We start from the raw sequence: 72089 nt of genomic DNA on the forward strand, positions 1-72089 counted from the left end.
ATTCAGCCAGCGATTAAACTTCCACAGCTGACCCCTCACCAGGGGAACACAAATAAAATTACACCACAGAATATCCAATCCTGCCTAGGTAAAGTTCCAGCTAAACGGGAACAGATACCATTCTGGTTGGCACAGAAAATTACCCAAATAGAGGCGGTGTTTCCTGACACCACCCCGCTGGAAAAACACAGGATTCTGACTATATGTCTCCCAATGGGAATCGCACCACACATTGAGGACTGTGACACTTGGGGTACAGTCTTTGCTTCCATCTATACAAAAACACACGGTGTTCCATCCATTTCGGTGATACCAGATGTGCTTAAACAAATTCAAGATGAATACGGTCCAGAACCTGCTTTAACTCTTGGTATGAAATTACTGAAAGACTTCAAGCAGGTCTCGGCTATATTACTAGCCAACATAAAAGGTGAAGCAGCAAACGTGGCGATCCGCCAGAGGTTAAAAGAGACAGATATAGCAGACCAACCAGCTGAAATTGCCAGAATCATAGAAAAATCCTATGAAGAACTAGGCAGAGATAGTCTAGGTGGAATACCAGTAAAACCGCAACTGACTACAAGTCCAGAAAAAATGTTTTTTAATAATAATAATAATTCACCAAAAAAGAACTGGGATGGGAACAAACAATCCAATCCCAAAGAAAAGAAATTCCAGTCCAGAGGAAGGTCTCCTAGGCGAAGAGAGAAATCTCCAAACCCGAGACAAAGGTCACCTCAGAGTGACCCCTCTGGGAATAGATATAACCTTAGAAATAGGGATAATATTAAAAAACCTGATAGATATCAAGACATTGATACACGTCCCTCTCAATCTTTTCAGAATTCCTCGCAGAAATCGGAAAGAAGAGGACGATCAGAAGAGCACGCCAAGTCCAAAGACAAGGAACCTGCTCAACTGAAAAAGAAATCACAATTTCCAAAAAAGAAGGTAGCCAGTATCAAGGTAGTTAACAATGCCGAGAATACTGAGGACACAACTGAAAAACGGAGAATGGGCTCAGACAATGCTAGACAGCGCAGCAGAGGTGAGCATAGCTCGCAAAGTCCTTATGGATCATCTGGAGACAGTGGACACGAATGAATACCTTCAAGTGGAAACTGCAGATACCAGAGTTAGCAAGCCCCACAAAATATACGAGATAACATTACGTATAGAGGGAGATAAGACTAGGAAAATAAGGGGACTATTTTGGGATAACCTATCCAAAGGCTATGACATACTTCTAGCTGAAAAAGACTGGCCACCAGAGTTTGTCAGGGAGTGCCCTCATGGCGAAGAAGTAATTATGCCTGCCTTCTCGAATCAAATACCGATTCATAAAAAATATACACTTGCTAGAAAGTGGGCAGTGGCCTTAGCACCTGCTTTATATAAAAATCATGTAGGATGGGATGAGGAGTCTCCTCCTCACAAAATCCAGTTAAAATCACAACCAACTGCACAAAGGCAGTACCCAATTAAGCAAGAAGCTAAAAAACAAGTAAATGAAATACTAGATCAGCTAGAATACCAGGGGGTGATTGAAACTTGCACCTCACAAATGAACAATCCTTTGTTTCCGGTCTCCAAACCAGACAATTCGTACCGTCTAGTTTTGGATTACCGACACCTTAACACATGTTGCAAAACTTTTGCAGTGCAAAACTCACACAGTGCTGCACTAAGGAATAACATAGTGCGCAAAAAATACAAAACAACCTTGGACATCTCCAACGGATTCTTTTGTCAAAACATAGCACCAGAGAGCAGATATTTAACTGCATTCTCAGTAAATGGCACTCAAAAACAATTCTGTCGGTTAGCCCAGGGGTACAAGAACAGCCCTGGGGTATTCTCAGCGAGAGTAACAGAATTACTACAACTATATGATGATGAAGCATTATCTTATGTCGATGACATTTACTTAACAGATGATGACTTGGAGACTCACTTGAAAAGAGTGAACACCATAATACTTGGTTTCGCTGCAGAGGGTTACAAATTCAACTTCAAAAAGTCCAGAATTGCCCATCTGACGGTCCTATTCTTAGGATATGAGTTATCAAGTGAAGGCAAAAGCCTGGCAGACAATTTCCTAGAGAAATGTGCCGTAATCCAAGCTCCTAAAACACTAAAAAACCTACAGTCAATTCTAGGCTTCCTAAATTTCGGAAGAACATATATTGCAAATTACGCAGAAAGGGTCAAACCCCTTTATGATCTAATTAAACCAGACTTTAAAAGATCCAGTTGGACTCAAGCACACACAGAAATTTTGAGATCCTTACAAACAGACATGCTAATTAAAACAAAATTAGAAACCCGTGATAATACACGCAACCTTGTGATCCGAGTCATCCCAGGGAGATGCGGATTCACATACCTGACTTCTAATGAAGGAGATAAGGTACCAATTGCATTCAAATCACATTTGTACACAAAAGCTGAACAGAGATTCAACAACAAAGGAAAAATTGTTCAAGCAGTTCAAACCGCAATAGCTAGAGAAAAAGACATAGCTGACGGTAGACATATCACAGTCAGAACAGCAGAATCAGCCTTTGAGGCATTAACAACACCGTGTAATTTACCAACAACAACATTGGATCCAGAATGGTTACAATGGGTAAATTCAATCACAACGGACAAAGTATATTACTTCTTTGATCCAGAACTAGAAGAATTAAAAAATCTAAAATATGAAAAAACGTATCCTCTGCCAATCGACATTCTGCCTCTACGACACTACGCCTGTGTAATCTATACAGACGGACATGCTCAACCGTCCGTTTGGGGAGAACAAGCATACAATCCCACATGTGAGATTACAAAAGAAGTGTGGCACGGAGGTAAACTAAGACCTCTATTAATAAAATCACACTCAGTAGAAACTAATTCAGAACTACAAACTGAAATATTAGCTTTGAAAATGGCGCTAGATAATGCGGATCGCGAATTCCCGACACTTATAGTGTCAGATTCATATTTCTGCGTCAAAGCATATAACAAGGATTTGCAGACCTGGATTCAGAACGATTACAAAGATGACACGGATGCACCAATAAAGCAGAGACTGCTCTGGGAACAGGTAGCTCTTTTGAAAAAAGAACTACCAAAGACTCACGTGACACACTCACTGAGTCACCAGCGTGATGGCGTTCACGTTGTAGGGAATTCATTGGCTGAAACAGCCGCAGCGGCAGCCAGTAAACCGGCTCCCGTAGATCGGAAAAAGCGTACATTAAAATACATTGACGGCGAAACATTGCTGGCAGTAAAAACGTCATCAAAAGGCGACTGCTCGGCGTTACCGATCAACTATCCACTCAATTACACATACATCATAGATGCAAACTCCATTCCTTTTGCTCGAATCCCTGGAGTGGGGGATAGAGTGATTCCAAACATGGACAGGAGAAACTTGTTAATCGCAGACGCACACATGGGCGAGGGTCTCAGACACCTTAAATTAAAAGATTCTCTGGAAGAATTACAATCACGGTACTGGTGGCCAGGCATGAGCCTGCACTACACCATGTTTGTAAAAAACTGCCCAAACTGCAACAGAGATCGCAGTGGGGAGAGAAGCAGTTTAATACCTCGTCGTATCAAGGCAGATAATATTACCAGTAAAAAGAATGGCTTGCGATTAACATATACAGGCTAGTTCCCACTTATAGTGTAGATCCACAGCACTCGGCTGACGTCCGGACTGTTATACAAGATTTGCGAGTCTAAATGGCATATACGCTAAGAGCATGCTACGTTCGACCATTTTTTTTTCTTTTTCTCAGGCAATCCAGCCTGGGGGAGGGAAAGAATGGCCAAATGAGCACAGCCCAGCGGGAATCTTCTCACTTCCTTCCTGAGGGTATGGGATGGTGTAAAGAAAAAACCAAGGCAGAAAGCAATCTATAATAGAAAGGATATTAGGTTCGGGAGCTGGGTGGGTCAAACATCTAATAAGTGTCCAACGTAGTCTAAATAACTTGCCAAGAAATTCTCTGAAGGGATTCAGTCCGTACGAATTATTATTCGGAACTAGGATGTTGATCTCTGACCTTGATAGTCAGACTTCAGTGGTAATAGAAAAAACCTTTGATGTCAAAGACCGTTTGGCTATTTTGCAGGACTTAAACAAAACAAGAAAAGACCTGAACAACATACAGTTGAAACAACAGCCAACAACCACTGAAGAATCACCACCTGTCCCAGCAAGACCTGTCTGGATTCCAAAAGTCGGGGATCTAGTCAGGGAGAAGATCGCGGTAAAGAAGGAATTTGGGCCTTCTTACAGAAAAGCAGTTCCTGTCTTGTCTGTCAACGGGACAAGATCAGTTGTACTACCGCCACTTGCTGGAAAAAAGGAGAACCGAGTTGTATCCATCGACCTGGTAAAACCACAACATGTGGCCGATAACAAACAGTAGGCCAAGTGGACTCCCAATAAGTAGCAGAACACCAAGGTTTGCTACCAGTACAGAGGTTCTATCAAAGAGGCTCATCACATTCGAAACGCCTACAGAAGAACAACAAGGACTATGCAACAATGCAATAGAACTAAGACCTCTGAAAACCCAAATAAAGACATTTAGCAGAGACACACCAATCTATACAGAAGTACCAAGTGAAAATGCAAGAAACAAAAATCCTGAACCAATTGGAACAATTGACAGAACTGCATCTGGTTACTTCATCAACTTCGATGATTCCTCCGACGGTTTCAGCGAACAAAAGACACAGCCATCATCAAAATCCTTTAAAGACAAAGCGAAGGAACTTTTGAAACAACTAAAAGAAACATATCTGATTTCTCCATGGATTGAATTTTGGGTGGGTTTTGGTGCATTTATCCTCATACTTTGGCTCATCATGGTATTTACTTTGGGACGCTTCATTGAGGGAAAATATGCTAAAATGGACACAGCAATTCAGAACATCAACTTGGTCCTCAAACCACACACATCTTCACACGTCGAGAAAAGAGAACTTTCTTCAGAACTTTCTTCAGCCAACTTCACAGCAATTCCAATACCTGGTGGGGTAGCCTGGGACAACACTGACTATGAAATTTATGGTCCGGTCGAGATCCTGAAATATCCACACCAAATTAAGATCTCTTTGAGTGACTTTGCAAAACCAAACTCATTTGCTGATGATTGGGACTTTGAAAGTATTAACAATATGATGTCTGACTTAGTAATGTCTGCTAAATTTACAAAACATGATTATTTACAGGGTTCTACAAATTATGACAGCATGTACTGCTATAACCATTATGGTAACCATTTCTTGCATAAATCTGCACAACCTAGAAATGTTTTAAATTATAATCAATGGGAACATTGTGCTACACCTCCAAAAGGGAGCTCTAGAACCGTTTATGGCAAATATTCATATTTTTCAGGTTTTAACACAAGTAATGCTGAAACATTTTATTACAAATTGTCAAACAAGACAGGGACCAAAACCATGATAACCAACACAAAATTGATTTATTCTGATTCATTCTTTGAAAAAATGAATACTTTCGGATTCGATTATTGGGACAAAAATGTTGATTTGAAAAGTGTTTGGGGTACAAAAGAATGGCAAGTACAGGGTTTAGAAGCTTTGTTTAGAGCCTGCATGATCCCAGAACAAATGATATTTTTAAATGACACCGTTCAACAAACCACCTGTCTTGGCCTAGCAAAAATCAAAGATTTAAATAACCTGTCTATTCCAAAGCCAACAATGTTTAGCAATAACTCTGATACAGACGAAGAAATAGACATAAACCATATACTTAACCAAAACAGAACACATCCTGATTGGAAACAATGGTTGATCTGGCCCACAGATACAAATAACTGTCAAGATAGATTCCTGAATAAAACACAGGGTTTCAAAATGAACAGGCCAGACCCTAGATATCCTCAAAGACATCACCCAGGGATAATAACAACCTACAGTGTGGGCAAATTATGCCTTCAATGGCTACAGACTTCCACACTGCCTGAAATTAAGCAACACCTAACTTTACTTACTGATGGTGCTGACTTGCGTGATTTCATACTGGGACCACGCAAACAGCGTCAGAAGCGTTTCATAGCAGCCTCTGTATATGCAGCATACAATGAGGCCTGGAAGGTTACTCAAATTGAGACAGCAGAACGAATACGGGAAATTGACCGTATTAATTTGGAAAAATCACTTTCTGTAGTGGACAATGGGTTAATGACTCTGTCCTCCAGAATTTTTTCATTGGACAGCATTGTGTCTTCAGCAATCGATATACTATCGCAAGACTTACTGTTATTACAACATGGTCAGTCACAATTGCGTTCTATTGTACAGCTTGGCTGGACGTTACAAAATCTGCGTTCAGGCTATGTGCCTTGGCGTTTAATCAACACAACGTCACTATTCCAAATCTTTAACCTTACTGATAGACAAATCGGTATGGCGCAGAAGGGTGCTGATTATACAATCTTGAGCATTGAAAAACTTGAAAGATTACCAATGACAATGTCAGAACGACCTGTCAGTGAATGGATAATCCACGGAATAATAAATATTCCAATCTCAACCTTCAGGTTTCAATACTGCCAAAAATATATACAGGCTGGCATGTACGAGAAATTGGGAAAGGGGTACCTTAAAACAACTTGTAACCTGCCCTATTCACATGCATGTGTCAGTAATAAAGGACAGAAAGTGTTTCTTAGTGGCAACAATTGTGCTATGTCACTAAGCGGCACGCTTCTGTGTAACGGTATTAGTTTGCACGGAGCCTGTGAAGGGAATTCATACAACCTTTCATGTCACCAGCAAGGCGCACCTGCAACTGAAATAGAACCATTCTTTCAAAGACTCTATAATGGGAGTTACATTCTTATTGTAGACCGCAGATGTTGCAGTCTCATGCCCGGGACTCCTTATCTAGTAACTACTACAGCGAAGGTCAAGTGCTGTGGACGTTCTTTGTTCCCCAGCTCCTTTCCAGACAAGGAGGCGAGGGCATGGCCCGGTTTGAAAATTACTTCTATTCGAATAGACACTTTAAGCAGAATGAAAACAGTGCTTCTTCAGACGCCTGCAAGGCTCACGTCATCAAAAGAAACGTATGATCTACAAGTCGCAAGGACGACTGCAGAGATACATACATTATTATCAACCAATTCCCCCGTACATTTCGCGGAAATCCTGAGCGAAATCTTAAATATTTCTGATACCACTGGGGTCTCAAAGGTATTTAAGACAGTATTTTCTATGGCATTAACACCATTCAAAGCCATACTGGGTATTTTTCCAGACTTCGTCCATTCGATTTTTGGCGGACTTCCCCTGATCCTGGGACTAATTGCAGGAATCCTATTCCTAGTCCTTATATTTCGTTATGGCAACCCATGTCACAGATCAAACTCTGACGACAATGGAAGAAACGATCCTAGCCATTGGATACCGGGACCGGATATCAAAAATCCTGGGACTCTCCCGGCTTAGAGACCTGAACATGACTTGGTTTCTATCTTTTCGACCAATGTGGCAAAGGTGTGTTTTACCTGTACTAAGGTGTCTGCTATGCGGAGAAGAATGCGTGTTAGACACCTGTCTGACGCTACAATCGGATGCACCGGTGGATGCAGATACATTGCTGGTCCCTACCAAGGTTCACGCACTGTGCTGCCCTCAAAGGCTGCCAATCCTGATGACGGCATTCCTGGAATCTTCACCACTGCGATTGAAGGGTAGTGAAGTTCAAGATGAAAGCAGCATCGAACAGGTACGACCTTCTGTCAGCAATGCAAATCAGAATGTCAATGCAGACAATCATGCGCACGAATGCATGGTTACCCCTATTTCCGACTTAGAGGAACTTTCCCATGAAGCTGTTGACAGTTTTTTCGAAAGCCTGAATGATATGATGTTCTCTCCGGAACAGAAATAGAGACTTTTGAGTAAACTCGCACACGGCGTTCCCTGAATTCGGCCTTCAACTTTAAAAATAAAGTCACATGAACAATTACAATCCAGTTCACGGACAGCAACCTTTTTCAGCAAGCCCCTAAAATATTTTTCTATATATTTTTTCCCGGGACACTGATCTTCTGCTTAAAGTAAGAAACTATTCCTAGAGAACTAAGATTTCTATTTTTTTAGATACTTTATAGACTTTATATAGACTTTAGCTGCCCACTGGTATGTTCACAATATATTTTATGTGATGAAATGGTTTCGACCTTTTTTCTGTATAGCCATATTAAGAGCCATTTCATGTGTATTTCTCATATACCAAAAAGCAATAATGCATAACATTGCGTGTTTACTTTTGCATTTAATTCATAGCTTAAGTGCATACAATATATATGACTGCAATTTTCCAGTATATTTGAAAATTTCAAAATGCATTTATGTATTTTGGGGTGGTAAGGTATACACTATACTCTATAGTATGTTGTACTATGTTATACTATGCATAGATTAGTAGATATGACCATAGTTAGCGTGGAGTGGGTGTCGTGTATTTCTATAGGTTCTGAATCGATCCCCCTATTCCTGGCCCTATTCTGGTTAAACTAACTAGCTAGTTAACTAACAGTCAGCCCATGAGGCAAGAAATCCCCCATGATGCAGATACCGTTATCTGACGCAGTCACACTACGGCACAGGAACGTGTTATCTGATTAGGTCATAACGCTTGAGATCTAATTAGACAAGCGATATTCCTCCAGCCCCTGATAAGGCATACGACGTTCTCATAACAAATCAAACCTATGACAACCTGGATAATCCGTGCGGCCATTGTTTTGATTTCACAGAGAACTTTAGTAAAGAATGTGCTAACGAGCAAGTCGTATGACATCTTTATTGACGTACCTATGTCCATCCTTACGTCAATCCCGGCACCTTTAAGGTATAAATATTGCCGACCTTGCCCTATGCAAACACACGCGTGGTGACAAGACGGAGCAGCCTTACTTGCCGAAGCCGAGAGCAGAAGCAGACCCCGCAGGCAGCAGCCCCGCCTTCCTGACGCGCTGAGAGACGCGCTGCTATCTCAAGCCGAGAGACCCAGCACCGGCGCTTCCGGGTAGCCCTCGCAGGCAGCCTGGAATATCGAGAGCAGAGAAAGAGATACCATTCCTCATTCATCCTAAATTCCAGGTACAGAACTGAATAACCCCTCCTAGAGAATTCTTTAGTTATTCACTTGGCAAAAACAAACTTAACTTAAACTGTAACTTTCTATTCCCGCCCACGTATTAGACTTAGGTCAGGTACACGGGGTAGGCGTATTTAGAAACACCAGTTGAGTGCGTTTAGTCAAATGTATATGTATATGTAAATATATTTTAATCATTTTAAACATCATATGGCTCAGAAACCATATCAATGTTTTTACAGTATTATTTTATACTATTGCTTCTAATGTATGCACTTTACTTAACTATAAGTATTGCAATAATATCGATCCATTTCTCTTGTACGAGAAAAGAGACTGATCAATAAATAACATCTTTTATTGAACACGCCCGTCTCTTCCTTTTCTCTACATTCTGATGAGACTAAGAATGCACGTACTGACTGAGTAAAATAATTGCCTTGTGCTCACACGACTCTGGAGATTGACTCTTGATTAGGGGAGAGCAAAGTTGTCATGTTCTATGGTTGTCAGAAACTAAATCCCTTCTTGTCTAATCAGGGGAGTTAATCCTTCCTTGAACATTCGAGAAAGTTTCTAGCGAACTCTGAGCTTAGCTGGCAAACCCAAAAATTAAGTCTAGCATCGACAGTAGTAGACCTAGTTAACGTCTGGCCTAGGCCTTTACTGCTGTAGGTACTATTCCAATGCGCAGAGCCTATTGGGAAAATAGGAGCTACACTACACATCTTTTGCATCACTGCTGCATCGGTTTCATGTGGTACGTTTTTTTTACACCATGACATATCTGCCTAAATGCATCAATTTGTAATTTTGTCGCCTCATAGCAAATCTTTTGCACCGCCGCTGCATCATAAAAGTGACGCACAGTGGCGCAAAAGAGGCATACACCTATCATAAATCTGTCCCTAGCATTTTAAATGATTAATCCAGGATGACGATAAGGTGTGGCCTATCCAGAGGTTTTTTTAAGGTGAGCCCTACTCAGGATTGCAGATTAAAGTTACGCTTGATGAAGAATACAGAGGAGATAATACATGTAAAGGCCTACCACTGACGTAAGTAATGTGCACTTTATTTCGCCAGTCATCATAAATGTATCCCTAAGCTTCTTATCTTGTTACAGATGAACCACCATATGTACCATCAAACTATTTAGCATTTCCTAAATAGCGAATTTTAAGGAATAAATAGCAATTCTTTACCATTCCTAATTTGCAATGAGCAAATTGCTAATTGCAAATTACCCATTCATTTCCATGGGCTAGGAGGCTCATAGGAATGAAGGTGCAATTTGCGATTAGCAATTAGCTCATCGCAAATTAGGAATTTTTTCAAGGGTGCAGGGGTATCTCAAGAACACACTGCTGCACCCCTGAAAAAGAAATTTGGGGGCATATGGCGCACATACATGCCCTAAGGACATGTATTGGCGTCATATGGCACTTTTTGTTTTTTGGAAAGAAATGCTTTTTGAAAAGAATTCGCAAATTACCACAAACTAGAAGTTGGTGGTAGTTTCCAAATCCTTAATGTCATTTTTTACATATTTTTTGTTTGATACATTGCATTTAAGAAATCGCAAAATTTGCAAATCCTTCAGTGCAATCGCAAAATAAGGAATAGCAAATTTTGAATTAAGGACATTTTAAGTCATTTCCACATGTGCAGTGTTTTCAAATTATGATTTGAAAATCGTTTTTGGGGAAAAGGAATGGTTTGCAAATTTATGACAAGGACATAATGGTGTATGCTTCTCTATAAGGCATTTCACTGTCTCTGATGTCATTTTTCCCATATTACATTATAAGACCTTTCCCCATGGAGCACATTCCTTGTAAATATGCTCCCACCTGTGCATGGTGAATTTAGATTTTGACTGTTTGAGTCACATAGCCATGTTAAAAGTGACCCAAAAAAATTGCAAACGCTTTAAAAAAACACATTCATGTGTCTTAAGCACATTTTAAGTCATTTCCCCGTGGACAGTGTTTTGTAAGAGGCGCAAAAGAGGCATACACCTATCATAAATCTGTCCCTAGCATTTTAAATGATTAATTCATGATGACGATAAGGTGTGGCCTATCCAGAGGTTTGTTTAATACATGTAAAGCTCTACCAATGAAGTAAGTAATGTCCACTTCATTGCGCCAGTCATCATAAATGTATCCCTAAGCTTCTTATCTTGTTAGACATCAACCGGCATATGTATCATATAACTATTTTGCATTTCCAAAATAGCAAATTTTAAGGAATAAATAGCGATTCTTTACCATTCCAAATTTGCGATGAGCAAATTGCTAATTGCAAATTACCCATTCATTTCCATGGCCAGGATGCCCATATGAATGAAGGTGCAATTTGCGATTAGCAATTAGCTCATCGCAAATTAGGAATTTTTCCAAAGGTGCAGGGGTGTCTCAAGAACACCCTGCTGCACCCCATAAAAAGAAATTTGGGGGCATATGGCAGACATAAATTTTAACAACATTCCATTACCTCAAAAACGATTTTCAATTCTTAATTTGAAAACACTGCCCACAGGGAAATTACTTAAAATGTCCTTAAGACACATGAAAGTGTTTTTTGAAAGCTTTTGCAATTTTTTTGGGTCACTTTTAATATGGTTATGTAACTCAAACAGTAAAAACCAAAATTAACATGCACAAGTGTGACCATATTTACAATGAATGTGCCCCACGGAGAAAGGTCTTTTAATATAATATGGGAAAAATGACATCAGAGACACAGAAATGCCTTATAAAGAAGCATACACCATTATATCCTTGTCATAAATTTACAAACCATTCCTTTTCCCCAAAAACGATTTTCAAATCATAATTTGAAAACACTGCACATGAGGAAATGACTTAAAATGTCCTTAAGACACATGAAAGTGTTTTTTGATTGCCTTTCCAGCATGGTTGGGTCACTTTTAACATGGCTATTTAACACAAACATTCAAAATCCAAATTTGCCATGCACAGGTGGGAGCATATTTACAAGCAATTTGCGCCACAGAGAAAGGTCTTACATTAAAATGGGAAAAATAACATCAGAGACAGTCAATTACCTTATAAAAAAGCATACACCATTATGTCCTTGTCATAAATTTAAAAACAATTGCTTTTCCCCAAAAACGATTTTCAAATCATAATTTCAAAACACTGCACATGGGAAAATTACTTAAAATGTCCTTAAGACACATAAAAGCGTTTTTTGATTGCCTTTGCAGCATGTTTGTATCACTTTTAACATGGCTATGTAACACAAACATTCAAAATCTAAATTTACCATGCACAGGTGGGAGCATATTTACAAGCAATTTGCGCCACAGAGAAAGGTCTTACATTAAAATGGGAAAAATAACATCAGAGACATTCAATTGCATTATAAAGAAGCATACACCATTATGTCCTTGTCAGAAATATTATAACCATTCATTTTCCTCAAAAACGATTCTCAAGTCATAATTTGAAAAGACTCCACAGCTCCTATGCAGCAAAACACCCTGTCAGTACTAATACTTCACATTTTCTCCAATTACATTTTCTCAAAGAAACAAAATCTATTTGTAAAACACTTGAGACAAAGGAACATTTGAAAAACACAACTTTCTTCATAATTTTCTCCTTAAAGCACACTATTCTCTATCTAAATTAAAGAACCTTAGCAAATACTTTGAGTTTAAAAACAGTCTCAGAAACACACCAATTTGTCTTCAGCAGAGCAAAAGGTATGCACTCCAGAGTCTGCAGCTATCAAAAGCACAGACATGCTGTAATTCTTCACACATATCTCTCATGTCACCCAATCAAAACTCTTCCCTCACTTTTTTTCAAATGAAAACCCTTCCCCCCTCTGCCATTTCATGCCTTTTCTGCATAGCAACCACCTCTTGCAAGACCTCTGGTGTTTGCAAGTTCACACAACAATGTTGCAATTGAACTCTGAACTCTCAGTGCACCTGCGTATCCACTGCAATCTTTCATTTAATGATTATTTATTGACCATTCAAAATACATCTTTCAAAGAACTCATCCATGCACCCTAACTTTCTGTTTTCAGCAATCAAAATCCACCAATCACTGTTACTGCTTCATTAACACAGAAACTCCACAGTTTTTTTCATTTTAAACTCTCATTTTTTCAACTGCCATTTCATTGCCACACTTCATCTGACTGCAGCAGAACCTTCTCTCACCATGTTTTCTGTCTGAATTGTTGGACATAGTTATATCCACTGGGCTCACAGGTATGCTGAGAACAGAAAATTACCTAACCTCAATTTACAAGATGTGGAAATTAAGTGGTTTGGCCACAGAGGATTAAAATGTCACCAATTGATACCATTGGTGAAAACCTTTATGCATTTGCCCAAACCAGACCTGTTAATTGTGCACTGTGGAGGTAATGATTTGGGCACTTTGACTGGGGTAGGTCTGGAAATGCTTTTAAAGGACACCTTTGAGCAATTGATGGCACTTTTTCCTCAGACTTGGCTTTTGTAGTCTGGTCTGCCCTGTTCCCATGATGCACTGGGCCAGGGACAGACTAATTTGCATACAGCCAGGTTCTGAAACTGGGATGGTGCAATGAGCTAAAAAACGGTGTTGGATCTAGCCCTGATCTCTTGACTGGGTGAGAGTACTCTGCTTAATTCAGAGACTCTGTCCATCACCACCACTTGTTGTAAATAATTTTGTCCACCCTAAGCGTGGAAGGGTATACTCAGATGTGAGTCCCTTGCTCATTGCACCATCAGGATTCAAGCAAGCCGGGCCGAAGACGGCTGTAATGCCAGAAACCGGTCCCCGGAAGCTTGTTTCCTTCCCAGTGTAAGAATTGGCTTTTGTAGTCTGGTCTGCCCTGTTCCCATGATGCACTGGGCCAGGGACAGACTAATTTGCATACAGCCAGGTTCTGAAACTGGGATGGTGCAATGAGCTAAAAAACGGTGTTGGATCTAGCCCTGATCTCTTGACTGGGTGAGAGTACTCTGCTTAATTCAGAGACTCTGTCCATCACCACCACTTGTTGTAAATAATTTTGTCCACCCTAAGCGTGGAAGGGTATACTCAGATGTGAGTCCCTTGCTCATTGCACCATCAGGATTCAAGCAAGCCGGGCCGAAGACGGCTGTAATGCCAGAAACCGGTCCCCGGAAGCTTGTTTCCTTCCCAGTGTAAGAATTGGCTTTTGTAGTCTGGTCTGCCCTGTTCCCATGATGCACTGGGCCAGGGACAGACTAATTTGCATACAGCCAGGTTCTGAAACTGGGATGGTGCAATGAGCTAAAAAACGGTGTTGGATCTAGCCCGGATCTCTTGACTGGGTGAGAGTACTCTGCTTAATTCAGAGACTCTGTCCATCACCACCACTTGTTGTAAATAATTTTGTCCACCCTAAGCGTGGAAGGGTATACTCAGATGTGAGTCCCTTGCTCATTGCACCATCAGGATTCAAGCAAGCCGGGCCGAAGACGGCTGTAATGCCAGAAACCGGTCCCCGGAAGCTTGTTTCCTTCCCAGTGTAAGAATTGGCTTTTGTAGTCTGGTCTGCCCTGTTCCCATGATGCACTGGGCCAGGGACAGACTAATTTGCATACAGCCAGGTTCTGAAACTGGGATGGTTCAATGAGCTAAAAAACGGTGTTGGATCTAGCCCTGATCTCTTGACTGGGTGAGAGTACTCTGCTTAATTCAGAGACTCTGTCCATCACCACCACTTGTTGTAAATAATTTTGTCCACCCTAAGCGTGGAAGGGTATACTCAGATGTGAGTCCCTTGCTCATTGCACCATCAGGATTCAAGCAAGCCGGGCCGAAGACGGCTGTAATGCCAGAAACCGGTCCCCGGAAGCTTGTTTCCTTCCCAGTGTAAGAATTGGCTTTTGTAGTCTGGTCTGCCCTGTTCCCATGATGCACTGGGCCAGGGACAGACTAATTTGCATACAGCCAGGTTCTGAAACTGGGATGGTGCAATGAGCTAAAAAACGGTGTTGGATCTAGCTCTGATCTCTTGACTGGGTGAGAGTACTGTGCTTAATTCAGAGACTCTGTCCATCACCACCACTTGTTGTAAATAATGCTTACTACAGTAGCATACTAGTAGATGCCTCATGATATCCCTGCCCTTGTCTCACCTCTCCCTTCGACCACATCACTGACTGAGTATCCATTAGGAAAAGGATGCTCTAATAATTTCTCATCATTGTCTTTAAGTCATTTCTTAACTCTACAGCCCCCTACTCCCTTCCAGGTCCTCACCCTCTGTGAATGAGTTCAAGCTCTGTGATCAGCAAACCTAAAGCCCCTTTTATTTCATGGTGCTGTGCGTATTAATTAGATATTTCAAGCTGCAAGCATCTCTCCAATATTGCCTTCTCATCAAGGCACTCTGACATGAGCCTATCATTCTCTGTGGTCAGGCTCAAGGCACAGCTCCTTGAAATGCTCTTTTAATTAAGAGATCCCTAGATGTGTTATACCCTTATTAGTATGTGTACTTGCTAAAAGAGTGCCTTTCCTAAGTGTATTTAGAAACCTGCAATCATGCAGTAGTCCATTTGGGTATTACTAGAGGTTGGCAAGTCAACAACTTAACAGAGAGAGCCATGCCAAGGGTCTTTAGAGTGAGCCATCTCTGGCAAACCGTCACTTTGTGTTTGCCACCTACAGATATTTTTTACTGCAGTCTTCTCTATTTGAATAAGCATCCACGAGAATTGCACAACTATACATTTTGCAGTGAAGATGAGCAAATAAGTCTGTCTTGGGATCTCAGCCACTCTGCCCTAGAGCCGGCACATCAGAGGTGTGGGGAGCAACAAACAGTGCACTTAATGGATGTGATGTGTAGTTTTTGCATCTGCATGCTGCATTGAGATGCCCATAGGACGTGCTGGACTTTAAGTGTGCTGCATGAAAAAATATTTTGTTGAACACTGATACAACCGAGCGACCAATCTGGTTGGCGTGAGAGGGGGGTGATGATGCATGCAGCAAAAGGGACCTTTATCTAAATGATCTTCCATCCAGTAAATTTGTGAATGCAATATTCATGGAGGATCTGCTGAAAATAATCTGTATAACACTGGGACATTGCACTGCAACTGGAAGTGAATACAGGAGCAGCAGCTTGTTGAAGTAAAAAATAAACGAAATAGTTGGAGTTCCTACAGGATTAAAATTTACAGAGTTAATGCATTTTGTTGAATTACAAAAAGTAAAAACAAAGGAGAACTCTAGGAAATAGTAGTATGGAGATTATGTGAGAATAGGCAGGGATATATTTTGATGCATTTCGGAGGAAGTAAGCTCACTTGATACACCATAAATAGGTCATATTGTTTCATAGGAAGAGTGTATTTGTTTCATTATTCACTTTGGCACCATTTGACAAATCTGCACAAATCTTTCGAGAAAATAAATTCATCCACCTATTCTCCTTCTTGGAAAATTTTGTGTATTTGCATCAAGTGAGACCTGCCAAATAGGGGTCCCAAAAGTGTGCTTTCCAATGCTAAATCCCATAGGAAACATTTCTCTGAGATACAGAGAAAAATTGGATGAACAGGATTATACCGAATATATATTGGCCTTTTAAAGAGGGGCTAGGATTGAGCATAAAGGGGTTAAAGAGTTAGGTAGGTCTGGACTTTTGGTGTCCAAATGTGCTTTGACTGTCCCATTTAAAGGGGCTAGTCAATGTTGATTGGTTGGCCAAAGCATGTCCAATATAGTGTGGCATCCGTTATAGGACACAATTAATTAAAATATGTAATATATGAGCACACCCTGATCCCAAGTGTCATGTATGGGGTGTAGCCTTGATTCGCTAGCCACAACATGACAACATGACAACATGTTCAACATGTCATGGCAGCCACTTCAGAATTGATGTACATGATCTGATTTGAAATGTAATGAAATGAAAGAACAGCCTTTGAGGATCACAAAAAGAACCACATATAAAGGGGGATAACAGATCTTAGGCACCATAGCAATTTTTGATTGGCAGAATTAAACTTATTATAAAAATCCTGGTGTGTTGTCAGGTGATTTTACCCTGTGAAAAATATTAACTCTTTACTGGGATTTGATTAACCATATTTGAGAGAAAACCTCTCATTGTGTTTATGGAAGTTACTCCAGAAGGTAAAATGTGAGCACAGCTCTAGTAAATTCATATTATCCTCCTCTGCCACATGAGAATATAGTCAGATATACTGAGTTAACATGTACTTTCAACAGAAGCAGAAGCCTGTCATTTGATTCCCCAGTGTTTTACTGAAGATTCACCACAGTTCTAATGAACAGGTAGACTGATAACATTTTGCATTTATAACACAAGTGTGGCATGCCTGAATGCAATCTTGATGGAAACAAAACAGTAAAATGTAAAGCATTTCCAGTGCAAAGGAACAAAATGAGGGGGTTTATTTTGTCATACAAGGTTTTCTTTGCACAAAATATCGGAGATAAAAATCATGAGGACAAAATATTGTGTCAAGAATATTGAGGACAACCATATTTTTAAGGTAAGTTTCTATTGACAAGCACTCTTTAACTATACTTAACTCCAAATCTACATATTTTCTTCAAGGTATGTAGATGTGGAGTTAAGGATAGTAAATCTATACTTAACTCATTGCACTCAACTTTTCGATATTTGGAGCTTCAATATTTTTGACACAATATTCTGTCCACACAATATTTGTTTCCTCAATATTCTGTCAGACGCATAGAAAGAGGAAAAAAACTAGGGGAAGTAAACATATTTCTCCTTGTTATGCTTCATCTGGAGAGGCGTAGGTTTTTGGTGCATGCCCTGGTCTGCCACTTGTAGTAAATGTGGGAATGCATCAAAATCCAAGGATGTTGCATGGGAACATTTTCTCAACGGTCATGGAAATGCCTCCTTGGTGCAGAGTAATGCAAAACAGCGATTTGCACTGTGTTGCATTACTCAATATTTATGAAGTCACTGAGGGTCATGCAAGGTGGCCTTGTGTGGTTTCATAAATCTAATTTTTAGTATGCGTCGCTTTTGCACCAGAATGAATGGTGCAAAAGTGATGCAAAGGGACTCATAAGTATGCATCTATGTGTCTGTAAACATCATAGAAGGGAAGGTATTTTAGCCTTAGCTACTCAAGGCAACACAGTACGACATGTAAGAAGAGAACACGAGAAAGGGTGAAAGGCGTGTGAGTGAGAATTGGAAAAGGAGATGAAAGCTGCATAGGAATGTTGCTTCATTCTTGCAGAATTGAAGGTGGCTTTCTTGGTGTCTTAGTTCAATGGCTAGAGAGACCCAAAAAAGATCTGTGGTGATGATTTGTGGAATAAGGGTATTGGTTCTAGACATGGTGATATTTTACTTCTGAGAACCTTCGTCCATTAAGGAGGAGAATTTGAACTTGATTCCTGCATCAAGAAGTTTTCCCTAAGAATGGCTTAATATGAGCATGTGTCTTGGAGCATGAAAGTAGGTTTGTGGATTTAAAAACTACACATTTCAGAGGGGTCAAAGAATGTTGGGATGGTCTGAATAGTAAGGATTTATATAGTCAATTCATGAAACCACAACCCCTTTGTTTGATGATGAGATGATGCAAGGTGCTAATATAGGTTTACCGGCAAAGATTAGAGTTTTGCAGAATTATGGAAGTGATGTAAATTGGTGGTTTCCCTGCCCATCAAATATGTGGTGCCCCTGCCCATTTAGATGTATGTCGTCTGCCAGTTTTTTTAAGTTCAGCTATTGGAAGCCTTTGACCAGTGGTTCATCCTCCACATGACTATCAACAATACGTTTCAAATTGAGTTGGCCTCTCTTGTGAAACCCATTGGCTTTGGCATTGCTTAATTTTACTTAGATTGGACTTTAACATCTTCAACAAATTGTATTAAACCGTTAGAACATTAATTTGCAAGATGCTCACCACATATGCATGTAAATAGGCCTCTTTCTGGTTACTTTCAGTGAATAGAGAATCGGGAAAGCAAGGGGGTAGCGTCGCTGCCATTATCCACAAGGATCATAAGTTTGTAACACTACCCTCATTAGCCCTACCGGATACAGAAAACCTTATAATTAAAACTGACACAGATAAGGGAACTATGGTGCTGGCACTGATCTATTGTCCCCCTAAGGTCATGTCCACCTTCCCGGTTTCCCTGAGCGAGCAAATGGCTGGCTTAGTGGTCTACTATGATAAGGTAATGCTGATCAGTGATTTAAACTACTGGTTCGATGATCCAGCGGCAGGGCCCCAGGCCATCGAACTCTCTGAGCTCCTTTCCCATCTGGATTTCTCTCAATTAGTCCTGACCCCCACCCATGAAAAAGGACACATCCTGGACCAAATTTGGTCCCATAATGTTCCTGTGTCTATCCCGGCGGCAACCCCCTGCATCTGGTCTGATCACCATTTACTCCAGTTTTCCTGTACTTTACATGGCCATTCGACAGCCTCTATCCCAGCGGGAGGGGTAGCAAGGAAATGGAGATCGCTAAACAGCCAAGATTTCTTGAATTCCCTGTCAAACTCAATCCCAGCGTTTACTCATGATATTAATCTCATGGAAAACAATCTCTCTAACTGGCTCTTGGTAGCCTGTAATGAGCATGTACCGCTCTCCAAATTCTCCCTTGCCCTTCGTATGGATGCTCATAGATGGTTCACGGGAGATCTAAAGAAACAAAAATTGGAACTGCGTCAATATGAGAGGAAATGGAGACATGGGTACTCTGATGGGGACCGAGTGTTATATACGACTGCCCGTAGGAACTATAAGAACTCCATTTTAACGGCTAAAGCAGCATTTTTCTCAGAGAAAATCCTGAATGCGCATAACAAATCAAGAGAAATTTTTAGGGTGGTGAACGACCTCTGTAATGATGTAAGAACCTCCCCCCACCAAGTCCCAACGCAAGAGCTTTGTAATCTGTTCAATAATTTCTTTATGGATAAGATAGCTACCATAAAAGAAAGCATACCGAAAAGCCCTAGTACTGTTGCTACTGAGGACACCTATAGCAACCCATCTGAACTCGAGGTTATTCCCCTGATTGATCAGTCTAGGCTAGTGGAACTGATGAGTCGTGTGAAGTCTGGATTACCTAATGATTGCTGCCCCCCTTACATCCTAAAGGATGTCTTCTCAGCACTTCCGCTAGGCATACTCTCCCTCTTGAATGAGTCCCTAGTACAGGGAAGGGTCCCCACTACTTTTAAAAATGCTTTGTTGGTCCCATTAATTTAAAAACCGGGGGGCGATCTGGCTAATCTTTCAAATTACCGGCCCATATCCCTTCTTCCATTTGGTGCTAAGATCTTGGAAGCCCATGTGGCAAGCTGCATCTCCAATCTCATTGAAACATCGGAGTATTTGGAGCCCAACCAAGCTGCTTTCCGCCAGGCTCACTCAACTGAAGCCGTGATTCTCACAGTTCTGGACACTATGAAGGCCAATGCCGACAGGGGTATACATCAGGCCTTGGTGCTCCTGGACCTGTCGGCAGCGTTCGACACGGTGGATCACACCATCTTACTACACCGTGTCGAACAGGCTGGTCTGCGAGGCTCGGCTCTCAGTTGGGTGAAATCATTCCTGAGCAATCGGACCCAGGCAGTCAAACTTGGGGACTTTACCGCGCCCAAATTGCTTATCACCTGTGGCGTCCCGCAAGGTTCGTCACTGTCTCCCCTCCTGTTCAATTTATATCTCAAACCCCTTTTACATTCTTTGAAGAACAGGAGGGTAACGATTTACAACTACGCTGACGACCTGCAGTTAATCTTCCCACTGAACTCTACTGACTCTGTCATGAAATTCCAGGCGACCATGCTGCACATTCAACGGTGGATGAAGTGGAACCATCTAAAACTCAACCCAGGGAAGACGGAGTTAGTAATCCCGGGCAAAAGCTCGATTAGCTGGGGCCTCCACTACTGGCCGTCAACAATGGGATCTTCCCCCTCCCCTTTTCTCTCGGTGAAAAGTCTCTGGATCACCATCAACTCTGATCTCTCTCTTAAAGTCCAGGTGGGAGCTGTAATCTCTTCCAGCTTCCATCAACTGCACAAAATTAGAAAAATTACTCATTTGCTCACCCACGCTGCACTCATTCAAGTGGTACTTGCCCTGGTCTTGTCTCGATTAGATTTTTCTAATTCCATCTATTTAGGTCTCCCCTTGTTCTTGTCTAAATGTCTACAAATTGTGCAAAACCAAGCAGCTAGGTTGATCTTCAAACACCGAGGTGGGAGATCGGCGAAACCATTGCTGGCTATTCTCTACTGGTTACCCGTAGCCCAACGGGTCATATTTAAAGTGGGATGTTTGGTTTTCAAGGCTCTTCACGGGAAAAGCCCCATGTTCATCAATAATCTAATTGTCAAGCATGAGCCTACCCGCAATCTTCGATCTGCCCATCTGTCCCTTCTTACCCTTCCCTCTTTCAAACTGAAGCGTCAGGGTGGGTGCTGATGGAGCGAGATAGAAAACAGAATTTTGTTTAAACTCGCGAAGTCACATTTCCATAACATGAATAATAAAATTAATGATTTGTGATGTATCGTGCTAATTCAATTTAGATTAAACTTTACACATGGGGGGACTAACATGTGTGCTCATAAACGTGCATAAGTGTTGCATCTTTTTGTTTGTACAAAATAATAAAATAATTTGTTGTTTTCGTTTTTGTCATTACTAACTGCAGCAAACCTAAAAGAAGCATGTGCTTATTTTGCTTTTCCTTGTCTATGTGATGTCATTTCTACTATTCTAGGTGCACATAAGTTTCATGGATTCATGAAGACTGGTAGATATAAATGCTGCTTTATTTGTTTGCATTTGCTAGGTAACATTAGACTAATCGGGAGGGTTAATTAATTAGTAAACCTAGGGTGGATACATAATCAACATTATTTCTTACATTAATACTTTTCTTGTGTTTGTTTATTACTAGAAAGCATAAGTTGCCTGCTTTTGGGCCTAGTTTGCTCGAGTTTGCTAAAGCTGAATTTTACTTCTGCAAAAGTCACGAGATGCCCATTCTGAAAAAGTGTTCGTCAAAGCTGCATTCACTAAGCAAATCTGACATACTGTCATCATTCTGTCGGACGTGGCCAAGGTCGGAAGTCAGTGATAAAGGACAATTTTGTCAGCTCTTACTTGGCACCCGCGGAAGTGAAATGAACGCTGCGAGAACATTAATTTACAAATGTTGCAAACCAAGGAAGCTCCTGGTTGCATTCGGAAAAGACAATGGTCCTTAAGAAATATGACCTAATGGAAGTTTTGAAATGTGGGTGACATGTCACTTGTCACTCTCAACCAATGGGACATCGTGGATTTATGAAAACTTTCCTTTGCTTAGATTAGTTAGCATAGAAAGGTATAAAAAGTCATGCCCTTAGGGATGGGCTGGCTGCTGCTTTCTGACTTTCCGATGAGGGTGAAGTGCTGTCGGACTTTGCGTGGAGCACGTAAGAATCCTCAAAGAACTTTACTTTATTTTCCATTTATTTAGCTTAGCTAGGGACTTAGGTTTTAGAAATGCTAAACTTTTAAATACTTTCTTAAACTTTGATTTACTTGCTTAAATTGCATTTTTCATGATTCTTTACAAACATGCTTACTTTAATGCTAATAAAATTATGTTTATAAAACTACATTTTGAAATACCATAATTTAGTAAATAAAATCTTACTTTTGACAAACAAGCTGGTCTTGATTATTCAGAAGTGCAGGTTACTATTAGCTAGATCACGTCGCCAAAGGTGGTCGTTTAAATAATTAGGATTTGTTATAATGACAATATTCTTTCTACAAATGTATAAAATTGTATATAGTTTGTAAATAGGGTGTATATAGATTAGTTCTGACCACCTGATTCAGTAGGCCCAAAAATGTCATGTTTATAAATGGGTCCATAAGTTAGTGTAGAAACTTTTTATAGGTTATGAAGTTGGGTAGCGTTGTTTATGATATATTTTCTATAGGCCGCTGGATCAATTCTCTGGTAGCAGAGGATGGTTTCGATCCATCGGTTTAAACAAAATTCTGTTTTCTATCTCGCTCCATCAACTCCCTCATCTGGTGATTAACAAATCACCACACCACCACCCAAAATTTGGTAATTTAAACTTCCGAGAAAGTGATTCAAATTCATTTGTGTCAGTAATCCTAAAAACCTGTGTCTGCATAATCCTCGGAATTTGCATAACGTTCTCTGTGTAACTCCTGTAACTCAATCTCCCTTTCTTCTTCTTTTCTAAGCTTATAGATTCTTCTCTTTTCTTTCAACTGCTTCTTTCTTTTATGCAACAAACAACCTATTTTGGTCAAAATAAAAATGAATATAATTATAATCAAAGGTAGCAGAAATTGATGGTTGCTAAGGGTAACCAAGGTAATATGTTGTTTGCTAAGGGTTACTAAAGTGTTATGGTATGGAAATAGGATCGATGTTTTAACACATGTTGAGTTTGTTTTTCGTGCTATCTGTAAGCTATACCGGTATAGATTGTGTGACGAGAAATTAGTCACGCAAATCATCTGTTCTGTTTGCAGTGATATCGCCGAGTATCACAAGAGGTATCGCCGTGTACCATAGTGTTGTCGCCGTGCAGCACAGTGTTAGGGCTAGGTATGAATCTTGTATAGTGAGGGTTCTCTAAAAAATTAGAGCAGCATGAGAATAGGGACAAAGCGCCTTCCATAAAACTCACTGTGATAAGAGTATTAGTTATATCCGAGCTTGAGTGAAGGGTAGAGTAGCGTCGGTACATGATTATCTATAAACAGGTTAGAGTCCTGTACGGGTACATGTTTTATATCTAAAAACAGGTGAGAGCCCTGTACGGATAACGTCGTTATTTTGCTAACGGTGCATGATTTCTATAAACAGGTGAGAGTCCTGTACGGATTTCATGTGTGTTTGAAATTAGGGAATTTTCCGTGTGAAAGTGCGAGTTTGATTTGTAATTTATGTTCAAGTGGAACTCTTAGAACTGTCACTTCGCGGTGCGTTCAGAGGAAAACGAGTTCATAATTTTACGTGTTAGAAGGGTGGGGTAAGAGTTACTCTACTGACAATTGAAAATTATCCTTAGTGTGAATAGCGCCGACTATTCCGAAGTGTGGATACTTGAATGTATGTAAACTATCCTAAATAGTGAAACAAACAGATGAGTCCTTATTGTCATTGTTAAGAATTAATTTACACTGAAAATTGTTCTTAAAATGGCGCTGTGAAAAGATTTTGTGAAGGAGGGGTAAGCGCCAGGAGTGAGAAACGAGAAACCGCAGCTGCTGTGTACGTCACAGAGCCGCGCTGGGATTGGGTGACCTACGTCACAGACTGTACTCTGATTGGCTCCTGAGTCTCCGACGACCTGTAAGCTAATTGGTTCTTCAGGAAAACTCCATTTTTATTAGTTGAGCAGAAAAGTGACGTAGCTCAACTGTTATTGGCTTGTTGGTGTGTTTCGCGCACGGATTGGTGGTTTTGCGGAACATCCCGGAAATATTTTACGAACGATCTTGTGAATTAGATTTAACTCTTAAAAATGAGTTATCATTTTAAGCATGTTGAGAAAAAGCCAACATTAATTCAGAAATTTAAAAATTTATTTTCGCCTGACAAGAAAATCGAAACGCGAGGTGGTAAATTACTTCATAAGTATAAAACACCTGCAGCGTACATGGAAGGTGAATATGGATATCATACTGTTTTATGGTTTGATAGCTGGAAACGATATACAAAGAACGACGGTGTTTTAACTTGGCCTGATGATGGTTCATTTAATGTAAAGGTATTGAGAAATTTACGGGAAAAAATGAATGCTCTTATTCCAAAACCGAGACCAACTCAATTTGAAGCTTTAGTTGAGTGGGAAGATGAGATGTATCAGTTACAAAGAGAAACTAGTGGAATTAAAAGACCTTCTAAATCTCCAGCTTGGAGAAGAGATACTCATGAAGACAGGTTGCGAATGTGGAGGCAGGGAAACATGAGTGAAGGATTATATTTAATTCAGGAAATGGTTATGGGTACTCCTGCTGGAAAATCTATAGAAAGTGAATCTGAAGATGCAGTTATGGAAGAAATATACACTACAGCTAGAAAGAATCAGCCTTTGAGACCTCCTAGATCATGGTCTACTCCGGTGGTTTCTACAGAAACTTCACAGAGTGCACCTCCAATTAATGAATCACCTAAACTTTATCCAAATAATTGTGAAATTATTGAAACTCCTAGAAGGCCAGAATTTGATAATGTTCGAAATGAAGGTAGACATTTTGCAATGACTCCAAGAGCAAGGGAAGCTCCAAAAGATTATACAAGAGAGACAAGAAATGTTGAAGCTGTTGATTCTGCTGAATATTTAAGATCTAAGGAAGAATTAATTAGAAGAATGACAAAATGCATGGAAGCTGTGACAGTTCCAGTAACGATTGGCCCTGTTCAGCCTGTATTTGACCAAAGAGAATCAAACAAGACAGGGTTAACTATTCCTTTAAATGCAGAAATTCAAAAGGTTGCTGAAAAATTTTATTCAGACATATCTGAAATAAACTCTTCGAAATCAAGAATGCCAGATTTAACCTTTAATGAGGATTTATCTCCAAAAACACCAATGGGTGCTATATCAGATGTAGGGAGTCCTGAAGTCAGGGTAACCACATCAAAACTCGATGTGGCCAAATTAAAAGCAAATATTGAAGAATTAATAATTGGAACAATTGGTCCTGATAGTTTAAATTACTATCGAGATGATGAAATACTGTTCATTTGCAAAAGTATTCAGTGGAAAACAAAGAATAAATATGATCAATTAGAGGATCTAGCAACAGAACTAGAAATCGATGTAAGTAAACAAAAGAATTTTGCAAAGCATTACAGACTAGACTTTTCAGAAAGTGACATTGAGAGTTTAAACTCAATGGGAAGAATACTACATATAAAAGATTTGATCGTTTACATCAAAAAGCTGGGAGAACTCAATAAGTGGAGAGTGAAATGGACGAAAAAGAAGGAAGATGAAAGATTGGAAAAATTGTCAAAACAATTTCCAATGAGAGAGATTGCAGGTGGAGGATATGTTCATGTCCCTTGGTCGAGACAGGACATACTGTTGTTTACAAATGACTTTCCGAAATTGAGGGAGAAACCAGTAGAGTGGTATAGACAAGTAGATAGGTTTATCAAAGTCTCAAAAGTTCTGTGGATTGATTTAGATGGATTTTTCGACATTGTCGTTCCATCAGATCTTTGGACAGAATGTAAAATATCAATAAGTTGGCCAAAAACAGAACCTGAGCGAATAAAAGAAACAGGTGCTCCAAATCCTCTTGTAATGGATTTTTACGAAAAAGTGATTGTTTGGATGAAAAACAAAATTCCACCCAAAGAAGTTGATTGGGTTAAAATAGAAAGAACAAATCAGGAAACAAAAGAATCAGTTCATTCTTTTTATGAGAGGCTACTGTTAATTTTTAAACAATACAGTGGCTATGAAAAGCTGGATGAAAAAGATATGAGTCATTTTGTCTATAGATTTGTTTATGGACTAAAACCTGAAATTGCAGACATGATCAGGAATAGCATCGTAGGATGGCAATCACTTTCTGTAGATGATATTCTGAGAAAAGCTAAATATTGCAGTGATGAGTTGGAAGTGAGACAAAAGAAGCTCAAAGAGAAAGCCATGTGGGCTCAGGTAAAAGTGGCTGAGCAACAAATTGCCAGCATGGGTAATAAGAACACAAATTTTGTTCAAACTGGAAATACAAACCAGATTCAAGGAAAGCTTAAAGGTAATATTTTTCCGAGGAAATTTAGCCCAAAGATCGAGGAAATGAAACAAAGATTACCTTGTTTTAATTGTGGCGAATTTGGACATTGGAGAGACGAGTGTCCTAAACCTCCTAAAAATGTAAAGAATCCCTTATTGAATCCACAGATGCAGAATGGTGTTGACCTGCAGCAACAGCTACAGATGCAACAGGGGTTAAACGAGTTAAACATTCAGCGACAACAACAGCAACAGGTGAATAACCGTCAGGATCAATTGCCACAACCACCTTTTCCGAATTGTGGGGGAGTTCAAAAATATAATCCAAACGTGGGATTTCAGGGAAATGAACAGGTAATAAAACCACAGAAACAGCAAAAGCAGCAAAGAGTGCAAATGCAAAATGCTTCACAACAATTTTTGTTAACAGAAAGTCAAGACAGTGATTCTGATGATTATTGCTGACGGTGCCCGGGAGAGGAGGAAGAGTGTGTCGTTGGAGCCACTCTTGAGGTTGACCAGTCTGGTCCATTTGTAAACGGGAAAGTTAATGATGTAGACATCACTTTTCTAGTGGACACTGGTGCTACCCGTTCTACTGTTAGATCAGTGGAAATTGAAAACCTACCTCTCTCTGGGGATACCATCCAAGTTGTTGGAGTAAGTAATCAGCAAATTAAAACTGACTTAACTGATCCAGTTCCAGTTGAAATTGGAAATTACAGAGACAAACATAGATTTGTGGTTTGTAATAGTAGTCCAGTGAATCTATTAGGTAGAGACATTCTGTGTAAAATGAATTGCAGAATATATTGTTCTCCTGATGGGGTTGAGTTACAAACAATGGAGGAAGATGGTTTGTACAGAATGACAATGATGATGATGGAAGCAGAAGAAACAAAATTGTTTCCTGTATTGGAAAAGAAAGATTTGCCTGAAGAGCTTAAAGAAACAGTGAAATCTGAAATATGGGATTTTACTGGGAATGAGATGGGTCTGATGAAAAACGTAGATCCAGTAAAAATTACATTGAAACAGGGAATAGAATTCCCTAACATTCCACAGTATAAAATGAAGGCAGAAACAATTGAAGGTGTTATGCCTATAATTGAAAAATTCATCAAACAAGGTGTATTAACCCCTTCGACGCTCATGACGAGCTGGGCTCGTCATGCAGTAGCCTCCTGCTACGCTCATGACGAGCCCAGCTCGTCATGAATGTGCGAGGATCGCGAAATCCCAGCACAGCAGGGGAATTCCCATAGCATCCAAGAGGTTAAAAGAAATGGAGAGTAGTCCTTGTAATTCACCAATTATGGGAGTTAAAAAGTCAAATGGAACATTTAGAATCGTACAAGATTTGAGAACGGTTAATCAAATTTGTCGTTTCATCTTGTCCTGTGGTTCCAAATCCAGCATTAATTCTGTACCAGATTCCACATGATGCTGAATGGTACACTGTCATTGATCTTTGCAATGCATTCTTTACGGTTGCTTTACATCCAGATAGTCATGAAATCTTCGCTTTCAGATTCCAAGGTAGGACCCTCGGATGGTGTAGAATCCCTCAGGGCTATACAGAGAGTCCTTCAATCTTCAATGAATTGTTAAAAAGATCTTTAGAAAACCTAGACTTACCTGGTAGACCTACGTTGGTGCAGTATATTGACGATTTGTTGATAGCTGCAAAGACAAGAGAAAATTGTGTGACCGACACAATAATACTGTTGAATCATCTTGCAGATGAGGGACATAAAGTGTCTCCAGGAAAATTACAGTTTTGCAAGCAAGAAGTAAAATATCTTGGTCACAGAATTGCAAAGGGAAAAAGGCAGGTGACAGTTGAGAGAATAAAAATGATTCAAGCGATGTTACCTCCAAGGACACAGAGGCAGGTCAGAATGTTCTTGGGAATGGTTGGTTACTGTCGACAATGGATAAGTGGATTTTCAGTAATTGCAAAACCACTACAGAGATTGACAAAGTCTGATGTAAAAGATCCGATTATTCTCAATGAAGCTGAGATGGAATCTTTTGAGAATCTGAAAAAGAGCTTATGTCAAGCTCCTGCTTTAGGTATGCCGAATTATGAGAAAGATTTTGAGCTATATTGCAGTGAGAGAGAAGGATGTGCATTATCTGTGTTAATTCAGAGACATGGAAATCTAAAGAAACCTATTGCATACTTCTCTGCAGTTCTTGATCCCATTGCAAAAGCATTACCAGGTTGCTTGAAAGCAGTTGCAGCTACAAGTGTCAGTCTTGAACAAAGTGAGGGAATCATTATGGGATTTCCTGTGAAAGTTTTTGTGCCTCATTCAGTTGAAATATTGCTGACAAGAGGTAAAACTCAGCATTTGACAAGTAGCAGATTGACAAAGTATGAGAAAATCATACTAGGAGCAGATAATGTTTCGATTTCAAGATGTTTGAATCTGAATCCTTCTACATTACTGCCTGATTCTGAAATCATTGATGACATTGAAATAGAACATGAGTGTTTAGATGTTATGGAATTCTGCACTAAACCAAGAAAAGACATCAAAGATAGACCTTTGTCGGAATCGGATTTTGTCTACTTTGTAGATGGCTCATGTTTAAGATCCGAAGGAGGTGTCTTGAAAGCCTCATATTCAGTCTGTACAGTTGCAGATGTTGAAGAAGCATCATGTCTTGAAGGAGTTCGTTCAGCACAAGTGGCTGAATTAATTGCTTTAATTCGTGCATGTGAAATATCAAAGGAAATAAGAGTTACCATCATTACTGATAGTCAGTATGGGTATGGAGTTGTACATGATTATGGACAACTCTGGTCTCAGAGAGGCTATATGACATCAGCAGGGTCTCCGATTAAAAATGCAGTTTTCATTAGGAGATTAATTGAAGCAATACAATTACCGAAAGAAATCGCAATTGTTAAATGTGCAGCGCACACTAAAGGAGTTGATTATATCTCAAAAGGCAATGCCTTTGCAGATGAAACGGCAAAATTCTGTGCAAGAAAAGGTTATGCATACAATCGGGAAAGAAGTAAAGAAACTGATTCAAATTCATTAATGCTAACAACAGTTGTAGAAACATGGCATGAGATTAGGAATTTACAAAATGAAGCAGATGATGAGGAGAAAGATTTGTGGTTAAGATCAGATTGTAGACCACGTGAAGAAGATGGAGTGTGGGTTTACAAAGATGGCAGAGTGGTCTTACCAAATTGCTTGATTGCTGACATGGACAGATTATATCATGGTCCAGCGCATCTTGGAAGAGATTCTATGATTAGACTTTTCCGAGAGACTTGGTTCAATACTAAATTCAGAACAATTGCAGAATCTTTTTGTCAAAGGTGTTTATCATGCCAACAAATGAATCCAAACAGAAAATCAGTGGTGGGGACAGGAATAATTGGTCGAGAGGGTGGTCCCTTTACCAGGTTACAGATGGATTTCATTGAAATGCCCTTACACAATTGCTTAAAATATGTTCTTGTGATTGTTTGTTTATTTTCAAGATGGGTAGAAGCATTTCCTACACGACATTGTGATTCAATTACAGTAGCAAAACTGCTGCTCAGAGAAATTATCCCAAGGTACGGTTTTCCAGTCACTATTGAGAGTGATGGAGGAAGCCATTTTGATAACAAACTGATGAAGTTAATTTGTGAAGCTTTGAGCATTGAGCAGAAAATACACTGTGCATACAGACCAGAGGCATCTGGGGTAGTTGAACAGATTAATGGAACAATTAAAAACAGAATTGGAAAAATGTGTCTTGAAACAGGTGTAAAGTGGACAGATACTCTTCCACTTGTTTTGATGTCATTAAGAAGTACACCAGATAAAAAGACAGGTTTGAGTCCTCATGAAATTTTAATGGGAAGAGTTATGAGGCAAGCTTTTGTACCTGTAGGTAAACTGTTGAGCATAAATGACAGTGCTATTTTGGATTACTGTAAAAGGTTATCTGATATAGTGACTTCTGTATCTAATCAGGTGGGAACTGAAGCACAATCAGATGAAAAAGTTTTGACACATGATCTGAGACCTGGTGATTGGGTCAGAACAAAAGTACATTGGAGAAGAAATTGTCTGGCTCCTAGATGGCAGAAACCTAGGCAAATAATTTTGATCACTACTAATGCTGTAAAATGCAAAGGATTGAAACGTTGGATTCATCCTAGTCATACTATTCCAGTACCAACTCCTGAGAGTTCTGATGTTGAAAGTGATACTACAGATGATTCTGATTCTGAAGCAGAAGGCGAAATAAATCCAGATTCTGAAGATCGACAGGGAAGTCGACATCTGGAACCTGTGCCTGTGAATGGAAATTTGACAAGAAAAGACTTGGAAATTATTGAAATAGATTCTGAAGGTGAAGAGAATCTGTTAAAAGGAAAGATAACTGAGGATTCGGTTGTTTCCGTTGAAGACAGAGAAGCAGAACAAAAAGAAGTTTCAGACCAGGAGAGTATCGAAAAGCAGAAAACAAGCTCTGGAGTAGGGAACAGAAATCCAAAATCTGGGAAGTTGGAAGTAATTGAAGAAGAGGAAGAAGACGAATTACCAAGTACCAGTGTTGGAAAACAAAGTGGTGTTCCTGAAGGAGTAAAACTGCCGAATAGAGAAGTTCCTGAGTCAATTGAAATTTCAGACTACGAAACTGAAGAAAGTGACGTGGATGGTGAAAGTGAAAACAGAAAGAAAAGGACTTGGAAGTCAGAATCAAATACTTCTGAACCAAAGAAGAAATACGTGAGAAAAGCAGACTACTGGCCTGGTGGAAGATTGAGAGTCAGGTTGATCAAGAAACCTAAAGAGCAAGTTGAAGAAATCAGTAGTCAAAAGAGTCCTGGAAAAGAAGTTGGAGTTGGAAGGAAAATTGAAGTGGTGTCGAGAAAAGGAAAAAGAATAGTAAGACCAAACCAGAAATACAAGTCTCCTGAGTGGACTTATTTAGTAATTCCACCTGTTATTGATATTTATGGTAGTAGTGAAGAAGAAGACGAAATCGAGGAAATTAGTGACAATGATTGAAGTACAGAAATTTTAATTTGGCAAAAGGCTGAAGAAACTTTGTTAGTTGACACAAGGTCGAAGAAAAACTGTTTAGTTGAAGAAAACTTATGTATGACATAAGGTCGAAGAAATCTTGTTTAGGGTTTTAAAAAAAAAAAAAAAAAAATATTTTAAAAGGGGGGTGTAAATATAATTTTAGATTTAAATTTTTTTTTGTTTTTAAGCAAAACTAACCAAAAATGCCTTATGTTAAGGAGAGCACTTCAAGGTGTTCTGTTTTTAAGAGATGCTGTAAGATGACTCTGGTGTGTCTGCTCATTTTAATTCTGCTCTGGTTAGTTTTAGCTGTGATTATCCCTTTAGAGATGAACAGAGAATTACACAAAGTTAACATGACAAGCAAAGCTTTGGTTAGTCAAACTAAACATAGTACATCTGCAAAAGTTATTGATCATCAGCCTAACATTCATCAAGATAAATCTATTAGTGATTTTTCAAGCAATACATTCACAAAGCTTTTGAGTGAATATGTTAAGGTAATGGATGCAAAAGACTGCTACGTCTGTGTCAAGTTACCTGCTTCTGTTTCTGAGGGAGTGACATACAATAAGCTTCCTCTTACATATGGTGTAACATGTAGTGTATTAACTAGCTTATTTTATCAAACTGGACGCTTGGAATATTACTATTCAGATTTTGACGAGATTTTTGCAAATGTAAAGATTGAAAATGCTTTAAATAAGCATAAGAAAGCTAAACAAATGAGAGAATTTTTCCTTGTTACTAATGAACTCACTTATGAGTATGCTTACAAGAATAATCTAACATGCAAATTAAGTGCTGAGGGAAAGACATTTTTGAATATGGTTGAAGAGAGGAGAGCAATTTACAAAAGGAATGAATTAGTCAAGCAGACTAAATCAAAATTTTGGCAAAAAGAGGATGAGAAATTAAATGGCAAAATGCTTGAAAATGTTGCAATTCACATAGATAAACCAGTTAGTGGAAAGCTTTGCATTAGAAGAGATAATACACTTTTTGATAATTATTTCGTAGGTGCAAGTAATTGTGAAGATACTTATCAGATTCTGGGAGGTTGGGGATTTAAAGGTGGAAAGGATCCAATCTTTCCTGGGATTTATTTTGTTTGTGGTGACAAAGCCTACTACAACCTTCCAGACCACTGGTATGGAACTTGTTATGTGGGAATTGTTTTTCCTAAAGTGTTTCATGTTGACAGAGATTCAGAAGGATTGTTTAAAATTCATAATTATGTAAATAGAGTCAAAAGAGAAACTTTCACAGAAGTTATGGGAGATATTTTTCAAGCAGTGATACCTTTTGTTGGTATAACCCTAAATGCAGGGAGAATCAGGAAATTATCTACAATTGTTGATAGATTATCAACAGACACAGCTGATGGATTCCAATTAGTGAATGTTGAAGTGGTTGCAATCAGATCCATGGTGATTCAAGATCGCCTTGCTTTAGACATACTCCTAGCAAAAGAGGGAGGAGTCTGTGGCATTTTACATGTACAACATTGTTGCACATATATACCTGATGAAAGTAAGAATATTGAGATGTACATTAAGAACATTACACAGATGCATTCAGAGATAATTCCTTTAGAAGAAGATGATTTTACAGGGAAACTTTCAAAAAGATTCCAAGCAATTAAAAATTGGTTCCATGACATTGGAGGTTCAATTCTTGGCAAGATTTTGGCACCTTTGATTATAATTATATTCATTTTTATTTTGACCAAAATAGGTTGTTTGTTGCATAAAAGAAAGAAGCAGTTGAAAGAAAAGAGAAGAATCTATAAGCTTAGAAAAGAAGAAGAAAGGGAGATTGAGTTACAGGAGTTACACAGAGAACGTTATGCAAATTCCGAGGATTATGCAGACACAGGTTTTTAGGATTACTGACACAAATGAATTTGAATCACTTTCTCGGAAGTTTAAATTACCAAATTTTGGGTGGTGGTGTGGTGATTTGTTAATCACCAGATGAGGGAGTTGATGGAGCGAGATAGAAAACAGAATTTTATTTAAACTCGCGAAGTCACATTTCCATAACATGAATAATAAAATTAATGATTTGTGATGTATCGTGCTAATTCAATTTAGATTAAACTTTACACATGGGGGGACTAACATGTGTGCTCATAAACGTGCATAAGTGTTGCATCTTTTTGTTTGTACAAAATAATAAAATAATTTGTTGTTTTCGTTTTTGTCATTACTAACTGCAGCAAACATAAAAGAAGCATGTGCTTATTTTACTTTTCCTTGTCTATGTGATGTCATTTCTACTATTCTAGGTGCACATAAGTTTCATGGATTCATGAAGACTGGTAGATATAAATGCTGCTTTATTTGTTTGCATTTGCTAGGTAACATTAGACTAATCGGGAGGGTTAATTAATTAGTAAACCTAGGGTGGATACATAATCAACATTATTTCTTACATTAATACTTTTCTTGTGTTTGTTTATTACTAGAAAGCATAAGTTGCCTGCTTTTGGGCCTAGTTTGCTCGAGTTTGCTAAAGCGGAATTTTACTTCTGCAAAAGTCACGAGATGCCCATTCTGAAAAAGTGTTCGTCAAAGCTGCATTCACTAAGCAAATCTGACATACTGTCATCATTCTGTCGGACGTGGCCAAGGTCGGAAGTCAGTGATAAAGGACAATTTTGTCAGCTCTAACTTGGCACCCGCGGAAGTGAAATGAACGCTGCGAGAACATTAATTTACAAATGTTGCAAACCAAGGAAGCTCCTGGTTGCATTCGGAAAAGACAAGGGTCCTTAAGAAATATGACCTAATGGAAGTTTTGAAATGTGGGTGACATTTCACTTGTCACTCTCAACCAATGGGACATCGTGGATTTATGAAAACTTTCCTTTGCTTAGATTAGTTAGCATAGAAAGGTATAAAAAGTCATGCCCTTAGGGATGGGCTGGCTGCTGCTTTCTGACTTTCCGATGAGGGTGAAGTGCTGTCGGACTTTGCGTGGAGCACGTAAGAATCCTCAAAGAACTTTACTTTATTTTCCATTTATTTAGCTTAGCTAGGGACTTAGGTTTTAGAAATGCTAAACTTTTAAATACTTTCTTAAACTTTGATTTACTTGCTTAAATTGCATTTTTCATGATTCTTTACAAACATGCTTACTTTAATGCTAATAAAATTATGTTTATAAAACTACATTTTGAAATACCATAATTTAGTAAATAAAATCTTACTTTTGACAAACAAGCTGGTCTTGATTATTCAGAAGTGCAGGTTACTATTAGCTAGATCACGTCGCCAAAGGTGGTCGTTTAAATAATTAGGATTTGTTATAATGACAATATTCTTTCTACAAATGTATAAAATTGTATATAGTTTGTAAATAGGGTGTATATAGATTAGTTCTGACCACCTGATTCAGTAGGCCCAAAAATGTCATGTTTATAAATGGGTCCATAAGTTAGTGTAGAAAATTTTTATAGGTTATGAAGTTGGGTAGCGTTGTTTATGATATATTTTCTATAGGCCGCTGGATCAGTGCCGATTTGCTTATCTTGCCCCAAAGGTGTGGAACTCTTTCCCTCTGTCGCTTAGAAAATGCACTAATCTTATGGAGTTTCGGGGAGCCTTGAAGACCTGGCTATTCAAGCAAGCTTCTGGATAGGTTATCTGCTTTTCAATCTCTCCTCACTGTCAGCGCCATGAAACCCCTGGGTGCCCGTGCGCTTAAAAAATTTAGAATAACATAACATAACATAACTGTTAAACAACATTTTAAGACAGCCGCCCTAATGCAGTAGCAGGAGCTGCCTGAGGGCCAGCAGGCACTGTATAGGTAGTTTGTATTGTATTTTGTAAATACATAAGGAGGGTGAGACATGGGGGGAGACATAGAGGGAGACAAAGGGGAAGTGATGAAAAACAGAGGAGGAAAGAAAGTGCACCCTCATATGCACTGCAATGCATGACATGGCATCAACAATTTGAAGAACAGAAGCCATCTAATCAAAACATAATGAGGCAGAAATGGTCCGTGTGCAGGATAAACACAGACAAGCATTGGCATAGCCTACAGGTTTCACCTTTGGGGCCTTATACGTGTTTAGGCAGATCTATAGACTTTTCCAATGTTTTTAAGATGTGGTGTAGGGAAGTTAAATAATAAATGGTTAATAAACTGGCACTTAATACCAAGGTTTCTTTGGGACAGGAGAAATAATGTAACTGCATCACATGTATACATGGCTGTAGAAACCACACAAATTAGGAAATGTATACATAATTGCCAACAATAACCGGATTTGCTCAGAACATCTATCATAAGTGCCTATCGGCCGAGAAAATATATGAAGTGAGCTTCCTTTAGTAAGCAGTCCACATTGGAATATAAATGCCATTTCCATTTCAACAAACTTTATTTCGTTCGTGAAAGGCCATACAAAGTAGAGATTCATATAGCATTGATAAACACATTCTGACGGTTCATTGTTTAAATATGGCAGTACATCACAAAGTCATTGTGCCAATTAAAAACAAGAATAATTAAAACCAGATAGGAACTATTAAAATGTAGAGGCTCAAAAGGACAACAGTGCAGAAAAGATTTTTTACAATTGCGGAAATGTGTTAAAAAAAGGCCCTTCACCTGTGCCACATGGAATTAAGGAAACGAGACATGGCAAAGACTAAAGGGGGGTGCGTATCAGATCTTAACATTCTACACCCCTCCAAACACTGTGTGCATCCCATGTTTCTGCATAATGGTATACGCCAAAGCCGTCTGGCAGATTTATAGCCTGGGCAGAATAAAAGAATGTGAATGTCGGTCTCGTCAGGGCTGTTGCAGGCAGGACAACCTACAGAGCGATAATTTGTCCATTTGTTCACAAAAGCATTGGCCGGGAGGGTCCCTGTTCTAAACTGGACATACAGCTTCCTTGCCATAGGAGGCTGTCTGTCATCCAAAAAAGACTCAAAGAGGTACTTGGTTTTTATGTTAAGAAATTCAGCCGTTAGATGCCCGAATTTTGTGTTCACCTGCAGATCGACTAATTTGTGTGCCCTATAGGCTTTGACAAGTTGTAGTTGTGATATTGTTAGGGACACTACCTCCGGATTAGTCCACAGGTTGGGCATCCCTATTCTGGCACAAGTTTCTTTGATGTGTTTGAACCAAGGCAATTTTCCGACCCCCGGTAAACCCAAGACCCCGTTAAGTTCATTTCGGTAGGATGCTAATTCATGAGTTGCCCACAGTCTGCGCCAGAAGGTCAGTGGTCTTAAGCCTATCTCTTCCGCAATTCGTTTGACTCCTAAATCCAGGCACAGAGGGATTAGGGGAGTGCTAGGCGGTAAGCCCAGGAGCTTTCTCTGTTTTGGCCAATCTGCCAGAAGGGTGGTGGCCCCATAATTCAGCCCATACATTGCAGCACTTTTCACTTGCACTTTATATATTTCAACTACTGGACCTGGCGGTTTGTATACGGAGTTCCTATAGGATTTAGTAATTCCCCCCGCCAGCTGCGCTAGCCTCAAGACTCCCTTGGCTAGTTGTGGGCCCCACTCAAATGTTTCGGACAGCGTGACGCCAAGGTAATGCACAAATCGATCATGCACGAATGTCATTGTTAAAGAAAGCAGTGCTGCCTTGATAATGCGTTGTGATGGTGGACCAGGAGGAACCGTTGCGAAGGAGTTGTGGACAAACCCTGGCAAAGAACTGTGGGGAAAAGGCTGCACATAGTCGATTTTAGTCCCACAATATTAGTAAAATGCCCTGAGAGAAAAATTGCACAAGTGCTTCAGTTTATACAATGATTGGCATGCATAACTGTGCTTCTCAGTTAAGCAATACAGTTCTAAGCACACTCATGATGGATGGTATAAAAACACCCAGTGTGAGGAGCAAGCTGTCAAGAGTTGGCAGGGAAACGCTAAAAGTGCATGCTGCGAGGATAAACATGTATTGTAAGTGCAGCAAACACTAGACAGAGAGCTGGAATGTTGAAAAATGGGGCCAAACAGAACATATGGTCACCTGCTATCGACACTCCAGTCCCAATATGCTGCTGGGCCTGCCTGATGTCGGCGAAGATCCATCCCATGGGGCCTCGACAGCTAGTTTGGTCTGACTCCTGCTAGCCTCATTTACACCTAAATGGCAGTTAATCTCTGGGATGGAGGAAGCTAGTGGTGGGGGGCAGGGGCTCTTTGGCACAGATCTCTGATCTTCATAAGCCAATATCTTTAAAATGCCCATAAACGTTTCCAAAACAAATGGAATGAGCATTGCTTTACTTGGGCCGGTTCTGTCCGGTAGGGAGTACCTGCACTTTTTTATTTTGAGGGGGACAGTACCGGCACTTCTCAAGAGAAATGCAATACCTTTAATTGGAGAGTACCGGCACTTCTCAGAAACAATCAGGTACTCTGCTGCAGAGTGCCTGAACTTTTATTTTTCCATTTCAAGCCCTGAGAATGAGTATATAATACCACAATAAAACAGGGACAACTAGTCACGCATTGTATAATCAAACTCTTTTGAGTGCCTCTGGCTGGTATCTACAGTCCTTCACAAACTGTTAATTTGTAAACAACATTCCATGATTCTTATAGCTTGCAATTGGAGCACCACATGAAAAAATAACTTCATCTCAAAGGTGAGACAGCGTATACAACGCTGTCAGTACCACATGCGCTGGTAACAATGCGGACGTTACATCGTCAGCGTTGTTACCACGCATGGCATTACATCGCAAGTCGTTTCTACGACTTGCGCTAGATGGTGTGCAACACCAGGGGATGTGTTGGATTTTAAGTCCCACACATTCCCTGCTGTTGCGCTAACTGGAGTAGGAATAGCAATGTATACTATTCCTAAGTCCAGCGCGCCATCTAGTGCATGTCGTAGAAATGACTTGCGTTGTAATGCCATGCGTGGTAACAACCCGGACTATGTAATGTCCGCGTTGTTTAACTACCACGATGTAATATGTGGCGTTGTAACATCACATATTCATCTCAAAGGTCAATGCTTAGGGAAGCTTGAAAACTAAACAAAAATCAGCCTGTAAAATAAAGGCTGTTTATATGCAGAATGCCACAGTAATTCAACTACATTGAAGGATAAAAAGCTGAGCTGACACAGCAGGCATTTAACACTTCCTGCCAAACTGCCAGTGGCGTAACGAAAGTTTAAGGTTCCCCCTACAATGTACACAGAGAGGTCCCCGCTCCGGATTTAGGGGCCGATTATGATGGCGGACGGACCTGAGTCCGTACGCCACCATAGAGTAGGAGAGACCGTCCGCTGGGGCAGCGGCGGTCCCTCCGTGCAAATTAGGATGTGACCGCCACCCTGGCGGTCACATCCTGTATTTTTATCATTGCGGCGGGTGCTGCTTGAAGCAGCACCCGCCGCAATGACAAAATTGTAAGTTGTGCATTTGCATGCACAAAGCGGCAGGCACCTCGCGGTGCCTGCCGCTTTGTGCAGGCAAATGCAGGGGGGTACAATAGGTACCCCCCATGTGCACCCCCACCCCCCCTTCACCCCTGGGGGCCCACAACGGGCCCCCAAACACAAATCCGTATGCCTTTACACGGCAGAAATGCCGCCGTGTAAAGGCATCTTTCTGCAGACATCCTAATATGGCTGGCGGTGTCTGATAGACACCGCCAGCCATGTTAATGCTTTTCCGCCACGGGCAGAATCCGCCCGCGGCGGAAAAGCGGAGGACAGATAGTAAGACCCACCAGCCATCCTAATATGGCGGTGGGTCTTTAAAGGCTCCGCGGCGGATTTCCCGCATCCTCCGGGCCGGCGGTGGCTTCCGCCGGCCCGGTGGATGCGGGAAATCCGCAATCGTAATAGGCCCCCTAATCCGGATCGCGCAGGCTTGAGTACCGTGTTGAGGGGGCCCCCTTCCGCTCGGGCCCCCCCTGTACCGCTGGGGATATGGGGGCCTGTGTTACACCCCTGCAAACTGCGCTCTACCCACAATCTCTTTCACCAGCTTAGACAGACACCTGAACCTGCAATCTTTTCAACCAGCCCCCACAGCTGACCAGATAATGGAATTGTGAGCATACAGTGCAGTGGACCCTAAACACGTGTGCCACGTCATGCCAGCTGTGAAGAAGCTGGATCCCCCCGGGTGCCATCCAACCTCGCACTTCATTTCCAAACCTGGAGTTGGATATGAAAGCGGCGCTTCTTTAAATACAAGTGATCTTGTGTAACCGCCTGTTTACCCATGCAGTTCCGTCAGTGTTAGGAGTAAATATTTGCTATGAAGAAATATGGCACGATGTGCCTAAAAATTACACTGGTGACAGTAAAGTTCAGCACAACAACTGACACCGTACATAAAAATATATTGTAATTTCCTGACACTACGTGGTATACGTAATAGAAAATGGGGTTGGGGGGTTTATTAACAAAAATGTGCATTGACGCCACAAAAATGTACATTGACGAAAAAGTGCATTCAATTTGCAAGTCCTCTATTAACATACACAACATACACAAAATTGCTCACAGTATTCACCTGAAGATATTTTGACTGTTCGCTTTGCAGCCATATTATTAAAACCTGTCTCCACTTCCCACCCCTCTGGAATACTGGGGCATATTATTAAGAAAGGGCGATACATTATCACCGCTTTTATTGGCAGGAAACTGCCGCTAAAGCGGCGAAAATGGGCTTGATAATATGCCCTTGTGAATTCCCATAGAAGCCCTGGTGTTAACCTGGGGTTTTATGGGAATTCACAAGGGCATAATATCAAGCTCATTATCGTCGCTTTAGCGGCAGTTTCCAGCCGATAAAAGCTACGTTAATGTATCGCCCTTACATGATAATATGGCCCACTGTTTTTGGGAAGCATTGCACGCATACATTGTGCTATGAGAAAGACTTCAGTGTACCCCGTCAGTCTGGCTAAAATGTAAGGTGGCCAGCCACACTCCCCGCGGCACCGCAGCTAAGGTGTCCAAATAAGCCTTTAATATCGTGAAACAACACTTTGATCCCTTATGAAAAAACTGCTAATCTTTCCTCCGGCAGGGCAACAGGTGGGAAATTAAACAGATTGTGCCAGGGGTGGCCCACCAACACCATTGTACGTGGAACTGGAAACCCGGACACAGAACAGCCAAGCCCATATGCAGCTGATAAGCAGGGAAGACACGGCCACTAACCACTCCTGCCAACCCCATTCGGAGGACTGAGGGCCTTACTAGGGGAGACATCCTTTACAACGCAACTTTTACTACGCAGTGCCATTACGACGCAAATTTTACAACGCAAACCATTACAACGCATTGCGCTGGGGGGCGCTCTAGGATAGGGAATAGGTTTAATTTACTATCCAACACCTCCCCTACTATCCACGGGGACTGGAGTTGGAATAGTAAATTAAACAATTCACTATCCAGCGCCCCAAAGCACTATGCGTTGTAAAGGCATGCGTCTTGAAAACCGCGTTGTTAAGGCATGCGTTGTGGTAAGCGCTGACTAAACAAGCGCACAGTGACTCAAAACATGAGCGCTAGTGTTCCGAGCATTAACAAATGTTAAAAAAGAGTGCACCACAAGTAGAAAATGGCCTGAAACAAACTGACCCATGTAAGAGGGACAGTCGCCATGGGCGTGAGAAACGTACCGAAAGGAGGGACAAATGACACCAACAAACCATACAAAAGAGAGGTACTTGGAAAGGCACAAGACGGAGCAAATTAAAAGTGGTGGGCGTGGCCAAAACATACAGATGGAATACTGCATGCCTCGCAGAGCAGTGCATGTGCACTGACTCTAGGCTCGACCTAAAAATGGAAGAAAGCCATGGAATCAGGAGCAGGGAAATGAGAACCACAAGAATGCCTCCTAATCATGAGTGAAGTTGGCTGTAAGCAATACCCGAATAGTGACAAAATTAGAAGTCTAATCTTTACTATAAAAACATATGTATGATTTCCTCATTACAGTCATGTTAAATCTCTAATGTCATATAAAACAAGCATTGGAAATGCAATCGGTCTCGCATTTGTTTGAGTTAGAGCTATTGGCATTGTAAATGGAAATGCTTTTTACTTATGTGGTATGGATTGTATGTATGTGGTGTGTAGTGCAAGTATGTGGGTTGAATTGGTTTAGTTAGTTGGGTAACTGTGTGGAGTGGATTTGAGTAGTGGAATTATGTGGCATGGTGTGCTGTGGAATTATGTGGTTAGTAATTATGTGGTATTGAGTGTACTGGAATTATGTAGAGTGGGATTCTGTGTTTGGAGTGTAATTATATGGAATGGTATTTTGTGTTGTGGAGGGGTACGTATTGAGTTTAAGGATGTGGTGTGCTGTTGAGGGCTGCGTTTTATGGCACACAAACACCTATAACTAATACACAATACATGATTTAAACGGCCAAAGTTAACTTGGAAAGAATGCACTGCTATATTGCTGTGGATGTAAAAGAACAAAATACATGAATTTTTCAACAACCTTTGTTCCTGATGTAAATCAAAACTTTAAGAATTAAATTTATAATGTTACAAAGTGTACACACCCCCATCTCACACTGGAGCAGGAGTTTATGTACTCACACCTAATTTCACTGAAGAATTAGTGAAAAGTGGATGACGGCGATGTAGCACAACCCACAACTCACAACTGTAGCCATAGACGAATACACAGGTCATATATGTGTTTATATAAACAAGCGGGACTCTATAAATGCAATCTTTTGCCTGAAAGCAAGCATAATTTCGATGGATCTTACAGATGCAGATAACACTCCACTGAGAGCAAGCACTCTGTGCAGGGAACAACGATTCAGTTTGGTTAAAAATAAATGATGCTGAGTGGCGGCAGAAAGAGGGGAAGGGGAAGAGCGGGTGCAAAGAACATGGCAGGACAATGCCCTAATCCCAGTTGCGGCCCGTGGAGGGAGTTCCGTGGGGCATAAAGGCGGGGCATGGGAGGGGCAGGGTGGGGGGTAGTAAACACCGGAATATGGATGATTGCATGTAAGTAAACAATTAAATGAATAAAACAAATTTCGTAGCACGTGCTGCATCGCATTATCTGGTGCAAAGTTTGTTCTAAAACATTTCACGTCATATTTGTCATAAACAATGCATTTCAGAATGTACATTATTAAGATGTGGCTATACCTTCCAGTTGTAATAGACTTTCTCTCTGGGATGTGCAATGAAGGGATGCACCTGTATACACTAGGGTGATGTAATGATCACATTCATATGGCACTGTATGTTTTATCCAAAATACATGCTCAAATCTGACCCAGTTTCAACTTTGTGCTAGGCATTTTTCCAGTGAAGAGTGGGCTAATCTCGTCACCATCTGAGCAGAGCCTGTCTACTGTGGGGGGCATTGTCCCCACACATCCATTAGCAGGCATAGGCAGCGTTAGGTACAACGGGCTTTCAGAAAGCACAACCTCTTGTCTCCTGAGAAGCGTTGCTTCAATGGCTTGCTTTTCACATAGAGATGTGATGTGGCAGCTCCCTTCACCTTTTCCTGCTCTCCTCGCAGTGAAGGTGTACCAGGTTACACCTGGGTCATACATTGTAATATTGTGCTACAGCTTTCACTTTTATTCAATGTGTCTGTAAACTGTTTACTGGTGCTATGACAGGACCTTGGTGATAAGTTAAAGCCATGTTTTCTCTAAAGTAATTAATGTACAAAAATGTGATATTATAATATTTCTTAAATTAAAATAGCTCATTAAATAGTTTATAAATATATGATACGTATGTATTATTTTTATAATCTTTAACATGTGATTTACTACAAAATTTTAGGTTACTACAAAAGTGCAGTTTGTGAATGGCACTTTGTAGTAGGTTTTGGAGTACTAATGTAGTGCTACAAAACTCACCGCAAGGTGTAGCCTATGAATTAGGCCAATTGAGTTCTAACCCATTCAGTACATCAGAAAGATGAGGATGGTCAGTATATATAGAGTGAGTACGGACAAAAAAACATATCTACATGTTGAATGAGAAGCGCATACAGGCATGCATGGGCTACAAAATATGCCTGGAAAAGCGGCTAAGGGGGGATTAAGGAGGCTAGAATGTGACTGGAACAAGAGGATTCTTGGCCTAGAAAATGTGACTGCAAGAAAATGACCCTTACCGCGTGGCATGTGACTGGAAGAGAATGATCCATCTCGATTCATCATCAAATATGTTCAACCAGTGGACCCATGGAATGTAACTGAACGGTACTAATACTCAACTGAGTCAAAGGCGGAGAGTGATGATAAGGATGTTTAACGTATATGATGTCACTGCAAGATAACAAAGGTTGCTCTTTTGTAGAATGTGAAGAGAAGATAATAAAGCAGTTCTTAATTTGAGTTGGTGATTTCGTTGCTCTGAACTGATTTCCGGTGCTCGGCACCAGCACTTTATTGTCATCACCACACTCATGACACTCTGCCTCATGGTGGCGCTGCTCATTTAATTTATAAGTACAAAGAAGGTGTGGTCCGAGTTGTGAGTCAATTTGGTGAGGACGTTATTTCGTATTACTTCATACAGATAAACACCACATATACTTAAGTACAACTTAGCACAGTTCGAGATACAATGGTCAAAATCAAATTGCATTTATTTTTAGCAAAGGTTTGCTTGTGTAGATTTTCAACAAGGAATTTGTCATGAATAGTCAACATTAATTCAATGTAAATATAAAGTCGTTACATTAGAAGTGCTCTCAGTGTGAGAAGCAAGGGAAGTGAGGAGGTTGTGAGGGACTGGGTAAAGGTGGTGTGACATTTGTAATTTGTAATATCACATTAAAATCAAATACGCCTTTACAATCAATGCATCTGAGGAAGCGAGCTGTGCTGACGGCGGCAGCCAGACGCCGACAAGAACGGTGCCAGACGCGCACTGAAATTACAAAGTGATTACGGAAACCACAAATTGACAAGCTTATTCTATGCTCATCCAGGAAGATCACTGCCCAAAATTCTGAGGAGCACGCAGAGGCCCATGCAACGACGGCACAGCTACTGACCGTCACTTCTATGCTCTCTATCTTTGTCCTGACGAAGACCCCAACATGAGGCGAGAATAACCCTTTAGCGTAAATAGGGGTCGAAACGTAGACTACGCCAACCTAACACACCATAGGATCGAATGAAATGAATGTATCTCACCTATGTGTGATGTGATATGGGAACATTAATACTACTTTGATTGTAAAGGCGTATTTGATTTTAATGTGATGTTACAAATGTCACACCACCTTTACCCAGTCCCTCACAACCTCCTCACTTCCCTTCCTTCTCACACTGAGAGTACTTCTAATGTAAAGACTTTATAATTACATTGAATTAATGTTGACTATTCATGATAAATTCCTTGTTGAAAATCTACACGAGCAAACCTTTGCTAAAAATAAATGCAATTTGATTTTGACCATTGTATCTTGAACTGTGCTAAGTTGTACTTAAGTATATGTGGTGTTTATCTGTATGAAGTAATACGAAATAACGTAATCACCAAATTGACTCACAACTCGGACCACACCTTCTTTGTACTTATCTAATGACCCAGGTCCATGAGTTTTAAGGGTAACCCCTTTATAACTTACGCTCATTTAATTTAGAGATGAGCAGAACAAGGTTGGTAAAGAATACAATATACATTAAGAAATATTAATACCTGCCTCCCCAGCCATTCCTTCTGCTTTGGGCCCTGAAATAATCTAAACTGTTGCACTTGCAGGTGTGAACGATGGTTTGTAGTTGTTTTGGTAAGGCAATTGGCAGCTGCAGTGGCCCCATGGCATGGGCCCTGGAACTCATTATTTAACAAATTAAGCACAATAATTAAGGGTCACAATGCTAAGATTTAGTGGAACACAGTGGAGCAACCAAAATTGTTACACCGTGTTTAGCAATATTTGCTAATATGTGGTGATGTTTTTGGATGAATTCTGCAGCACACATAGAGAGAGGAAAGCACGAGGAGAAATTTACATATTTCTCCTTGTTACTTCTCATCTCGGGGGGGTGTACAGATTTGACACTTCCCCAGGATTACATCACTTTATAAATCTGGGACAGCATCAAATTCCATGGGTGTTGCGCGGGTAAAGCTCACCACAATGCCCATGGAATGCATCCCGGGTGCAGAGTAAGGGGAAGCCGCGATTTACGCTGAGTTGCCTTTACTCATGACGTATGAGGCCACTCAAAGCAACACAGGGTGTCTTTGCGTGGCTTCATAAAACTTTATGAGAGCAATGCGTCACACATGCACTACTTTAGGTGCTCGGGTGAATACACCCTTTGTAGCTTCAAGCTTTTCAAGCCACTGCTCGCAGAGCTCGCCCGGCAGCCAGTTTCAGATTCGGGTGCTGACAATTATTGGGACCAGTTCTAAGTCTGAGGAGACCCCTCGAGTGCAACTTCCGTCATCCTGGTGGAGGTGGATTTTCCGCTAGCGGATTTTCATCAAGTTTAGCACTTCAAATACAAAGTGAATCAATATCCATGACCACCCAGCTCCACAGGGGGCCCTGTTTGTGGCTTTCAAATCAGGTCCCACAGGGTCTGGTCAGAGAAGGATGGCCACATGAACCCTCTGAAGTGCAGTCCTTCATAACGGCATTTCCACTGCAGATTCTCCACCAGATGCCTAGCGCAGCGGTCGTAAAGGGTCTTTTTTGCTAGCACTCTCAGAAAAATATTGGAATGATTGCCTCTCTGTGAGAGTTTAAGCCCTGCCTGCATTCTTTTTGGAGGGTGCTTGCAGCTTAACCTTAATGGAACATTAATTTTCTCCCAGTAGTTATAAGAGTGGGGTAAACTGCTCAGGTAGGAATAAAAATGCTGTAGGAAGTTCTTACACTGGTGCTCTTGTTCGAGGAGTACACCCCAACTCATGTCAATAGCCACAATCACACACATAAATGTACACGTTCTGCCGCGCATGTGCCATGATAACAGAAACACATGGGGGGGGCAACAAACACATATGGAGACATTAATGTATAAAAGCACACTCAACCACGCACAGGCACTCATACACACAAAGACACTCACACAGATGGCAGCAAGCACGCACACAAATTAACACACCCATGTCTACAAACATATTCAACATAACAGAAGCACTTACCATAACACAGACAGGCAGAAGCAAGCACAAAAGCCCACGCATGAAATGAAATGAAAAAGAGTATTTGTAAAGCGCGGTAGCTACCCTGAGGCGTCCCACACATGCATATACACAGATGCTAGAAAGCACCTGAACACACACAGGCATACAAATGCATGCACCCATTCTTACAATGGAAACACGCATATGTGGAGAAGTGTGGCTCAATGGTTAGAGCGGCAGACCCTGATGCAGAGGTCTAGCCCGGGACCAGGGTTCAATTCCCCGCCTTGGCGGGTCTTGGGCTCAAAATTCCACGGACCTGATAATTCTCGCCTCGGTGCCTAGTCTAATCATGGGTCCCACTCTGTGACTCCGGGCAATAGCTTGCTTAATCTCCACAACGGCCCCCACAACGCTAAGGATGCCTGGCCTCCACCTTGGGGGTGCCCAGGAGTGGACACCTCACAGGGAAAGCCAGGATGTGTTCCACAGTGGTATTCGTACAAGCGCCTTGAGACCCTTGCGGGTGAGTAGTGCGCTATACAAGTATCAATTTACATTTACATTTACATATGTAGTGAGAAACAGAGACAACGAGAACATTTACATTGCCAGATCGTGTAATATTATGTTAACTAAAAAAAATATATATTATTGTCGATTTTTGAAATAGTCTTTCTCAATTTACACAACCTTACACCTTTTACCTCACTCACATGCGGGACTAACTGTGATATTATAATGTTGCTCACATGTATTGTATTGTTGGTGACAGGCATTGGTACTAGAACGTTGCCACATTTACTTTATAAATCCATTTGCATAAATATGAGTTTGGTGGACGCGTTTTTCCATCACATACGTCACAGAGATTTCATTGGCCGTGTTAGAAGAGCCATAGGATGTAATGCACTTGTAATACAGCGGACAGGATATCCTTCAAGTCTGTAATGGAGTAACCTCTCAGACAAACTCTACACCAGCCCCTAGGAAATCTCTGTTCTATAACTGCAAAGTATATTTGAAAACTTTGCTAGCGCATTTCTTTAGTGCATCATTAGAGTGCCACAAAATTCTGAGAATTTACCAAAGCATCCAATGACTCAGCCAGGCCCCAGGCCAGAAAAGCAATATCTTTTCTCAAAATCGCATTACAGTGTAGTGAGAACACAGCATCTTTGCTCCTAAACTCCACATGAGTGTGTTGCAAAATGCAATAAGTGTCCCAGGACTGCGCCAGAAACTGATGTCTCTGTGCCAGACAAAAGCACAACAATGATGAACTATTCTGAGGAAGAAATCGACACAACCTGGTCAGAATACGTCACCATGTTGTAGTAATATGCCATGTCTCTGCGGATTATCCGAACACCGGATCAATGATCCCTAATGCCAGTGCCAGGGTGTTCTAGGTCTGTGCCACAACGACCCCCCCTCCTTTAGGTGATTTGATTCCATCCTGACGCCATATATATGTACAGTACCCCTAACGTTTCCATGACCTTCACCACTGTGCAGGGAAATATGTTTTCCTTCAGTGTACCCTTTTATGACCTCAGTGTTGGCAAACGCCGTCATTGGTCAACTGGGGGCACTTTCGGACTTCAGTGACTCCCGCAGACGCAGGCCGTGTTTCTTGCTAGCTGAGCACAAAGGAGAGCCAAAACCTGGGAGCAGATTTACAAGCCCCTTGTGACACTTTTACGCCACTGTTGCATCACTTTTGTGACACAGCGGTGGTGTAAACAATGCCCCACTATGCAACATATTTACAATGTGACGCATCTAGTTAGATGCGTCACGTTGTAAAGCCCTGCGCTACATTATACCTGCCTCAGGTATAATGTATGCAGGGTGGGCGTTCCATTGCAAGGAAGCCCCGTAAAAGTGATGCAGTGAAATCTACAAGATTTCACGGAGTCACTTTTACGTCCCCGCTGCGTCAAAACCTTACGCCTGCTTGTAGGAGGAGTAAGGACTGACACAGCACAGCAAGTATAGGGCACCATCACACAAAATAACTGGTGCATCCCTGCTGATATGTAGGGATGAGCCAGTTATTGTAAATCTGCCCCCTTGTATTTAGGAAGAAGTGTTAAAAACACAGTAGATCTTTCCAAAGATCCCTCAAAGACTCAAACGTGTGAAAACGAGATCACGAAACTGCAATAGTTGTCCCTTAGCACTAGATGTACAAGAGTTTTTTTTATTAAAAAAAATTGATGGCTTTGGGCTTTTCATTCACCCTGGTTATTCATTGGTATTAAACATGAATACATAGTTTGCTGAACGGGTTGAACAATTCTATCTTTACATGAGTTTCACCAAACATTTCCTATCAGTAACTCACCAGCCCTGAGAGCTGCCCCAACACGCAGGTCTCATCCGCCCCTGCCACCTCCAGGCTGCAGGTGATTTTCAGAACTCTGCCTGCTTTATAATGCATTCTTTTCATTTGAAGGAATCCCAGCGCTCCCTAAAGAGCAGAATCACACGTGTCGAGGTGTGCAGCACATCCCCGAGGCAGAGGCTCCGAGGCACAAGGCACCTGTGGTGCTTTGAGAGTTTCTGCTCCCGGGTGGGCAGCTGTACAGGGCCGGAAGCAGGACCAGTGCTGAGAGAGTCGGCAGTGAACCAGACACTGCTTATGAGTCCTCTCACCAGAACCGAACATGACAAATGAGAACCAGTTGTCGAACTCTGAACACATTTTTCCGTACATTCACTAATTAAAATGATTTCCCTTTCAAGTTAACAAGGGCTGCTGATTGCTCAATCATTTATTTATTTATTTTATTTTATAGTTTTATAGAGTGCAAAACAGACCCGTATCAGAGCTCTTTATAGGATTAAGCGTGGAATACAAAGCTTTAGGAAGAGAGGGACCACTTGGGTAAAATAGGGGATACATTATACAAGAAAAAGAACGTAGTCTAAGGTCCCGGCTACATGTGGGATAAAAATTAAAACAGGTCGGTACAATATAAAAGAAGGCATGCAGTCTCAGCTCTTGGGTGGGATGCCTAGGAGTGCAGGAATAGGTATGATCGGTAGAAGCCGTGGATAATGCCGAGGTGTTGGGTGGCACATGTCGTTGAGGTGATTGTAATGTAATCATTAGATGAGGTATTTGCTCCTTAAGAAGGTTTTGGTCTGCTTTTTAAAGTGTGCCAAGGACAGAAGTCTTTTGATGGCCAGTGGGAGAGAGTTCCACATTCTTGGAGCGGCCCCAGAGAAGGCCCGATTGTATGTTTTTTCTTCTGAAAGCATGCTGGTTGTAGCATTAGGTCTTTGGCAGATCAGGAGTTTCTGGCTACTCCAGATATCACAACTTTTTGGGCGAGAAATGCATGGGAATTGGAGTAAATGAGCTTTGTGAGTAATGCAGGCCAGTTTAAGTTGGATTCTGGCCTCTAGGGTAAGCCAGTTCAGAACTTTGAGGTGAGGAGAGATATGGTTGAATTTCTTTGAGCCAGTTAGGAGTCTTGCGGCGGTGTAGAGGCAGGCTTTCAATTGGGCCAGAGAGTTCTTGGGTAGCCCTGCGAGAGTAGAGCATCCAAATTCTAGTCTGGAAAAACCTACTGCCTGGATTGCCATTTTAAGGTCAAAAACATCGAGGAAGAGTTTTAGATTTCTTAGGTAACTCAGGTGGAATCTGGCCGCTTTGGCCATCGAGTTTATATGGCCATGCATGTTTAGGCTGCCTTCAAGGTTATTCCAAGGGATTTTGCTGAGTGAACAATGGTGGGAGGGCAGTTTAGTGCTGTGAAGGTCTTGATCCATTCCTGGATGTCTGGATTGGTTTTGGGTGGGGAGATTAGAGGAAATTCAGTTTTATTTGCATTGAGTTTAAGCAGCTTGGCGGTGAACCAGTGCACTGTCAGCTTCAGGGCCTCGTTCAGGGAGAAAATGTCCTCGGGGAAGAGATTTTTATGTAGATGTGTGTATCGTCAGCGTACTTAAGGTAGGAGATATTGGTGGCACATAGAACCTCGGTGAGTGGTAAGCATGGGCGGATTTTGCGGATCCACGATTCACGAATTTGCGGATTCACGGATCGTGGATCCGCAAAATCCGCGGATTATGCGGATCGGCGGATTTGGGGGCGGGGCTTCCTCGAGTGTGTGGGCGGGGCCAAACGGACGGGCTTCCATGCGAGCGCACATGCCTCTTGTGTGTGTAAAAGGTCAGAGACCGATCGGAGCAGCAGATTAAGAGACAGAAGCTCCTGGTCACAGGAACAGCACGGGGATTGCGCTCGTGAAAGTCAAAGATGCAAATGCCTCTGGCCAGCATCACAGAGGATTTTCGATGGTATATTTGGGAAGAAGGCACACCTGCCCAGCACCCACAATGCTCACGATTGTTTTTGGGCTGATGAATGAGTCACTGAATTTAAGCTTCAACTAGGGCACATGCTTTATTGATATCTGCAAGTGTTCCTCGAGTGTGTGGGCGGGGCCAAACGGACGGGGCTTCCATGCGAGCGCACATGCCTCTTGTGTGTATAAAAGGTCAGAGACCGATCAGAGCAGCAGATTAAGAGACAGAACCGTTTGTCACCATCATGAATAATTTACGATGGCGCCGGCAAGCTGCCAGCGCCATCCTGCAAAAGTTACTTAATTAGCTTCAACAGGAAGCTCCAACTGATAAAATAAAGCAGGCGCTCGAGCCCCTGCTTTATCTTATCTATTAGAGCTTCCTGTTGAAGCTAATTAAGTAACCATTTGAGGATGGCGCTGGCAGCTTGCCGGCGCCATCGTAAATTAGGCATTAGGCTTGAACTTTTGACTGCAAAATCCGCTCCGATCGCGGATTGCGGATTTTCGGTGAATTCGCGAGAGTTCGCGGACCGCGGATTTACCGAAAATCCGCAAAATCTGCGATCGGAGCGGATTTTGCGCTTATGTTTAGTGAGTGGTTCAAGGTAAAGATTGAAGAGGGTAGGGGAGAGGGTTGATCCTTCGGGGACTCCAACCGGAACCAGAGAGGGTGCGGATAGATTACCGTTGATGATGACTCTCTGTGAGCGATTTTGGAGGAAGGATATAAACCATTCAATGACTGAGCCATCCAACCCCATCCTGAGTTTGAGGCGTTCAAGGAGAATTTTGTGGTTAACCATATCAAAAGCAGAAGAAAGGTCTAGGAGGATTAGAAGACAGGTTTTGCCTTGGTTGAGGGCTTGGAGGGCGTCATCCACGATGTGGAGGAGGGTGGTTTCCATTCTGTGTCCAGGTCTGAACCCAGATTAGCAGGTGGAAGTTGTTGATGTATAGGCTCAGCTGCTGTTGCACACATTTTTCCAGAACTTTGGCTAGGAGTGGGATGTTCGATATGCGTCTATAGTTCTCAGCAGAAGCAGGGTCCAGCATAGGATTTTTTAGGATGGGGACAACTCAGCCAGCCTTGAGCTAATCAGGAATTGAGCCCTGTAGGAGGGAGACGTTGATTATTGAGGTCCAGGAAGGGATGATAGCCTGAGAGGTGGCAGCCAGGCAGTTAGAAGGGAGAGGATCATTAAAGTGATTGTTCGGGTTTAAGGAGGCGAGAATTCTCCACAGCTGGATCTATGCACACCATGCCACAGTTTATTTAAAATGATTTGATTAATGTTCAAGAGAATTACTTAAGCTACGTAAGTATGTCTTGCCAGGAATGATACAAATGGGGGTGGGGTCGCACACTACTCACACACCGGCGGTGTCGCCCCTAAGGACTCTGGTCAATGTAGTAAAGTGTTCGCGATGCATCATCTTTCGATCTTCTGCTATCTTCGCTGTCTTCGCCATCCCTGGACACGTGTTTCGGGGTATCATCCCTCGTCAGCAGGGATAGGCCGTGTACTGGGGTTGCCGATGGCTGCCAATATCTGCCTGGTATAGTACCACTCAGGCGCGTAGGTGCGGGATCTCAGGCTCGTCAGCCCACTGCTCACAGGAGCTTTAAAGTTACAAATTGCCAGGAATTATCATCTTAGCTTCCAAACTCGTTTTGCCACTTGTCCATCAGCCCCTGCAAATCATTTTGTGTGTTTGTCATTAGTGTATTTAATATCAATGACATGTTTTTTTCTGCATTCTCCTACGCAGCACCATCCGTTTTAATCGCAAGTCATCTTTAAACTCTTCTAATGCTGGTATCCTAGTTTGTAGTGCAACTGTAAGTACATGCACAACTGTGATGGAGCCACATCAAATTCAGTCTGCAGACTTTTGAAGGGCACCATTCCATTAACATCCTATATCTCTTCCAGGGATGAGATACCCATTTTGTCCCATTTCTTAAATCCTAGTAGCATTGTACTTTTAATCGTATACCTAATCATGTGACCCTTTTGAGGGTTAAACTGTTATCACATCCCATTTCCCAAATCAGTACTTGCTGTATTTAGATGTATGGTGCAGGGTGGAATGTGACTCAAGCTTACCCTTAATATAATGTATTTATTTGCAGAGTTTCATATAGTGTGAGCATGGCATGACCCTTCATGGTGTCCCAGCGCTGTACATGTAGCAGTCAGGTCGTACACATAAGAGAAAATGGGAACAAAATCACAAAAAATACACATACAGTATATCAAAACATATTGGAAGATCCATGTTCCCAAGGAGTCATCCTGAAAAAAGATACGGCTGAATGACTGAAGATAAATAGTGTAGGAATATATATTCATCTGAACACTTTTTCTTCCTTTTTGAAGTAGGTAGAGGAGGCGGTTGACCTAGTTTCAGGAGGTAGAGAGTTCTATGCCTACTTTTTGAACTGCTGTGGCTTCAGCAGTAGAGAGATAGAACTTCTTGTGGAGCACCGGATAGATCAAGTGTTTGGCCAGTTAGACAGGTGTGTTATGGTAAAGGGTCTTGTGTGTCGTGCAAGCTATCTTCAACTGGATTATGGCTTGAAACTGGAGCCAATTTAGATGGTTGAGGTCAGTGTAATGTGGTTGAATCTTCTGGATCCAGTGATGAACCTGGCAGTGGAGTTCAATGGGGCTTTAAGTAGAAGCAGCTCTACTTTGGGTAAACTAGCAAGAGCAGCTGTTCCATAAATTCAAACAGTAGATATCCAGGGATTAGACTGCTAAGTGAAAGCCAGCATGGGGCAAGAAAGGTTTGAGTTTCAATAATATGTGTAGTTTGTTCCCCTAGTATCGGGACTGATAATATCTTGCATATTCAGGTGTCTATCCAACGTTATACCTAGTAATCTAGTGAAATCTATCATGTGTGGAATGCAGTTTAGTGCAGTGAGTTGCTTGAGCCATTCTTTTATAGGGGCAGAGTGATTTGAGGTGTGATAAGGAGGAATTCGGTTTTGAGGGTTTCAAGAATGTGGTGATTTTTTGGTTCAATAATTGTTTGGTTTTCTGTAGGGTGCAGTTAAGCAGTTTGATGTCATTTAGGGAGGACATTTTCAAATGTAGTCGTGTGCTATTAGCATACATGTGGTAGTTAGAAAGATTCAAAAGATCGGTAAGAGGTTCCATGAGCAAATTAAATAAGGTGGATCACAGTGTGGAACCTTGGAGAACTCCAATCGTGACTGGTGTGGTGTCAGATTGGGTTTGATTGACCTTGAGCCTTGTGCTCTATTATGAAGGAAAGAGGCAAACCATTTTAATACAGGACCAGATAGCCCCATCCTCTTCTGAAGACATTCAATCATGCTATAAGTTTTTACCGTTTTGAAAGCTGAGGAGAGATCAAGTAGAATTAGCAGTCAGGATTCATTCTGATCTAATGTTATAAGGGTGTCAACAACAATGTGTGCTACACCTGTTATATTGCTATGACCCATTCCTAAGCCAGATTGATGATTATCAAGGAGTTGTAATTGTTCAGTGTGGTTGCAAATTTGCATGTGTACGTATTTATCTTAAAGCCTTGCCAGAGTTGGTATGTTGGTGATAGGGCGGTAGTTGTTGAGTTCGGACTGGTCTATATATATATATATATGTTTTTTTAATAGGGTGCCCTGCCCTATCCTACAGCAATCAGAAAACATGCCATAAGAGAGAGAGATGCATTGCCAATCTTGGTTCAGAGAGGAAGTATGGAAGGACTTACCTGTTCGATGAACCTGGCAGGAAAGAAATCATTGAAGTGGTTGGATGGTTATATTGTTGTTAATAATTTGAGTAAAATGGCTCCATCCCAGATTGTTAGACCTTTTGACAAGTTTCCCTGTCTTTTTGCTTTCTGACTTGATTTTGGTGGTATGCTTGACTTCGAGTAGTAGTGCTCTTATTGTAAATTGTGTTATGATTGGTTGTCCTTGATTGGTATATTTGATTTACTGGTAAGTCCCTAGCAAAGTGCACTGTGTTTTCCCAGAGCCTGTAAATCAAATGCTAGGCCTCCAGTACTGATTGTTCCACCCACAGAAGTAGCCTTTAAAAATTTTCTCAGATCTGCCACTGCACTGCCACATCGACCTGGCAAGTATACCCACTTGCAAGGCCTAACTTTTCGTTTTTATTACATATGTCTCCCCTAAAGTATGCCTAAGGAATGTGCTGGTGTGTTTATACATTTCCTGATAGTGAAATACTATGCATTTTTTACTATTGAAGGGCTGTATTTTCCACAGGTGATAATTGGAGCTGTCTTGTAACATTTTACTAGTGTAACTTTCATTTGGGAAAAGAGAGAGAAATTGTGTTTTTGAAAATGCCACTTTTAGAAAGTGGGCATTGTCTCACTTAACTATCCTATGTGCCTCTGCCTGCTTGTGGATTCAATGTCTGCTTTTAGACTGACAGGGGCTGTTTGTGCATTCACTCCAGACACTCGCACAAATGAAGTTGAGGTGTGCCCTGCATATGCTGATTGACCATCCTGGGCTAAAGTGGTGGGAGGAGTTGTCATTGACACGTGAATAGGCTGTGACTGTTCTGCACAATGCTGTCTCCATCCCCTCTAGTGTGGATGGACCATGGTGGACATAATTCGTTTTGCCGAGCCAGAGAGACTTTTTGAACAAAGAATACAAAGGTAAAAAGGTGTATGAGTATTAGACCTAACACCTCAGAAAACTTGAACTGCCAGGAGGAGTAATGCCCATTTACTGTCTGCTGCTTTGTTGGGTTGGGCTGAACTTGCTGCGTCTGTCATGGACTGTGAAAGGACTGGGCTTAATTCCTCCAAGGGGTTGAAGTAGAGCTTTCCCTCTGTTGGACGTTTCAGGAATACTATAGACTTCAGATTAATTTGCCAACAGCACTGGACCTGTATGTTTTGTGCTGCAACAGAAGAAATTCCATGACAACAATGTCAGCATCAGTGCTGCAGGCTCCGTGAACTGAAGGTACCACAGAGAGCATCACCCCGCTTCACACCACAACCTTGGTTTCCCCAATGTCACTGCCTGATGCCGTCACTGAGCTGCTGCTTGCACCGTGACCTCTGGGCACCGCACTTTGCATTGCCTCGCTTCACATCACCACCTACCCTCACTGCCGATGATGCTCCAAGCCGACATGAATGCCGCTGCCTTCGCAATGGCCTCTAGACATAGCTAGTGAGGTACACAATCCATTGACTTGTCTGACACCACCGCCCTGATCCACTGACATCGGCGCCATCAACTTTAGCATCGTCAACCGACACCACTGCTTGCACTGTGACCTGTGGGCGCCGCGCAATCCATCACCTTGCTTTGCATTGCAAACTTGGACCTTCCAACTACAGCACTTTAGCGCCGATGATGACGCATGCCTGCACTGTGACCTGTGGACACCACACAACGCATTGCCCTGCTTCACATCACAGCTCTGTTCTCACGGACGATGCCAGATGCCTTCACTGAGCAGCTGCCTGTCCTGTGCTCTGCATCACAGCCCAACACTATTGATGTCAGCCCTGAGGACTTCAAAATCACGCACTTCGATTTGCAACGCATGTGACTTCAAGGGCCAGATGACCCTGCACCAAACTAGGCTGTAGGATGTTGGTGCTGATAGAACTTATATTGGAAAGAATAATATTTCTCAAGTCTATAGATAAATCTTTAGATCCAAGTGGTGGTCTAGTCATCACCTTCACCAGGATGAGGGAGGAGACTAGGTAGAGGTCTACCCAGTCACATAGGGGTATCATTTCTAGTTAAATAGTATTGGTTTTTGAGATGATTAGATCAAGGGCCATCACAAGATAGCATATTTATAGATTGTTCCTACAACAACAGGAGTTAGTCCAACCTATATGCCGGTATTTGTCATTTTTGGAAATTCAGAGCCCCAAATAATTGAAGTGGTGGATTTGCACCCTCAGTGGCAAAGCTGTTTCTGATATCCACCCCCAGTCAGACAAATAAGTATTTATATGAGATATAGAATATTTTAGGCTAACTATGGAGGATTCAGGATTGGCTACATTAGGTAGCATATCATTGGTACTAAGGAATTTTGTTCATCCCAACTTCTGTCCCATACCCATTCCCTTAGTTGTGCACCTTTACATGTCAAATCCTCAATAGGTCCCTCCCCATGGGTTCCTCTTAAGTAAGTTTTATCAAAGTTATAAATCTAGCTTCCATTCCTTTTTTTGCTAAAAACACCAAAAAAGGGCCATCCTATTTAGTCAAAGGCTTTATTGGCCTCCTGTAACAACGCTGCTATTGGGTCATCCACTCTGTCCATCATAGTTTCTTTAATATAGATCCTCTAAGATTTAATTCAGTGGATCATTGAGGTACAAATCCAGTATGGTCTGGATTATTTCAATCAGTAATCACACCTCTAGTCTATAGTTATTACTTTGGCATCTTCATTGTGCAGTAATATTGGCCAATATCATTACATTGACCCATAGGTTTCCCTGTTTTTGGATCATCACAAACATTGTGGTTCTTTAATTCAGTAATAAGGTCCCTGTGCTATTTGGCTGTGTATAGGTATTAATCAATGGCCTAAAAACTGGGCCTTTGACCGAGTGAATAGGTCTAAACTTTGGGGATTGCTCCTTAAGCTTGGCATCGATAAAAACATTGTGTATTTTCTTGCTTATTTACATAGGGATCTTACAGCCACAGTTAGATATGATCGCTTAGGCAACTGTACGGGCAAGATTGGGATCATTAACGGGGTAAGGCAGGGGTGTATTTTAGCCCCTCTACTTTTTATCCTCTATATTAATGACCTGGGTGCTGTTTTAACGGAGGCGTGCAAAGATAGCCCAAGAGCTGGCAATTTTTCTATTCCGGCATTATTTTATGTGGACGATGCCGCTTTAATAGCATGCACAGCAGTGGGGTTGCAATGTCTTTTAGACCTATTTGCTAATTTTATGAAAGCACTGGATTTAAGTGTGAACTTTTCAAAATCTCATGTAATGATTGTGGGCAGCAAGCCCAAAAGAATCAAGACTATGCACTGTGAAGGGAATGTTTTATCTAGGGTCACAAGATTTCCATATTTGGGGGTTATTTTCGATGATAAGTCCACCTGGTTGCCCCAACTAGTTGCTAAACGTAATGCCTTTGCTAGGTCTATGCTGGCTGTCTTGGACTACGCCCGTAAATTAGGGGTGAAGCCTTTACAGGCTCAATAGCTATGTACGGAGCTGATCTGTGGGGGTTCAAAAATGTAAAGGCGTTGCAGGTGGCTGAGGATAAGATCCTGAAATCTATCCCCGGTCAACACCTGGATATATTGTTCACCAAGAGTGTGGGGTAGAATATTTAGTAGACCGCATAGCCTTAGCCCCGCTATTGAAATGGATCTCAATATGGCCAAACCCTGAACTAGAGCTGAATCATGAGATTCTCAGGGATTGTTTGGCCCTTGAGTATGGTAATACCATCCCCTGGTTGAACTATGTTAAAAAACTAGCAACAGATATGGGTCGCCCAGAACTGTATGATCATCCAAATAATTTACTCAAGGGGGATGAGAAATGGGTGAAAGATACATACAAGCAGTTGGTATATCTAGCAAGAGAAGAAAAGGAATTATGCAAACCAACAGTAAGGGCTCACCAGTTGTTAATTACCTCCAGTGGTATAGAACCCGAGCTGAGAATCGTCAATAATATGAATCATCGTTACTTATTGATTAAGTTTAGACTGAACAAATTCCACCTTCTGCTTACCGAACGCCCAGGTTGGACTAGGGGGATGGAATTGGAGATTTGTTCTTGTGACAGATTCTCTATTAAACGGTACAAAAGGGGGTGGTGATGGACGGAGCATCTGAATCAATCAAACACTCACACCCAGTCAAAAGATCTGGGTTTAATCCATCACCGTTCTTTAGCCCACTCTGCCACCCCAGTTCAGACATGGCTATATGCAAATCAGTCTGACCCTGTGCCTCATGGGAACAGTCCAGCCCGAACTGCCAAGCCATGTCTTCCCTGGATTCTCTATTAAAGACACTGTGCATTTTATAATATTTTGTAAGCATTTGTGCCCTATTCATAAAAAGTTCATTATTCCTCTTATTAAAGATAAGGGCTTTAGACAAGTTAAACCTGCCCTTTTGTACCTACGGCTGTTGTCTAATACCTGGGAGATTTTTAATATAGCAAATTTTTTGACAATAGCAATGAGACTTAGGAAGATGATTAATTGGTTATAGTGTACATAGTGGGAAATTGATGAATCATGACCGAGTGCTTTGTTTCTTTTTAAATTGTCTCTTGTGTTTGTATTGTTTTTTTTTTTAAAGATATTTATAATGTATGTTTTTTATACACATATATGTAAATGTATTGTATGGCTTGTAAAACTTTGCACAATCGTTCTGTTATATTTCTAAAGTGGTCTTGACTTGGATGTATTATATAGCATACTTTTATGTTTTTTTGTTATGAAACCGAATAAAGTATTTTTGACGGACTGACTGTGCCTGTCTTTTTTTAAAGGATTTCTATCAGCAAAACATTCGCCCTTGGCGTTTTCCCTGTTTCTAATTGAGATAGTGCCAACCCTAGCACGGCTTGAATGAGGTCCTCTTTCGGTGCCAATGTTTGCTGCCACATAAGATGTTTGTGGGGTAATCTCTAATAAAGATTCTAAGCCCTAGGACGTGGTTGCGCTGTATACATCTATCTTCCATGCCAACGGATTAGAAGCTGTAGAATGGGCATTACTGAGACAAGTGGATTCTGAAGCACCCAAAAACTTAATTATACAGTTATTGGAGTTTTGCTTTCAGAACAGTTATTTTACATGGGATGGAAAATATTACAAACAGTTAAATGGAACCTCTATGGGTTTTCCCGGAGCGCCTGCCTACGCAAACACGTTTATGGCAAAATTTGAGCATGATTATATACTGTCAGATGTGACTTGGAAAGAAGGTCTGATCTTCTTCTGAAGGTACATAGATGACATTTTTCTGATTTCAAAAAATTCGGAGTCGTCATTGTTGGCCAATATTCACACTCTCAATCTGGTGGATCCTATAATCCAATTCACATATCATACTAATAAGAGATCATTATCTTTCCTGGATGTATGGATTGAATTAGAGGCCGGCAAAATCTCAACTCGAGTGTTCAGAAAACCCACAGACAAAAATAACGCTCTCTTGTACAGTAGTTTCCATCCCCCATCTTTGATTAACAATTTACCTGTCTCACAGTTTTTAAGAACAAGACGGATATCACCTGGGGATACAGTAAGCGAAGAAACACTCCAGTCAGAGAAACAGAATTACATAAACAGGGGTTATCCTGAGATGCTTTTGGACAAACAATTGGATAAGGTAAAATTGATACCAAAGGAACAACTACTGGTTAAAGCACCCACGAAATCAACTAATCAAATGGTATTTGTTTCTAAATATTCCACAGGATCAAGAGACATAAAACGGATCATTATTAAATGCTGGGAAATCTTGGAGACAGAAACTGACTTTGAAGTACTGTTTCAAGAAAAAACACTTTTCGCTTTTACCAGGGCACAAAACTTGAAAGAACTTCTTTCTACGAAGAAAAAAGTATCATCAACTGAAGCGGGATCACCAATACGAGGCACTAGTTAATGCTGGAATTGCAAAAATTGTAACAACGTAATCCTGGGAGATATTCTATTACATCCAAGAACAGGTGCGCAAATTAAACTACGAAGTAACACTAACTGTAATTCTGAGCATGTTGTTTACATGATCAAATGCCCATGTGGGCTATTGTATGTCGGAAAAAACGAGAGAAAAATTAAGACTCGGTTATCGGAACATAAAAGCAGGATTCGCAACAAAAGTACCACCTCCAGCTTGGCTCTTCATTGGGCAGAACAACGCCATTCAATTGCACAAATTAAATTTCAGATTATTGAACAGGTTGCACAATCTCCGGGACTTGATAATTCCAAAACCCTCCTCCAAAGAGAAGTCTTTTGGATTAAAAGATTACAGACCATGATGCCCTATGGGCTCAATGATAAATTGGAAATGTCGTGTTTCTTGTAAAGCACCAAGCACCCAAGTGTCAGACTTAACATGGGATCCACATGCACATTGGCACTACACATACACTACTACATACTGCATTTCACATATAGGGTGTAATCAATACACGAATAAACAATTTTATTTATCGCATGTTACAAGGTATATATATTTAGAAATGTTGTATTATGGAAACATCGTATTTATACAATATCAAAATGTTCATCACGTAATTGAGCTGTGAAATGTCAGAGAAAGTTCAGCTGCATATGGCCAATAGATGTAATGATTATAAATGTGTTTATGTGGCACAATGCATGCTTTCACGTTGGATTGAGAGTGTTGATTCACTTTATTTCGGATTTTCGGGTTCTGGACTACTATAGTTCTCCCTTTTTTATGGGGAACTCGTGGTTTGTTTACCTTTTTTTTTACAATCCAGGTCAAACACGGCATGTCTATCTTTTATGTTTACTACGTAGAATACGTCATTACGTATCGCGGAATTCAGTAGAGCTTGTGTTCTGTGTAGTGGATAGTTGGCGGAATCAATTCTCCATGGATGGTTTCATGAGGTAAGCCAGTCCGGACGTTGAATGCAAGGGTGTGTTCTTTCATTGTAGTTGTCTACGCATTTCAACTGCTGTATTCGTTATTCCGCAGCATTTAAGACCCTCGGGTTTGATTGGGACGAAGTCGTCTGGTTGCTAGGAACTATGTCGTAATTTGTATTAGAGGTGAGTTTACCATTTGGCTGAGCACATTTATATCCATGCAGGTTAGATATTTTCACTAATATCATATCCGGAATTCTTACAGGGTGTTTCACGTTGCAAGTAGACCCCATTTCACCTAGAGAGTTTAAGACTTGGATTGAAGAGTAAAGCAACCACTGGATATCCGATCGATTTATAGGTAAGCTACTGTCTGATTAAGGTCGTGTTTTCTTTGGCATTTCGGAAACTCCACTAACACTGAATCCTGTATTATTGCAGGGTCTTATAGGTCCAGCCGCATTTCTGTCTTGCTTATTGCACGTTCATGTACCTGACATTTACTGGTACGTTATTCATGTATATCTCGAAATAATGCCGTTACATATATTTGAGAAGTGTTGCAACATGGGTTTTCTTGTGTATTGACTTTGAACAGATTGACAGACTTGAATTTTCACAAAAAATTCCGTAAGTGCCGAGATATTCTAAGACATGTGATTCACAGGTGGTGATGGTAGCACAATGGAATTTTGTTAAAAAAATGGTGTATGTTTGTCTGATACTAACATATTTGATTACCATACATGTGCATCTTTTGAATACGTCTCTTTTTTCCTTCAACAGAAAACCCCTGACGAAGGGACCCAGTGTCCCGAAATGCATTGAGTTGAAACTGATTTGGAATGTCTATGTTTGACTTCAGAATAGTTTTTTTCATTCATTTTGGGATTTAATTCAGCATATCATTGTTATAGTATGTTGGTAAATAATATGATGAAAACAAGGTGATGGCTTTTTTGAAAAATCTTGGAAATTAAACTGTTGATTTAATATGAATATTGTTTAAAAGTTGTTGCATGTTGGAGTCCTAGCTGCCATTGGGGCTAGGCCACTTTCATTGATTTATACATATGCCGAGCAGGCATAATTCCAACACTTCACACATACCATAACAATACTGAATTAGTGTAGTACTGGTGTGCGCTTCTCACCTACATTCATTCTAAGCCCTAGAGGGCATAGAGTGTGCTGGGATTTGTAGAAGGAAAATACATATTCATTGAGGGCTCACACTATCGCTCAGGCTTTGGTTACCTTAAGGTTAACATTAACCTACTATATATTGCGTCCCTCTCAATCTCCCTATACCACTGTGTTTCTTCCATTTTAATCTGCCCAGGTTTGGGAGGCATGGAATGCAATAAGTTTTAAGCAAAATTGCTAGACTCCTGGAACCTGTCATGAAGCCAATATGGCTTAGTACTTTATACTTTCCTTGCCCTATAAATTGATAACGTTTTCCTTTTATGTACATTTCTGTCAGCAATACCATATCAGCTTTATAGTGCAGCAGTATTGTAGGCACCAACCCTTTTTTATTTTGATTCTCAGCACATTGACTTTCCATGTCAAGAGAGACAAGGTACATGCCATTGTATTATGTGTACTGCTCCGTTCTGCACTTGTCTGTCGGGTGGTATTGGCTTATGGATGGCATCATCAGCTCTACGGTCAAAATTAAGGAGTGTTAGTGGTTAACTCTCCATTTCCTAGCCCTTTCATGAAACTGTTAATATCTAATAGTTCTAACACTTAGGGGCCCATTAGGGTGTCGGGCGGATTGCCCCCGCCAGGCTGGCGGTAGCCACCTCCGGCCTGGCGGGGGCAATCCGCCGACACCCTCTCCTGAATGCCCCCGCCATATTAGTATGGCGTGGGAACCGTGGCGGACGGAAAGACCGCCTGCAGCTTTTCCTCCCCGGTCGCATTGCGTCCGGGGCAGAAAAGGTTTAATATGGTGGTGGTGTCTATTAGACACCGCCAGCCATATTAAGATGGGTCAGGACAGATGCCTTTCCGTGGCGGCGAAGCCGCCATGGAAAGGCATGCGGTCTTAACTTTGGGGGCCCCCTGCGGGCCAACAAAGTGAAGGAGGGGGGGTGCACACGGAGGCTACCTGTGGTACCCCCATGCATTTGCATAAAGAAAGCGGCAGGCACTGAGCGGTGCCTGCCGCTTGGTTTATGCAAATGCGTCACAAGCATATTTAGCATTGTGGCGGGCGGGGCTGAGTGCACCGACCGCCACAATGTTAAACAAGCAGGATGCGCCCGCCACAGTGGCGAGCGCATCCTAATACCCCCCACGAGACCCCCGCCCTCATGGTGGGCGGTCCCATTCGCCATCCTAATGACCCCCTCAGTCCTTTAAAATGTTGTGTCTGGGTTGACTTGTAATTTAGAGTGTCTGGGCCATTCTGACAAGGACAGCCTATCCCAACATCATCCACTATCTTTCTCAGCTGATTTAATCTACCCTTCCATGCCATTCTAATAGAATGAATTGGGGATCCTCAATATTTCTGGGAACCTGGGCATAAACAAATAAAAAAGCAACGCTTCCATTGGGGGAAGTTTAAAGCTTATGCTAACTGGATGAATAGAAAGTGTCTAAATGCACCTATAAACCAACACATTTTTTTTCTATATTGGTTTGTTCATGTACACAAAATGTGCGTAGTTTAGGTTCTACAAAGAATGGCTTAGTGATCGGGAGTGGTGAAAAATATGATCAATATGGTGCTGGATGTATGTCAGTACAACGCGATCTAAAAGACACAGATATCTTTTTCATGATGCGGTTGACAACCTTTTTAAGGGAAGCTGGTGATCAGGGGTTTTACCATATTGAGTGAAACCCTAGGTATTTGATGGCCAGGTCTAGATAATGGTGAACTAGTGTAGCTTCATTTGTTTGTAGTTCGTGCCTGAGTGCTTGGCAAAGCTGACCTGATTCTCTTCCAAGTTTTTATGTAAACCCTTGTTCTTGCCATTAGCTGATCAAGTAGGCCAAACCCCAGTCTTATCTGGGCTGGCAAAACATTTTGGGGAATATCAAACAACAATCTTCATGTTTTGAGAAAAGATTACATTTATTATTGCTGCATTTCTGCCGCAGAGGGCTTCACTTCCATAAGAGATACTCGGGATGAGTTTTTTGCTGCTATTATTTTCAGCAGAGACAGAAAGCTTGGTCCATCCGAAGCTCTTTGTAGTTGGAGAAGTCAAGGATCAGGGTGTGACCTCTCCTCACCAGATCTTTCCTTTGCTGTTGAAAGGAGCCTCTATCATCAAAAAGTATCTATAGGTGCTTACCAACTACAGATGTACACCATGCAGGAACCATTTAAAGCTTTTCTGAATCCTCCTTCTGACGTCCATTATCTTGGTTATCTTCAAGCTTCTTGTCATACCATTAGTTGAGGAGTAGATCTTACAGATCTGCCTACGTCAACAGATCTGTAAGTAACAGACCAGAGAAATGTTTTGCCTCAGCATCTAAGAGGGACAGCTCCAAGAAGAACTGCAGAGCACTCGAGAAAACCTGGCGCAGAGACCCAACACCGGACAACATGACTGCCCTCAAGCTCGCCACCCGAAAACACCACCAACTGATCCACGCCACCAAGAAAACCGCATTCAAGGAACGACTGGACAACAACGCACACAACAGCAAGGAACTCTTCAACATCGTGAAAGAGCTCTCCAACCCCAACGCCGGTAACAACGACATCACCCCTTCGCAAGACCTCTGCAACTCCCTCGCCTCCTAGATCGCGGACATCCACAACAGCTTCAGCACTCAACCGACGCACGCCACGACCGAACAACCGCCCCCCACCACCACCCTCCGCGCCTGGACCCCAATCAGCACCGAAGACACCATCCGCACGATGAACTCCATCCAATCCGGATCTCCGACAGACCCCTGCCCCCACCACGTCTTCAACAAGGCCGACGCTGTCATTGCACCCCACCTGCGGGACATCATCAACACCTCCTTCGACACCGCCACCTTCCCGGAGAGCTGGAAGCACGCCGAACTCAGCGCCCTACTCAAGAAACCATCAGCCGACCCCACCGACCTCAAGAACTACCGTCCCATCTCACTGCTCCCGTTTCCAGCAAAAGTCATCGAGAAGACCGTTAACAAGCAACTGGCCGCCTTCCTCGAGACGAACGGTTCCCTCGACCTCTCGCAGTCTGGCTTCCGGGCCAACCACAGCACCGAGACCGCCCTGATCGCAGCCACCGATGACATCCGAGCCCTGCTCGACAACTGAGAAACAGCGGCCCTCATCCTCCTGGACCTCTCCGCAGCCTTCGACACTGTCTGCCACTGTACCCTAGTACAGCGCCTCAGCAACGTCGGAATCCAGGAGAAGGCACTGGAGTGGATCATCTCCTTCCTCGCCGGAAGGACACAGAGAGTCCGCCTCCCCCGTTCAGATCGGAGGCCACCGAAGTCATCTGCGGCGTTCCTCAAGGCTCCTCGCTCAGCCCAACACTCTTCAACGTCTACATGAGCCCCCTCGCAGCCATCGCACGCCAGCACAACCTCAACATCATCTCCTACGCCGACGACACCCAGCTGATCCTCTCCCTCACCAACGACCCCACCACCGCCAGAGCCAACCTGCACGAAGGGATGACAGACGTAGCCAAATGGATGTCGAACAGCCGCCTGAAACTGAACTCGGACAAGACGGAAGTCCTCATTCTGGGATCCTCACCCTCCGCCTGGGACGACTCCTGGTGGCCCCCCGCCCTGGGCAGCGCACCCAAACCAACAGACCACGCACGCAACCTAGGCTTCATCCTGGACTCCTCCCTCTTCATGACCGGACAAGTCAACGCCGTCTCCTCGTTGTGCTTCAACATCCTATGCATGCTACGCAAGACATTCCGATGGATCCCCTCCGAGACCAGGAAGACGGTCACCCAGGCCCTCGTCACCAGCCGTCTGGTCTACGGCAACTCCCTCTACGCCGGAACCACCGCCAATCTCCAGAAGAGACTCCAGCGGATCCAGAACACCTCAGCACGACTCATCCTGGACATCCCCCGCCGCAGCCACATCTCCGGACACCTGAGAGACCTGCACTGGGTCCCGGTCAACAAGAGAATCACCTTCCGGCTCCTCACCCACGCACACAAAGCCCTACACAGCCAAGGCCCAGGATACCTCAACAGCCGCCTCAACTTCTACGCTGCCAAACGCCAGCTTCGATCGACCAGCCACGCCCTCGCCGCCGTCCCCCGCATCCGAAGAGCCACCACAGGAGGAAGGTCCTTCTCCTACCTGGCCGCCAAGACTTGGAACTCCCTTCCGACCCACCTCCGCCTGACCCAAGACCACCTCGCCTTCAGGAAGCAGCTCAAGACCTGGCTGTTCGAGCAGTAGCGGACCCCCTCCCCCCCAGCACCTTGAGACCCCCCCGGGTGAGTAGTGCGCTATATAAATGCTTTGATTGATTGATTGATTGATTGATTGATTAGGCTATAATTGTCTGTTTAATGAAGATCACCATTCTTTAATATTGGAATTAATTATGTATCCCTTCTGAGAGTCTGGAAAAATGATTTGTACAGAGCTTTTGGTAAACCAGTTGGTACTGGGGCCCCAACCTGCCAGCACTTTTGAATTGAGTTGTGTGTTTGCTCCTCCACGGAGGTATACGGACCAACTGCCAGGCTAGAGTTTGAAGGTATAGTATAGTAGAGCAGGCCAGTTTATAAAGAGGTGGTCACAGTCACTTTTTACATAAAACAATTATTTGAAATGAACGTAAAACATTTTATACACATGTTTAAATTACATTTACAAATGTTAAATTACCAAAATATTTACAGTTCACAATGAATTATATAACAAAAATCCTAACAATACAACCGGAAATTTGTTTTGACATTAACTACAAGCATTTATACAACAGTATTAAGGAACATACATATTTTAATAAATGTATATTCAAAACTATCAAACTATATATCATACATTATAAATACAACAAAATTAGCCAAAACAAGCAACTCAGTGGAATGATGACACATGCCTTAGTTAGACCTCCCATCTTGTTGCATGGTGTCCCCTATCTTTTTGCTTCTGACCTCTTGTTTTCGACTGTGTGCTGAACTTTATTTGTGCTGGCTTTAGACTCTGAGCAATTTACCGCTGCTGACCAGTGCCAAAGTGCAAGTGCTGTATTTCCAAAATGTAATGGTATCGGGTTTCCCTATGATTAGCCTGTATGATTTACCAGTACGTTCCTAGTACAGTGCACCAGGTGTGCCGAGGGCCTGTAAATCAAATGCTACTAGTGGGCCTGCCTCACTGATTGTGCCACCCACATGAGTAGCCCTACAAACATGTCATAGATCTGCCACTGCAAAGCCTCTGTGTGCAATTTTAAATAGCCATTTTGACCTGGTAAGTGCTCCCACTTTATAACAATTAAAGAAATGTGTTTCAGTGGCGCACTCCGTAGTTTTTCTATGTTCTCTGTGTCATAATATAACTAGCCAATTTAAAAAAAAATCTTTGGCATGCTGCACAGTATTTGGAGGCTGACAATCCTCTATTTTGAGACTCAAAATAATGTTCAAGTAAGGTTGTACCTGTGTAACTGTGTAAACAGCTGTGTATATTTCAACAACTTCAGTTTTCAACTAGTTTACATTGTTTCAGAACAAATTATAAACAAGTAATCATTGAACAATTTGTTTTCATTCTTATTGTGTTACATATATGTTTTTGAAAAAATCACGTATAGTCATTCCATTTAAAAACTATTCAAAATGTACAACAAAACAGCCAAAGTACAAAATAATATTTAAGATCAATAGGTGTTTCTTTGATGTGACTTTATCTTTATCCAAGGGTTGCCCTATGCATTTTAGGACACGGGGTCCCATTCTCAGGGGCCTCCCAAAAAATAAAATTAAAACAAGCATTATCAAAAATGCTACTTACATCTTATATATCTACCAATACTTTCCAACATCACTGTCTGTCTACTGCATGACCTCACCACAATTTCAACTGTGTGGTTAATTAGTTAATAGAGATGGTGACCACACTTAATGCCAATTATCAACAAGACTGGTGTGCAAGCATCCCTTTAAAAGCCAACTCCCTGGTATCCCGTGACTCATAATGACCACAAAGCTGTTATGACTCTTGTCTATTTTAAAATAGACCACCCTTGATTAGTGCATGCTCTATGCAATACCATGTACTTGAATATAAATGACTCACTTCCAAAATGGAGTCTTACAGTTACTATCTTCAGAACAATAGACTCATATGTAAGAATCTGTAAAATATATGAACCTCATGAGTACAATTGCAATCTTAGCTCGCCCACACAACTCGCCAAATGTATAATACTATCTCGTACCTCATATTTATCACTGTGTTACCAGCATGTGTGTCTTCAACTGCGCCTGCAATAGAAACAAACCAACCAAAATTCAACCTGGCATGTTGCGGAAAAGTCCAATACCCAACGTGGCGAACCCGAACTCATCATAGTAGACCCTAATGGGGCTTACCCGGTTAGATCCAAAAACATCTGTCACCGGTGGTTTGACCCTCTCTCTTCCAGAAGTTTCCAATAAGTATGTGAGTAGTTTCCATGCTTGAGTGAGGTGCTGTTAAGATGGACCCCGACTCCTTCCCCTATTCACAAACCTGTATTGAATAGTGGGAGTGGGAGTTAGTAAAAACTCCCTCAGCTAAATGTGCACTTTATGGCCATCAATACAACCCATGTGAACCACTATCACAACTGCTGCAGTATTATTTGTTAGTAACCTCAATTTTTGGCATGTAGTGTGGTCACCATCTCTAATAACTAATTAACCACACAGTCGAGATTGTCGCAAGGTCATGCAGTGGACTGGAGGTATAAAACAGACACACTCATTGAATGATGTCATTAGTGATGTAATCCTGTATGTCATTATGTCATAATTCACGTCATAGAACATGTCATGAGTGATGTACTATGTGAGATCATAAGCAGTACATGGCAAAGGCCCAAATAATAGATAGCCCTGCTAACCATAACTGATTAATTTCCTTGTTGACACTGATATAGTAACCTAACTATACCATCACTTGACACTTTGTTTTTCCATTGAATTTCTGGGATTTAATTCATGTAAAGTAATATTTTGTTACCATACTTAAAACCAACCCCTGCCGAGCATGGTGTTTGGCCGAGTCTGGCAGGGGTTGGCCACGTAGCCTCATCTGTGGTCAACCCTCCCAGAGAGAGCTAACCCCACGCCATTTGCTAAAGATTCTAGTTCATAGCAAAGAGGATAAAGTAAAATACATATAAATGCAGGCAATTGCATAATACAGACATAGAACGCATTCAAGTCCCCCACACCTAGTCCAGTGCCATAAAAATAGCCCTTTCCTGTCTACATATTCACATATGTAGTAGGAAACTGGAAACAGCAAATACAGTTTGTTCTGCTGTGTTTGATCCAAGTATCCTTAATACAGTCTTGAAGTCCCTGACACCCAGGTAGCAACACAACAGCAGTATCCATTTCCTCCTATATACATGGAAGTATGGGCCAAACCATGATACATGGCAAAGGCATTCTTTTGCCGCAAAGCAACAGGGGCAACTCTAATCTAAATCGTAGAAAGGATAATGCCATTTTCAGTAAATCCCCAAAGTGGCAGTGACACAATCAGAAATGTAATGTACAGAGTTCTAGCTAGCCAGGGCTCAATCGCATCCATGTGCTCTTACAAAGAGTAATAATTTTTAAACTGCAAGAAGGCTGAGGTCAGAGAACCCATCCTCCTGGTTCTACGGACCCTCCATCAACATTTCTTCAATACATCCACTTAAGTGTGGGCTTTGCTACATTCATTAGACAGCTATTATTATATCGCAACCATGGGATCTCTGTGGCCCATGGAAGTTTTAGGATCTCGCATAAACCCATCCAAAAGGGCATTAAATCTGCAGAGGACCAAATCCTCCTCCAGTACAAGAATGGTCTGAGACCCAGATCTAGCCAGAGGGGGCAAGTGGGGTACTAACAGGGAGTTTGGTGTGAAGTCGTATGAAGCAATTTTCCACTAGCTCTATATCACTAACATTCTCATGGCCCCAAAGCTCCCCACAACATAGAGACCGCCCTGGAAACTGGAGATCATAAATGTAGGGTGCAGTGGCTATAGACAAAATCTGTGATCCTTCAGAACTCTTATGATACCTCCTGTGTGGTGCTGCAACCTGAGTTTGCGTTTCTGAATGTTTAGAAGACCAGCCAAGGTGCTCATTGAGAGTATATCCTAGATATTCAAATATTCAAACCCTCTCCCAGGGATTTTCAACAAGGATTGGGTGTGATTGTGTTGATTGGTAAGGATTCATGACTATGTACTTGGTTTTACTAAGGTTAATCTCCAGCCCTCTGTTCCTGCAGAAGACCCTGTACTAGTCCAACAGGTTTTTGATGCCCATGGGGGATTTGAAAACCAGCAAGGTGTCATCCGCAAACATGAGAGCTGGGACCTTCCTATTAGCCACAATCAAGGCATCGTAGTTACATTGTTCCAATTAAGCCACCAGATCATTTATACATTACAAGAACAGAGTTAGGGATAAAAGACACGCTTGTCTTACACCCTGAGTCACTGGAATGGGATCTCTTACAAAAATGTAACTTTACTTTTGTAAAGCAGGCCCTATGTGTGCATATATATGGTTGTGCCAGTTTCCCCTTCAACAGTTCTCCTGTCCAGCTTGTCCCAGTCTGAAACCCTCTGCTGCCTGTCTTGTGCCTTCTCCACTCATTTCTTGCTCTGTTTTGCCTTTCTGCTTGTTTCTGCCCTCTGTTTTGCCTTTTACTGCTTATTTTTATGCCTTCTATTTTGCCTTTCCTGCTTGTTCCTGTGCCCTCGGTTCTGCCATCTTTTGCCTCTTCTGACCTCTGTTTTATTTATTTATTTATTTATT

At 41.6% G+C, this 72089-nt stretch overlaps 1 protein-coding gene across 1 annotated transcript; it reads left to right on the plus strand.

Moving 5' to 3' along the window:
• The first annotated feature begins 23543 nt into the window (after window positions 1–23543).
• Window positions 23544–30018, plus strand: LOC144772111 (uncharacterized). Its single transcript, XM_078656283.1, has 2 exons — window positions 23544–28097; window positions 28242–30018. Exon 1 carries the CDS (start codon window positions 24738–24740, stop codon window positions 27429–27431), a length of 2694 nt encoding a protein of 897 aa, XP_078512409.1. The 5' UTR covers window positions 23544–24737; the 3' UTR covers window positions 27432–28097; window positions 28242–30018.
• Window positions 30019–72089: the final 42071 nt, after the last annotated feature.

The sequence above is a fragment of the Lissotriton helveticus genome, chromosome 8 (assembly GCF_964261635.1).
Source record: "Lissotriton helveticus chromosome 8, aLisHel1.1, whole genome shotgun sequence".
NCBI classification, from domain to species: Eukaryota; Metazoa; Chordata; class Amphibia; order Caudata; family Salamandridae; genus Lissotriton; species Lissotriton helveticus.

Excerpts from the sequence above, each read along its gene's own strand:
- LOC144772111 (XM_078656283.1), top strand. The coding sequence starts at position 24,738 with ATGAGTTATCATTTTAAGCATGTTGAGAAAAAGCCAACATTAATTCAG.